Source organism: Leptodactylus fuscus, chromosome 6 (genome assembly GCF_031893055.1).
Source record: "Leptodactylus fuscus isolate aLepFus1 chromosome 6, aLepFus1.hap2, whole genome shotgun sequence".
Lineage (NCBI taxonomy): Eukaryota > Metazoa > Chordata > Amphibia > Anura > Leptodactylidae > Leptodactylus > Leptodactylus fuscus.
Window position 1 is genome coordinate 56,658,924 of NC_134270.1, and position 65,693 is coordinate 56,724,616.

Genomic DNA, 65,693 nt, shown 5'->3' on the forward strand with positions numbered 1-65,693 from the left:
TCGCGGCGCCTATCATGCTGTGCTGTGGAGCGGGGAGGAACTCCCCCCTCCCTCTCCTGATAATACTCGTCTATGGACGAGCTGTGTGAGCAGAGGGAGGGGGCGTTCCTCCCCGATCCACAGCACAGCGGGATAGGCGCCGCGAGGCAGAAGGACGTCTCTGGCTAATGGTCAGAAACGCCCTTCTGACCATAGAGCACTACAGTACCGGCACCGTAAGCTCTTTACAGCGGGCACAGATCGGGAAAGCCGACAGTGCGCTGAATTCAGCGCACTGTCAGCTTTCCAGCAGTATATAACACTGCCTATGCCCAAAAGTGGTGAAAGGTCCTCTTTAAGACCTCGCACAGGTCACAGGAAAATGGCAGCTTGCACAGTATTGTTAGCGGCCATTTTCCCGTGGCCTATGCGCCTGCGCAGTCTGCTCTGCTAGAAGTTACGAGCCTATGCCAAAAGAAGACATTAAAGATGATGCTGCGGACGAAGAAGGAGGTGGTGCTTGGAGACACTTCTCTGGCAGCGGTGGGGACGCCCCCATCACTTTTTGAGCGCTGGGGACTCATTCGCATACTGGTAAAAAACTGTATTTCTATGGAACGGCGCAGCGGAGACCACGTCTACAGGTAAGAGACGAATAGCCTTTCTAAAGGCTATTCCGACGTCTTATCCACAAAAAAAGGGGTTTTAATGGTAGAATACCTTTAATGATTTGTGGGCCGAAGTGCATTCAGTGTCATTCCTCAGACAACCATTAATAACTTTAACTGTCAGAGAGCCCACATAGACAGTGCCAGCCTGTGCACCCCAATAGACACTACCTCCATCAGCAGTCCAGTCAGGTTGGGCTCAGAGTCCACCGTAAATCAGTGGAGACAAAATTCCTGTACAGAGGACTTTTTTCTCTGCCGCTTCCAGTTTCAAAATGACACCTATAGGTCCATTCATATGGACGAAAATGGTGAGGAATTTGGTGTGGAATTTTCCACGCTGAAAAAAAAGCCACACCAAAAAATTCCACACCAAATTTCTCACCATTTTCCTCCGTGTGAATGGACCCTATGGGGTCCGCCGAGCTCCATGTATAACCGCTGTTTTAGCAGTCTGTCTCTTCATCCAACAGACCACCTGGACGATGGAAAGCCAACACTACCGTCAGGGGGCTGCTATAAATAGTACTGCCATGTACAATGAAACCACAGTGTCAGGCAAAGTACTGCAAGAACTAGCACCCCCATTAATACAGCCAGCATGTTACTAAACAGTCCAGTCTATAGACCAGCCTATAGACCAGCCTATGTATCAGCCTATAGACCAGCCTATGTATCAGCCTATATACCAGCCTATAGATCAGCCTATAGATCAGCCTATATACCAGCCTATAGATCAGCCTATATACCAGCCTATAGATCAGCCTATAGACCAGCCTATAGATCAGCCTATAGACCAGCCTATGTATCAGCCTATATACCAGCCTATAGATCAGCCTATAGACCAGCCTATATACCAGCCTATAGATCAGCCTATATACCAGCCTATGTATCAGCCTATAGACCAGCCTATGTATCAGCCTATATACCAGCCTATATACCAGCCTATAGATCAGCCTATAGACCAGCCTATATACCAGCCTATAGATCAGCCTATAGACCAGCCTATGTATCAGCCTATATACCAGCCTATAGATCAGCCTATAGATCAGCCTATGTGCCTCCATACAACGTGCTCTCATGAGCTGCGCCAGTCAGCAGTAACAGGAATGACAGATTCTGACTGGTTGCTTGGCTGTGGATAATTGACTTATTTCATACAGACGACCCTGTGTCATATTCGGTCGCCATGGTAATGGCAGGCTTGGCGCACCGGCCAGTGTGAGGGCACTCCTTTATGCCAGGCCACCCTTCCTTCCTGGCTCCTCCCTCCACCCCCGCTCCGCCCTCCACTCTCCCTCCTCCACTGTCGCCGGTGACTCCCAGACTCTGGCGGAGAGAGGCCGCCTGATATCCCCGCTCACAGGCCGGAGCTAGTACACGGAGACCGGCCAAGGAGGAGCCACGCAGCGGGCTGGACTGAAGAGCTGCTCTGGAAACGGTGAGTAACTGAGGACGAGGACCCGGCCTGTACCCGGCTTTGACTACTCCATTGTCTCTCTGGGACCGGAGATGAGTGTGGCGGGCTGAGGAGAGCGCCCACCCCGGGGACACTGAGTGTACGGTGCCCGGCTCCATGTACGTGATGTTATACTGAACCCGGACATGTATGGAGCCGCGCCTTGTATGTTCATACAATACAATATCTCAGCGACCTACTGTATGTGTGCCAGTCTATGGAAGCGATCAATGGATACCAAGTCCTGACCCGTGTGCGGCTTGTTATCATGTATGTATGTATGTATGTATCTATGTCATATCTCCAGTATATACTGTGAAGGAGCAGTCATATACATGTGTATTATACCATCTACATGTATGTAATACTATACAATGTATATATACACATGTATACTATGTCTTGTATCTGTATATTTTCCCAGTGCATATATATATATTTTATACGCACCCTGTGTGTATACATATTTGTTTTACAGACATACATGTTAAATATAAACAGGAAATACAAGCCACTTCATATCTAATGTACATGTGTATCTGCAGTATATAGAGTGTAGGTATCAGTGCATTGTGAGTACATTATATCATTGTCCAATGTACATGCATACTGTGTGTGTGTGTATATATATACAGTATGTGTATGTATATATATATATATATATATATATATATATATATATATATATATATACACACACACACAGTGTGTACATGTTTGTTTCAGCATGAACCTGATATACAGACATATATATGGGGGTGCTTACTGTGTGTATATTATATTAGTGCCAGAAGAGAGAGACTATATTCCTCTATTATGGTAAATGTGTACACATTTGTTGTAAAATACTCATACACACAGGCACTGCTTACGCTGGGTTCACACCTGCATTTGATGCATGCAGAAGATGGAAATCTGTCAGACCAGGTCCGGCCGTGAGCGCCGGTGAGCGTTTTATGCTCTCCGTGGCGAAACCAGGTTTTTTAAACCAGAAACAAAGTCCTGCATGTCTGACTCTGTGTCCAGTTAAAAAAAAACAAAAAACATGGTTTCGCCGCGGAGAGCATAAAACGCTCACGACAAGACACTTTTCAAACCCATTCAAATGAATGGATTTGACAAATGACTGCAGATTTCCGTCTCCTGGCCAGTTTCGGGCAGGAAACGGAAACCTGCAGAACGGACACCGGGTGCAGATGTGAACGAGCCCTTATGCACAAATTACTCAAGCCATGGTATATTATATGAGCAGCGAGAGTGATAGGTTTTATAGTAATCATAGTTGTCATTGAAGGTAAGACTTTATTTGCAGCAGTGACTATGACCCAAAACCGTGAGCTTGTTGAAAACATAATAGGTGCGAGTCTTTCATAGAAACATAGAAGATTGACTGTAGAGAAGACTACATTGGCCTTCTAGTCTGCTCTTAAAATGGAAATATTATATCTTAGGATAGACATGTGTTGATCTAAGGCTACGGTCACACTAGTGTTGTGTGACCATCCGGGAATTCTGTCCCCCATTCTGCTTGATAAATGTATAGAAAAAAGATCTGCAAGTAGGACTTTTCTCTCTGCATTTTTCAAGTGGAAACTCGTGGACTCCATTATCTATTGTTTCTGTGGTAAGTGCTTTTTAAGTGGATTGGGTTTCCGTTTTTCGTGGTCCCAAAGAACGGAAACCCCAACACTAGTGTGACCCTAGCATCAGGCATGCTTATATCCTATTTTACATGATCTCTGTGTGGTCTACACTACTGTTTTTGGCACATAATCACTGATGCAAAACACTGACAAGTGAATAAGGCCTTAGGTTGTGTTCACAGCGGCTTTGGAAGCTACTATAGAAACCTCCTTCACAAATTATTTCAAAAATGCTGTCCAAAGTAGCACAGCCTGCTTCACTATTTTGTTTGTTAACTTCGATGGGAACGCCATAAGACTCCTTTATAGTTAGTGGAGTCTATATGGGGCTGATTTGTTCCCTTTTGTAACTATTCGATCCGCGCTTTGCTTTCCTTTTTCGTAAAAAAAAAATACAATTGATCAGAGAGATGGAAATCCAGACTGAGTTCACATCGAGTCTTTTGGTCAGGAATCCGCCTCAAAATCAGCCTCCCAATAGAACTCTATTGGGAGGCTTTTTTTTGGAAGCTGATTTTGAGGCGGATTCCTGACCAAATTCTTGACCATAAAAACTCTGTGAACTCAGGGTCTATTCACACAGAGGAAAATGGTAAGGAATTTGGTGTGGCATTTCAGCACTGAAATTCCACACCAATTTCCTCACCATTTTCCTCCGTGTGAATGGATCCTTAGATCTGAAGATACACAGGGTACTGGAACTGGTACTAAATGCAACCAAAAAATGTATATGTTACAGGCAAAGTACAAAATGCAGGCATTCTATAGAATGCCTGGCGTTTTTAGGCAAAGTATGAAATGAGAGAATCGTTACGTACTTTGCCTAGGCATATTCTATAGAATGCCTAATGCTATTTAGGCAAAGTGTGAAAAAGCGAAATTGAATCAGAATGCCATTTCCCAAAACATTTCTTCGAATGACAATGAAAGTTGGACAAAACCAAAAACTTTATTAAAGGCCAGATTGTTGTCCTTATTAAGGGAAATGAAACTTTCCAAAAAAAAGAAGAAATTCAAATGAACCTACTTGTTGTGACATGATAGGCTCGAATAACAGTCAAATTACAATTCATGACATTTTTCATGTAGAGACATCTCAAATTTTGCCACTTTGTTTTACACATACACTTGACAAATCTTTGGCCGCTGCCACTGCACTGAGCGATTGCAACTGACCGGAGAGGAATTTCATGGTCAGGAAACGGGACAGAGAGATCATGACTGACAGAGATTCTAACGAGTGGTCCAATTAATCCAAATACAATAACACGAATGGCAATTTTTCTGATATAATGATAAAATCCAACTTTATTAGATTCTGATTAAAAACACATATAAAGCGATAAAAGGTGCACAGCAGATCGAGCAACAATCCCAAATTTACATAGGGTACCTATGATAACTCAGTGGCCACTACACGGGATTGTGTTCATCTAGCAAAACAAAGTGTATACTGCTTACAGATGAAGTTTCACTTGAGAATTCAGACACTAATGGGTTAATAGTGGGATGAGTCAAATGACAGAAGAGGACAATTTCAGTAGGGGGATTCTAAATTGAATTATTGCACGCTATCTAGAAACACCCATCCTGAGTGAGGGAGCGTTGTATATGCTCACTGCAAGCTTCCAGGTCTACTCCACATAGATCACTCCAGCCTTCCCTATCACAATCTCATCTATTTCATACATTGCTGGCTTCTCCTCAGGTATTTTATAGAATGCCTAGGCAAGGTGTGAAATAATGAATCATTTCATACATTGCCTGCTAGTTTTAGGCATTCTATATAATGCCTGATCTCATACTTTACCTGTAACATATACATGAAGAGAAAACAGACCCTTGTAAACATGAGTACAGCAGTTAGTGATTTGCCGATAAGGTTGAGTTCACATTTGCATCGTTTTCCATTATTCTGTCCCAGAATAGGAACAGAAAAATGGAGCAAAAATAATAGAAGGATTCATCTACTGAAGAGTGAATCCCAAGGGACCCCATGGACTGTAATGGGTTTGTTCATCATCTGTTGCTTTCTCTATGATTTCGCCAGTGGTAGACGTCATGCTTGCAGGGATTTTATGTCTGCAATTTTTTAGACGGCCTCTGTACTGGAGTCTGTGAGTGTAACCTAATATACAGTATACTGAGTGTCAGTTTAGATTGGATGCATCCTACTTCTTGCAAACCTACTGAGTGCATGTAATCCAAATGTAGGTTACAGGTGGAAGGCAGTATAAATGAAAAATCGGGCATTTAGAAAGGGTTTGTTAGTAGTCTGTAGCCATGGAGATGCATAGGTCTGTGTAGGAGCTGTAGATTATTTGTGACCAAGCATTTGGGAGAAATTACGCCATATTTTATTCTCTTATTGCTTTGAACACAGGTGGATATTCCTTTTTGGTAAGATGACATTTAGAGTCAATCCTATCCTTTGCTATAATTGAATTCTGTTCCTAATGCACTGACTGATCTTTTGTATTATAGGATGCATAGTCTCGAAGTGGCGCTATATACTAATGGCATATACTGTATAATTGTGCATTCATTGGCTGCCGCATGCAGCTGCGCTCTGTGAGCATGTACTCTTGTTAATACACGAAAGCTCATGTGAGCAACCAAAGCTGACACTTTTAGATTTCTACAGATGAATGCACACTTTGTCCACATGCAAGTCTGAATCTAATAAGCAGTAAGGGAGCCTTCACACGGAGTAAACGTGCCTGTATTTTTGCAAAATGCACGTGTAAAAATAAGACTTCCATTGACTTCAATGATATTTTTTACACGTGTAAAAATACGCCAGTAAAAAATACACCTGTAAAATGTCATTGAAGTCAATGGGAGTCTTATTTTTACACGTGAATTTTGCAAAAATACACACGCGTTTACTCCGTGTGAAGGCTCCCTAATAAGAGTAATACAATACCAGCTAAGTAGGTGAGATTGTAAAAACCTCAATTCCATTTTCCATAAATTTACCAGAGGTGCAGATTTAAATTTGTCAATACGTTCACCAGATTCTCATGGCTGATTTTACCCTTTGCAATGCAGAAGGTGAAATCTGAAACAAAATTTAAGACAAAATCTGCATGCAAGGCGGGGCCACATCTGTGTAAGAATCACTGATGAAAATTACATTGTAGAGACCGCTGGATATCGCCAGAGAAAACAGTCCTGTGAGTTGACGTTCACACTTGCGCCTGGTGTCTGTGCTTTGTGAATCTGCCGAAACTGCAGAAAGACAGATTGGGAGCGGTTTGTAAACGGTCCATTTAAAAACCCTTTCACTTCAGTGGGTTTTTAAATCAATCCGTAGGAGTCCGTTTGCAGCCTCTCCACCGTGAATTGTTGTTTTTTTTCACTGCTTTTTGTTTGTGAGGACGAATTGAGACCCCTGATGAATCCTTCATATAGAAGAAACGCGTATGGTCAGTTCTAGAGATGAGCGAACACTGTTCGGATCAGCCGATCCGAACAGCACGCACCCATAGAAATGAATGGAAGCACCTGTGACACTGGCCGGCCGCCGGCAAAGTCAGCGTCACAGGTGCTTCCATTCATTTCTATGGGTGCGTGCTGTTAGGATCGGCTGATCCGAACAGTGTTCGCTCATCTCTAGTCAGTTCCTTTAGTTAAGTGTGGTCTTATCTCCCGGCACAGTCCTCTGAGAGACCTGGCCTCTGATACCTCTTTCCCCTCTGTTGGCGTGGCGCTAGGCCAGTAACCTCAGAGGGGGGATGTGCAATTCATTGAGCTAATTTAGAGGTCTCTCTGTTGGTCTTCAGTGTCTGGGATTCAGCCACTTTATCTGGATTAGGGAGTGAGGGTATTCCCTGTTTAGGGATAAGCAGATATTACAGACCCGCTCCCTAGTTTTTTTTCCTCACAATTGAGGTACACTTTAGCACGGTGGTTAAACAATTTATCCTTTTTTTTTGTTTTTAGAGAAGGTTAATAAAAGTGATGTTTTAATTGTACATATTCTATGGGTGGATAGTGTCCTCCACCCTTCAGTGAACCCTCATACTTGTAGAATAGATATATTGTAATACTGTGATATATTATCTCTAAAATGAGGCCCACCCCTATCCTCCATGCCTCAGCTCTTAGATGACCATGACTTCACTGAGAAGACTGTCCTCTATGGTTGGGCTTACAAAAACAGTTTATCTCTCTGAGGAACAATTTCTGGAACTTCCATAGAAGTGAATGGAAGGTAAGGAAAAACTTAGCTCCTTGTTCTTTGTAGTTTCTGTAACTTGCATTCACTACTCTGGGAGTTAAAGAACCGCATAGATCTGAGGGCTACACTGCCTTGGTAAACCCAATCATCAAGGATGGTCTTGGCAACGATGTCATGGTCAGATTAGAGTTGGCACAGAGGCTGGGGGGTGGGGTCATTTTAGAGACACTTATTCCATATGCTGTGGATATACCATTAATGTCTTGCGTGGAAGTTTATCCTTTACAGATTTTTTTTTGTCCCTATTATACCTATACCTGAAACCGCCAGCGTTTCGGTAGGTATGAGTGACATGCTGCGATTTTACAAAAACTGTAACAATATTTGAAATCGCAGTGTTTCTTCTGTGGACAATTTTCTGTAATGTGTGGATGGGATTAGCCAGAATGTCATCCAATTTGCAGGTACAGTAAAACAATGCACCCAAATTGTGGTGTTTACAGTATGTAGTGCTCCTGCCTCAATGACTCCTGCAGTCAAAGCGGTATCATGACTGTCTCTCTTCCCCTGATTTAATTACCCAGATTTAGAGAAGTGGTGGGGATTTGGACTAAACAGCTACCTCAACGCATTTTATGAGTTTAGTAACAAATTGGCATCTTCTTTCCATGGATCACTTCTGATATTCACTTAAACTGGACTAAAAAGCAATACTTGACAGCCCATGGACAAGAGAAGTGCTGTATTTTATTAATTTTGTACCATTGTACTTCTCAAGTTGAGTGAAAGCTGCAACCAATACTTCAGGCCCAGGTCACATCTGTGTTCGGGATTCCGTTTGGGAAGTCTGCTTGGGGGACCCCCCGAACGGAAACCTATACGCATAGAAAAGTGGTGTGGGAGGACAGGTATATTCCAGTCAGGCAGCTAAAGGGTGTATGGTAAGAACCCACACCAGGGAGGTCAGCTGACTAATCAAGGCCTGATATTAGGTTCTGTGTAGCGCTAGGAGCTGTGGCACCACACTAACAGAGCTGACCTGTCCAAACAGAACCTACAAACCAGGTACTGTGCCACCTGTTGTTACCAGAGCGAGAGTTTGGCAGCCAGGCTCCTGTATAGTCAGGGAGCATTGTATTATGTTTAGTTAGTTCTCAGCCGAGAAGGCTTTTGTTTTGTTTGTTTGTGCCTTTTCAAATGCAGTTTATGCACCTCAAGTGAAAATAAAGGCTGAGCTTGAGTGTAACCCAGTCTCTGTGTCCCTGTTTCCTGCACTGCTACCGAGCATCTACCTGAGAGATTCCCCACAGTGGTTACCTAGGAAAACATGAGGACCACATAGACTAGAAGGGGGTCCGTGTGGTTTCCGATCAGTTTCCACATGAAACATGCGGAGAGAGAAAAGCGGAAACCACATGGATCCCATTATAGTCTATGGGGTCTGCATGTTTTCTCAGGTAACTGTTTTTCTATGTGTATAGGTTTCCGTTTGGGGGTCCCCAAGCGGACTCCCAAACGCAGATGTGATTCAGGCCTTACTTGCTAGATGACGACTAGCTTTTTTGTCTCCCATACACTGCGTTAAAGGCCCAGATTTACTATTGAGGTTACAACTGAACACTGACATAAATACAGCTTTCTAGTTTTTCAACTTGCCAGACAAAATGGGCGAGGCTTCATTGTGCTTTGACCTGCTAAAAAAGCATTATGATTGTGTTGTAAAATTCTCACAGTAAGCAACGAAAATCTGCTTTTCTGACTTGTATCATACAGGACAGGGCTTCTTAAATTTTGACTCAGGCCTCATAAATAATATGTTGTCATGGTGAGGTCTCACCAGCAAAGAAATTCTACCACAAAGCACCAAGCAATACTACATAGCAGCAGAAGTGCCAAGCACCGCAGTGGAACAGCACATCTCACCCCATCAGATACCACAGCACAATATCATAGGTGGTAGCATTGACCACCAACACTCTTCTCTATGTAGTCTCCCCATTTTTCACCTCTAGCAGCAGCATTCTCCCTAAATAAAACTTTACACATTTTCAGCAAATTTTTCCCCAGTTCCACGCCACCTACAACAAAGAGAAGAGCCTCTGTTCACCAATACTAGTATATGATACATCTGTCTCCAGATTACAGCATTCAGTCTGCAGACTCCTGGGCGATGGACTTGTGGACTTTTGATAAGGTAATGAATTGAAATACAAATAAAACTGAAAGGCAACTTAATTAATCAATATAAACTTTGATTATTTCAATTATTTTATCCATAACTTGCTGTCTCGCACTGCCATTGGCTAGGATATGTCGATAACTGTCAGGATTTCTGGTATATGAACAATTGATACCTGAATTCGGTGGCTTATAAATAGAGGGCATGGCAAGAAAAATTAATTTATCATAATTTAGTTAAAAATGCTTCATTGTGAATTTTTATTTGGCTCATAATTGCCTAGCCCTAACGTGATTGTCATTGTGGGTCCTTTCGCCTTTCTAGCCAAGGAGGATACAGTAATAATGCAAAGCTGGCATTATCAGGGCAGGTATTACCAAAGCTGACAGTGGTAGGGACCTGGGTCTCCCCAGCCACTGAACCGTGCCTTACAGTTTGAGAAGCTCTGATAGAGGACACTCTAAGGCCCCGTTCACACGGGGCAAGAGGGGGCGGATTTTGGCGCACAATCCACTTCATAATCCACCCCCTCACAATGGTGGTCTATGTAGACCGTTATCGTTTTTTTTTCTGCTAGCGGCATGTTGCTGCTAGCGAAAAAAACAGATGAGCTGCCCTTTCTTCAGGCAGAGTCCATTTCGCGACAGCACCCTCTGGACTAGGCCTATTCATTGGGCCCATGCACAGCACTGCATCCCGTCGCGGCAGCCGCGACGGAACATGACACGTGGAATCCCCATGTGAACTAGGCCTAAATAAGTACTGATGAAAAAAAACAAACCCTGAATGAGAGAAAATCTTCCTATTTAGCTCCAGCAGTCTCTGTGCTTGCGTCTCCTCTTTATCACTCAGCTTCTTCTCACTAATTAACCTCTCCTTCCCTTTCTGTAGACTTTTATTATCTGACACTTCTGGGATCGCTTCTACGTTCGGGGATTCCGTCCCCCATTCCACTACAAAAATGCGCAGAGAAAAGTCCTTCAAGCAGGACTTTTTTCTCTGCATTTTTCAAGCAGAAACCTGTCCACTAGCGGACCTGAAGAACACAAACCTCAATGCAGGTGTGAACATAGCACCAGCCCATCTTGCTCTAGCAAAACAAATTAAGCAAAGATTTCCGAGTTTAACATTGGGTTTAAATAAGAAAAGCATTTTTCTCTAACAGAAGGTTTTACAAAGTTATTTGTATTAGTTTATGCTTTTGATTTTTGCAAAGTTTATTAAAAAATGTATTTAATAGATCATTTAAATATTGTTGGGATAAATAAACATAAAGGGAAGACCTATTCCCCGCTAACCCCATCCTCCCTTTCCCCGCGTGCCCCGGGACCACCCTCTGTTTGCAAAATTGGAGGAGTGGCTGCTGTTCCTATTAGAGATGAGTGAACCACGCTGGATTTTGCCAAATATTTGTGAGGTTTGGCCATCTAGTTCATCTGGCTGAGGTTGGAAGGGTTTCCATAAGACCCTGGAGTATAAGTGGAGGCCCAGGACAAGTGAGTAAATATAACAAGCTGTTATAATCTCCTTGCCACTCCTGTCCTGGGCATCCTCTTCAGGCCCCTTGGTAAAGCCATGAGCACCGGGGTCGCCGCTGAGCCCTGTGATTTGGCCTCGTCCATGCATCCTTGGATGATTGACCAGATCAGCATAATGTTTGTATTGATATGGTAGAACAATCCTTGGCATCAGTGTTATACCAGCAGTAGAAGTAGTTGGGATTTACTATCTGGCACTGAGCAAGGTTCTCCGGTTGCACAGGACATTATTATAGTTCTCTCCCACACAGCCCTGACTTCATGGAGAAAGTCCACTGATACGTGTAGCTGAGCAGTGGACTGACACTCGGTGTCATCGGCACTGTCATTCTCATGCAGACAGCTGCTTGCCTTGGCTACGGGGTTGATGCCTTTCACCAGTGGAGAGGATACAACATCACAGCTGCTTGTAACTTAAGGTCAGTGAGAAGTTTAAGGTCTTCATTTCCAATAGGAAACTTTGGTTTGCTTACACTCTCCAGCATGTGTTATACTTTTAGAGAATGGACTCAGCAAGTAATGCAGCTCGCAGCCACATGCCCAGCGTCTTTTGTGATATGCCACTCTCTAGGGATCTGACTAAAGGTCCCATTGGGCCTAGCAATTGTCCTGCCGGCTGTGCCTGTGTGTTTGTGTTCATGTTAAGGATACAGAAATATTATTACTATGATTTGGATTTTTTTTTTAAGTGATCTTGAATAGTTGGTGGTTCCCACATAGGGAACTCATAAACATTTTTGCAACAAATCGGATTGGTCAAAAATGGACACACATGGATTACCAATAGAGATGAGCGAACAGTGTTCTATCGAACTCATGTTCGATCGGATATTAGGCTGTTCGGCATGTTCGAATCGAATCGAACACCGCGTGGTAAAGTGCGCCATTACTCGATTCCCCTCCCACCTTCCCTGGCGCCTTTTTTGCTCCAATAACAGCGCAGGGTAGGTGGGACAGGAACTACGACACCGGTGACGTTGAAAAAAGTAGGCAAAACCCATTGGCTGCCGAAAACATGTGACCTCTAATTTAAAAGAACAGCGCCGCCCAGCTTCGCGTCATTCTGAGCTTGCAATTCACCGAGGACGGAGGTTTCCGTCCAGCTAGCTAGGGCTTAGATTCTGGGTAGGCAGGGACAGGCTAGGATAGGAAGGAGAAGACAACCAACAGCTCTTGTAAGAGCTAAATTCCAGGGAGAAGCTTGTCAGTGTAACGTGGCACTGACGGGCTCAATCGCCGCAACCCAGCTTTCCCAGGATCCTGAATGGAATACACTGTCAGTGTATTCCCGTATACCCGATATATACCCCGATACCCGTTCCAACGGTGTGCCCCCCCACCTTCACCCCAGAAATACCCTGCAAGTCCCCTAGCAATAGAATTGGGGCTATATACACCCACAATTTTTACTACTGGTATACAGTGCCATTGTCTGACTGGGAATTCAAAGAATATATTGGGAATACAAATACCCTCATTTCTTGCTACTGCCATATAGTGCCAGTTTCTGACTGGTAATTCAAAGAATATATTGGGGTTACGTGCACCCACAATTTTTACTACTGGTATACAGTGCCATTGTCTGACTGGGAATTCAAAGAGTATATTGGGAATACAAATACCCTCATTTCTTGCTACTGCCATATAGTGCCAGTTTCTGACTGGGAATTCAAAGAATATATTGGGGTTACGTGCACCCACAATTTTTACTACTGGTATACAGTGCCATTGTCTGACTGGGAATTCAAAGAATATATTGGGGTTATAAATACCCTCATTTCTTGCTACTGCCATATAGTGCCAGTTTCTGACTGGTAATTCAAAGAATATATTGGGGTTACGTGCACCCACAATTTTTACTACTGGTATACAGTGCCATTGTCTGACTGGGAATTCAAAGAATATATTGGGAATACAAATACCCTCATTTCTTGCTACTGCCATATAGTGCCAGTTTCTGACTGGGAATTCAAAGAATATATTGGGGTTACGTGCACCCACAATTTTTACTACTGGTATACAGTGCCATTGTCTGACTGGGAATTCAAAGAATATATTGGGGTTATAAATACCCTCATTTCTTGCTACTGCCATATAGTGCCAGTTTCTGACTGGTAATTCAAAGAATATATTGGGGTTACGTGCACCCACAATTTTTACTACTGGTATACAGTGCCATTGTCTGACTGGGAATTCAAAGAGTATATTGGGAATACAAATACCCTCATTTCTTGCTACTGCCATATAGTGCCAGTTTCTGACTGGGAATTCAAAGAATATATTGGGGTTACGTGCACCCACAATTTTTACTACTGGTATACAGTGCCATTGTCTGACTGGGAATTCAAAGAATATATTGGGGTTATAAATACCCTCATTTCTTGCTACTGCCATATAGTGCCAGTTTCTGACTGGTAATTCAAAGAATATATTGGGGTTACGTGCACCCACAATTTTTACTACTGGTATACAGTGCCATTGTCTGACTGGGAATTCAAAGAGTATATTGGGAATACAAATACCCTCATTTCTTGCTACTGCCATATAGTGCCAGTTTCTGACTGGTAATTCAAAGAATATATTGGGGTTACGTGCACCCACAATTTTTACTACTGGTATACAGTGCCATTGTCTGACTGGGAATTCAAAGAATATATTGGGGTTATAAATACCCTCATTTCTTGCTACTGCCATATAGTGCCAGTTTCTGACTGGTAATTCAAAGAATATATTGGGGTTACGTGCACCCACAATTTTTACTACTGGTATACAGTGCCATTGTCTGACTGGGAATTCAAAGAGTATATTGGGAATACAAATACCCTCATTTCTTGCTACTGCCATATAGTGCCAGTGTCTGACTGGGAATTCAAAGAATATATTGGGGTTACGTGCACCCACAATTTTTACTACTGGTATACAGTGCCATTGTCTGACTGGGAATTCAAAGAATATATTGGGGTTATAAATACCCTCATTTCTTGCTACTGCCATATAGTGCCAGTTTCTGACTGGTAATTCAAAGAATATATTGGGGTTACGTGCACCCACAATTTTTACTACTGGTATACAGTGCCATTGTCTGACTGGGAATTCAAAGAGTATATTGGGAATACAAATACCCTCATTTCTTGCTACTGCCATATAGTGCCAGTTTCTGACTGGGAATTCAAAGAATATATTGGGGTTACGTGCACCCACAATTTTTACTACTGGTATACAGTGCCATTGTCTGACTGGGAATTCAAAGAATATATTGGGGTTATAAATACCCTCATTTCTTGCTACTGCCATATAGTGCCAGTTTCTGACTGGTAATTCAAAGAATATATTGGGGTTACGTGCACCCACAATTTTTACTACTGGTATACAGTGCCATTGTCTGACTGGGAATTCAAAGAGTATATTGGGAATACAAATACCCTCATTTCTTGCTACTGCCATATAGTGCCAGTTTCTGACTGGTAATTCAAAGAATATATTGGGGTTACGTGCACCCACAATTTTTACTACTGGTATACAGTGCCATTGTCTGACTGGGAATTCAAAGAATATATTGGGGTTATAAATACCCTCATTTCTTGCTACTGCCATATAGTGCCAGTTTCTGACTGGTAATTCAAAGAATATATTGGGGTTACGTGCACCCACAATTTTTACTACTGGTATACAGTGCCATTGTCTGACTGGGAATTCAAAGAGTATATTGGGAATACAAATACCCTCATTTCTTGCTACTGCCATATAGTGCCAGTGTCTGACTGGGAATTCAAAGAATATATTGGGGTTACGTGCACCCACAATTTTTACTACTGGTATACAGTGCCATTGTCTGACTGGGAATTCAAAGAATATATTGGGGTTATAAATACCCTCATTTCTTGCTACTGCCATATAGTGCCAGTTTCTGACTGGTAATTCAAAGAATATATTGGGGTTACGTGCACCCACAATTTTTACTACTGGTATACAGTGCCATTGTCTGACTGGGAATTCAAAGAATATATTGGGAATACAAATACCCTCATTTCTTGCTACTGCCATATAGTGCCAGTTTCTGACTGGGAATTCAAAGAATATATTGGGGTTACGTGCACCCACAATTTTTACTACTGGTATACAGTGCCATTGTCTGACTGGGAATTCAAAGAATATATTGGGGTTATAAATACCCTCATTTCTTGCTACTGCCATATAGTGCCAGTTTCTGACTGGTAATTCAAAGAATATATTGGGGTTACGTGCACCCACAATTTTTACTACTGGTATACAGTGCCATTGTCTGACTGGGAATTCAAAGAGTATATTGGGAATACAAATACCCTCATTTCTTGCTACTGCCATATAGTGCCAGTTTCTGACTGGGAATTCAAAGAATATATTGGGGTTACGTGCACCCACAATTTTTACTACTGGTATACAGTGCCATTGTCTGACTGGGAATTCAAAGAATATATTGGGGTTATAAATACCCTCATTTCTTGCTACTGCCATATAGTGCCAGTTTCTGACTGGTAATTCAAAGAATATATTGGGGTTACGTGCACCCACAATTTTTACTACTGGTATACAGTGCCATTGTCTGACTGGGAATTCAAAGAGTATATTGGGAATACAAATACCCTCATTTCTTGCTACTGCCATATAGTGCCAGTTTCTGACTGGTAATTCAAAGAATATATTGGGGTTACGTGCACCCACAATTTTTACTACTGGTATACAGTGCCATTGTCTGACTGGGAAAGAATATATTGGGGTTATAAATACCCTCATTTCTTGCTACTGCCATATAGTGCCAGTTTCTGACTGGTAATTCAAAGAATATATTGGGGTTACGTGCACCCACAATTTTTACTACTGGTATACAGTGCCATTGTCTGACTGGGAATTCAAAGAGTATATTGGGAATACAAATACCCTCATTTCTTGCTACTGCCATATAGTGCCAGTGTCTGACTGGGAATTCAAAGAATATATTGGGGTTACGTGCACCCACAATTTTTACTACTGGTATACAGTGCCATTGTCTGACTGGGAATTCAAAGAGTATATTGGGAATACAAATACCCTCATTTCTTGCTACTGCCATATAGTGCCAGTGTCTGACTGGGAATTCAAAGAATATATTGGGGTTACGTGCACCCACAATTTTTACTACTGGTATACAGTGCCAATTTCTAACTAGGAATTCAAAATGCGCAAGGCTCCCGGAAAGGGACGTGGACGAGGCCGTGGGCGAGGTCGGGGGAATGGTTCTGGGGAGCAAGGTAGCAGTGAAGCCACAGGGCGTCCCGTGCCTACTCCTGTGGGGCAGCAAGCATTGCGCCACTCCACAGTGCCAGGGTTGCTTGCCACATTAACTAAACTGCAGGGTACAAACCTTAGTAGGCCCGAGAACCAGGAACAGGTCTTGCAATGGCTGTCAGAGAACGCTTACAGCACATTGTCCAGCAGCCAGTCAGACTCTGCCTCCTCTCCTCCTATTACCCAACAGTCTTGTCTTCCTTCCTCCCAAAATTCCGAAGCTTTACAGAACAATAACCCAAACTGTCCCTGCTCCCCAGAGCTGTTCTCCGCTCCTTTCATTGTCCCTCAACCTGCCTCTCCACGTCACGATTCCACGAACCTAACAGAGGAGCATCTGTGTCCAGATGCTCAAACACTAGAGTCTCCTCCATCTCCGTTCGATTTGGTGGTGGATGACCAGCAACCCACCCTCATCGACGATGATGTGACGCAGTTGCCGTCAGGGCATCCAGTTGACTGGCGCATTGTGCGGGAGGAGGAGATGAGACAGGAGTTGGAAGAGGAAGTGGTGGATGATGAGGACACTGACCCGACCTGGACAGGGGGGATGTCAAGCGGGGAAAGTAGTGTGGATGTTAAGGCAGGTGCAGCACCAAAAAGGGTAGCTAGAGGCAGAGGCAGAGGTCAGCAGCTTAGGCGAAGCCAGGCCACACCCGGAATCTCCCAAGATGTTCCAGTTCGTACCCAGCCCCGAAAAACTCCCACCTCGAGGGCACGTTTCTCGAAGGTGTGGAGTTTTTTCAAGGAATGCGCCGAGGACAGATATAGTGTTGTCTGCACAATTTGCCTCTCGAAATTGATTAGGGGCTCTGAGAAGAGCAACCTGTCCACCACTTCAATGCGCCGTCATTTGGAATCCAAGCACTGGAATCAGTGGCAGGCAGCAACGGCAGGACAAAGGCCGCCTGCCGTTCACGCCACTGCCACTGCCTCTGCCTCTGCCACTGCCACTGCTGACTGTGCTGGCGATGCACTCCAGAGGACGAGCCAGGACACCACTTCATCTGCCTCCGCCACTTTGTTGACTTCTACCTCATCCTCCCCTGGTCCTGTCTTATCTCCTTCTCCTGCACCATCAAAGGCACCATCAGGCGTTTCTTTACAACAACCCACCATCTCTCAGACATTGGAGCGGCGGCAGAAATACACTGCTAACCACCCACACGCGCAAGCCTTGAACGCCAACATCGCTAAACTGCTGGCCCAGGAGATGTTGGCGTTCCGGCTTGTTGAAACTCCCGCCTTCCTGGACCTGATGGCAACTGCGGCACCTCGCTATGCCGTCCCTAGCCGTCACTACTTCTCCCGGTGTGCCGTCCCCGCCTTGCACCAGCACGTGTCACTCAACATCAGGCGGGCCCTTAGTTCCGCGCTTTGCACAAAGGTCCACTTGACCACCGACGCGTGGACAAGTGCATGCGGACAGGGACGCTACATTTCACTGACGGCACACTGGGTAAATGTAGTTGAGGCTGGGACTGCTTCCCAAACTGGCCCGGTGTACCTCGTCTCCCCGCCTAACATTCCTGGCAGGGACACGAGAAGAACACCCCCCTCCTCCTCCTCCTCTACCGCCTCCTCCTCCGCCTCCTCCTCCGCCACCGCCTCCTCCTCCGCTGTTAGATTGACCCCAGCTACGAGTTGGAAACGTTGCAGCACTGGCGTTGGTAGACGTCAGCAGGCTGTGCTGAAGCTGATCAGCTTGGGGGACAGACAGCACACTGCCTCCGAGGTGAGGGATGCCCTCCTCGATGAGACGGCAATATGGTTTGAGCCGCTGCACCTGGGCCCAGGCATGGTCGTTTGTGATAACGGCCGGAACCTGGTAGCAGCTCTGGAGCTTGCCGGACTCCAACATGTTCCATGCCTGGCCCACGTCTTCAACCTAGTGGTGCAACGTTTCCTAAAGAGCTACCCCAATGTTCCAGAGCTACTGGTGAAAGTGCGGCGCATGTGCGCCCACTTTCGCAAGTCGACAGTAGCCGCTGCTAGCTTAAAATCTCTCCAGCAACGCCTGCATGTGCCACAACACCGGCTTTTGTGCGACGTCCCCACACGCTGGAACTCAACGTTTCAGATGTTGAATAGAGTGGTTGAGCAGCAGAGACCTTTGATGGAATACCAGCTACAAAACCCTAGGGTGCCACAAAGTCAGCTGCCTCAGTTTCACATCCATGAGTGGCCATGGATGAGAGACCTTTGTGACATCCTACGGGTCTTTGAGGAGTCCACAAGGAGGGTGAGCTCTGAGGATGCGATGGTGAGCCTTACAATCCCGCTCTTGTGTGTTCTGAGAGAATCCCTGATTGACATCAGGGATAACTCAGATCACACAGAGGAGTTAGGGATAGCATCCGATCCGTCACAGCTGGAGAGTAGGTCCACACATCTGTCCGCTTCACTGCGTTTAATGGAGGAGGAGGAGGAGGAGGAGGAGGAGGAAGAAGAGTTGTCCGATGATGTGATGGTGATACAGGAGGCTTCCGGGCAACTTCGAATCGTCCCATTGTTGCAGCGCGGATGGGTAGACATGGAGGATGAGGAGGAAATGGAGATTGAACTTTCCGGTGGGGCCAGAGGAGTCATGCCAACTAACACTGTGGCAGACATGGCTGAGTTCATGTTGGGGTGCTTTACAACCGACAAGCGTATTGTCAAAATCATGGAGGACAACCAGTACTGGATCTTTGCTATCCTTGACCCCCGGTATAAAAACAACATCTCGTCTTTTATTCCGGTAGAGGGGAGGGCCAATCGCATCAATGCTTGCCACAGGCAATTGGTGCAGAATATGATGGAGATGTTTCCAGCATGTGACAGTGGCGGCAGGGAGGGCAGTTCCTCCAGTAGGCAACCAAGTTCTCACCGGTCCACACAAACGAGGGGCACACTGTCTAAGGTCTGGGACACCTTGATGGCACCCCCTCGCCAAAGTGCCGCCACGGAGGGTCCTAGTGTCACCAGGCGTGAGAAGTATAGGCGCATGTTGCGGGAATACCTTTCCGACCACAGCCCTGTCCTCTCCGACCCCTCTGCGCCCTACACGTATTGGGTGTCGAAGTTGGACCTGTGGCTTGAACTTGCCCTATATGCCTTGGAGGTGCTGTCCTGTCCTGCCGCCAGCGTCCTATCTGAGAGGGTGTTCAGTGCAGCCGGTGGCATCATCACTGACAAGCGCACCCGTCTGTCAGCTGAGAGTGCCGACCGGCTCACTTTGATAAAAATGAACCACCACTGGATAGAGCCTTCATTTTTGTGCCCACCTGTGTAAAGCACCCCAACATGAAACTCCATGTCTGTACTCAACCTCTCCAATTCCTCCGCATCCTCATACTCATCCACCATAAGCGTTGCACAATTCTGCTAATACTAGGCTCCCTCCAACATGATTTCCCCCAACTCTGCTGGTTAGAGGCTCCCTCCACCCTGATTTCCACCAACTCTGCTGGTTAGAGGCTCCCTCCACCCTGCTTTCCCACAACTCTGCTGGTTAGAGGCTCCTTCCACCATGAATTTGCCCAAACTGGGCTGTTTAGAGGCTCCCTCCACCATGAATTGGTCCAAACTGGGCTGGTTAGAGGCTCCCTCCACCATTAATTGGTCCAAACTGGGCTGGTTAGAGGCTCCCTCCACCATGAATTTGCCCAAACTGGGCTGTTTAGAGGCTCCCTCCACCATGAATTTGCCCAAACTGGGCTGTTTAGAGGCTCCCTCCACCATGAATTGGTCCAAACTGGGTTTTTTAGAGGCTCCCTCCACCATGAATTGGTCCAAACTGGGGTGGTTAGAGGCTCCCTCCACCATTAATTGGTCCAAACTGGGCTGGTTAGAGGCTCCCTCCACCATGAATTGGTCCAAACTGGGCTGGTTAGAGGCTCCCTCCACCATGAATTGGTCCAAACTGGGGTGGTTAGAGGCTCCCTCCACCATTAATTGGTCCAAACTGGGCTGGTTAGAGGCTCCCTCCACCATTAATTGGTCCAAACTGGGCTGGTTAGAGGCTCCCTCCACCATGAATTTGCCCAAACTGGGCTGTTTAGAGGCTCCCTCCACCATTAATTGGTCCAAACTGGGCTGGTTAGAGGCTCCCTCCACAATTAATTGGTCCAAACTGGGCTAATTAGAGGCTCCCTCCACCATGAATTGGTCCAAACTGGGTTTTTTAGAGGCTCCCTCCACCATGAATTTGCCCAAACTGGGCTGTTTAGAGGCTCCCTCCACCATGAATTGGTCCAAACTGGGCTGGTTAGAGGCTCCCTCCACCATGAATTTCCCAAAACTTGGCTGTTTAGAGGCTCCCTCCACCATTAATTGGTCCAAACTGGGCTGGTTAGAGGCTCCCTCCACCATGAATTGGTCCAAACTGGGGTTTTTAGAGGCTCCCTCCACCATGAATTGGTCCAAACTTGGCTGTTTAGAGGCTCCCTCCACCATGAATTGGTCCAAACTGGGGTGGTTAGAGGCTCCCTCCACCATTAATTGGTCCAAACTGGGCTGGTTAGAGGCTCCCTCCACCATTAATTGGTCCAAACTGGGCTGGTTAGAGGCTCCCTCCACCATGAATTTGCCCAAACTGGGCTGTTTAGAGGCTCCCTCCACCATGAATTTGCCCAAACTGGGCTGGTTAGAGGCTCCCTCCACCATGAATTGGTCCAAACTTGGCTGTTTAGAGGCTCCCTCCACCATGAATTGGTCCAAACTGGGGTGGTTAGAGGCTCCCTCCACCATTAATTGGTCCAAACTGGGCTGGTTAGAGGCTCCCTCCACCATTAATTGGTCCAAACTGGGCTGGTTAGAGGCTCCCTCCACCATGAATTGGTCCAAACTGGGGTTTTTAGAGGCTCCCTCCACCATGAATTGGTCCAAACTTGGCTGTTTAGAGGCTCCCTCCACCATTAATTGGTCCAAACTGGGCTGGTTAGAGGCTCCCTCCACCATGAATTGGTCCAAACTGGGTTTTTTAGAGGCTCCCTCCACCATGAATTTGCCCAAACTGGGCTGTTTAGAGGCTCCCTCCACCATGAATTGGTCCAAACTGGGTTTTTTAGAGGCTCCCTCCACCATGAATTGGTCCAAACTGGGCTGGTTAGAGGCTCCCTCCACCATTAATTGGTCCAAACTGGGCTGGTTAGAGGCTCCCTCCACCATTAATTGGTCCAAACTGGGCTGGTTAGAGGCTCCCTCCACCATGAATTTGCCCAAACTGGGCTGTTTAGAGGCTCCCTCCACCATTAATTGGTCCAAACTGGGCTGGTTAGAGGCTCCCTCCACAATTAATTGGTCCAAACTGGGCTAATTAGAGGCTCCCTCCACCATGAATTGGTCCAAACTGGGTTTTTTAGAGGCTCCCTCCACCATGAATTTGCCCAAACTGGGCTGTTTAGAGGCTCCCTCCACCATGAATTGGTCCAAACTGGGCTGGTTAGAGGCTCCCTCCACCATGAATTTCCCAAAACTTGGCTGTTTAGAGGCTCCCTCCACCATTAATTGGTCCAAACTGGGCTGGTTAGAGGCTCCCTCCACCATGAATTGGTCCAAACTGGGCTGGTTAGAGGCTCCCTCCACCATTAATTGGTCCAAACTGGGCTGGTTAGAGGCTCCCTCCACCATGAATTTGCCCAAACTGGGCTGGTTAGAGGCTCCCTCCACCATGAATTGGTCCAAACTGGGTTTTTTAGAGGCTCCCTCCACCATGAATTTGCCCAAACTGGGCTGGTTAGAGGCTCCCTCCACCATGAATTGGTCCAAACTGGGCTGGTTAGAGGCTCCCTCCACCATGAATTTGCCCAAACTGGGCTGTTTAGAGGCTCCCTCCACCATTAATTGGTCCAAACTGGGCTGGTTAGAGGCTCCCTCCACCATGAATTTGCCCAAACTGGGCTGTTTAGAGGCTCCCTCCACCATGAATTGGTCCAAACTGGGTTTTTTAGAGGCTCCCTCCACCATGAATTGGTCCAAACTGGGCTGGTTAGAGGCTCCCTCCACCATGAATTTCCCAAAACTTGGCTGTTTAGAGGCTCCCTCCACCATTAATTGGTCCAAACTGGGCTGGTTAGAGGCTCCCTCCACCATGAATTGGTCCAAACTGGGGTTTTTAGAGGCTCCCTCCACCATGAATTGGTCCAAACTTGGCTGTTTAGAGGCTCCCTCCACCATGAATTGGTCCAAACTGGGGTGGTTAGAGGCTCCCTCCACCATTAATTGGTCCAAACTGGGCTGGTTAGAGGCTCCCTCCACCATTAATTGGTCCAAACTGGGCTGGTTAGAGGCTCCCTCCACCATGAATTTGCCCAAACTGGGCTGTTTAGAGGCTCCCTCCACCATGAATTTGCCCAAACTGGGCTGGTTAGAGGCTCCCTCCACCATGAATTGGTCCAAACGGGTTTTTAGAGGCTCCCTTCACCATGAATTGGTCCAAACTTGGCTGTTTAGAGGCTCCCTCCACCATGAATTGGTCCAAACTGGGGTGGTTAGAGGCTCCCTCCACCATTAATTGGTCCAAACTGGGCTGGTTAGAGGCTCCCTCCACCATTAATTGGTCCAAACTGGGCTGGTTAGAGGCTCCCTCCACCATGAATTGGTCCAAACTGGGGTTTTTAGAGGCTCCCTCCACCATGAATTGGTCCAAACTTGGCTGTTTAGAGGCTCCCTCCACCATTAATTGGTCCAAACTGGGCTGGTTAGAGGCTCCCTCCACCATGAATTGGTCCAAACTGGGTTTTTTAGAGGCTCCCTCCACCATGAATTTGCCCAAACTGGGCTGTTTAGAGGCTCCCTCCACCATGAATTGGTCCAAACTGGGTTTTTTAGAGGCTCCCTCCACCATGAATTGGTCCAAACTGGGCTGGTTAGAGGCTCCCTCCACCATGAATTGGTCCAAACTGGGGTGGTTAGAGGCTCCCTCCACCATTAATTGGTCCAAACTGGGCTGGTTAGAGGCTCCCTCCACCATTAATTGGTCCAAACTGGGCTGGTTAGAGGCTCCCTCCACCATGAATTTGCCCAAACTGGGCTGTTTAGAGGCTCCCTCCACCATTAATTGGTCCAAACTGGGCTGGTTAGAGGCTCCCTCCACAATTAATTGGTCCAAACTGGGCTAATTAGAGGCTCCCTCCACCATGAATTGGTCCAAACTGGGTTTTTTAGAGGCTCCCTCCACCATGAATTTGCCCAAACTGGGCTGTTTAGAGGCTCCCTCCACCATGAATTGGTCCAAACTGGGCTGGTTAGAGGCTCCCTCCACCATGAATTGGTCCAAACTGGGTTTTTTAGAGGCTCCCTCCACCATGAATTGGTCCAAACTGGGCTGGTTAGAGGCTCCCTCCACCATGAATTTCCCAAAACTTGGCTGTTTAGAGGCTCCCTCCACCATTAATTGGTCCAAACTGGGCTGGTTAGAGGCTCCCTCCACCATGAATTGGTCCAAACTGGGGTTTTTAGAGGCTCCCTCCACCATGAATTGGTCCAAACTTGGCTGTTTAGAGGCTCCCTCCACCATGAATTGGTCCAAACTGGGGTGGTTAGAGGCTCCCTCCACCATTAATTGGTCCAAACTGGGCTGGTTAGAGGCTCCCTCCACCATTAATTGGTCCAAACTGGGCTGGTTAGAGGCTCCCTCCACCATGAATTTGCCCAAACTGGGCTGTTTAGAGGCTCCCTCCACCATGAATTTGCCCAAACTGGGCTGGTTAGAGGCTCCCTCCACCATGAATTGGTCCAAACGGGTTTTTAGAGGCTCCCTTCACCATGAATTGGTCCAAACTTGGCTGTTTAGAGGCTCCCTCCACCATGAATTGGTCCAAACTGGGGTGGTTAGAGGCTCCCTCCACCATTAATTGGTCCAAACTGGGCTGGTTAGAGGCTCCCTCCACCATTAATTGGTCCAAACTGGGCTGGTTAGAGGCTCCCTCCACCATGAATTGGTCCAAACTGGGGTTTTTAGAGGCTCCCTCCACCATGAATTGGTCCAAACTTGGCTGTTTAGAGGCTCCCTCCACCATTAATTGGTCCAAACTGGGCTGGTTAGAGGCTCCCTCCACCATGAATTGGTCCAAACTGGGTTTTTTAGAGGCTCCCTCCACCATGAATTTGCCCAAACTGGGCTGTTTAGAGGCTCCCTCCACCATGAATTGGTCCAAACTGGGTTTTTTAGAGGCTCCCTCCACCATGAATTGGTCCAAACTGGGCTGGTTAGAGGCTCCCTCCACCATGAATTGGTCCAAACTGGGGTGGTTAGAGGCTCCCTCCACCATTAATTGGTCCAAACTGGGCTGGTTAGAGGCTCCCTCCACCATTAATTGGTCCAAACTGGGCTGGTTAGAGGCTCCCTCCACCATGAATTTGCCCAAACTGGGCTGTTTAGAGGCTCCCTCCACCATTAATTGGTCCAAACTGGGCTGGTTAGAGGCTCCCTCCACAATTAATTGGTCCAAACTGGGCTAATTAGAGGCTCCCTCCACCATGAATTGGGCCAAACTGGGTTTTTTAGAGGCTCCCTCCACCATGAATTTGCCCAAACTGGGCTGTTTAGAGGCTCCCTCCACCATGAATTGGTCCAAACTGGGCTGGTTAGAGGCTCCCTCCACCATGAATTTCCCAAAACTTGGCTGTTTAGAGGCTCCCTCCACCATTAATTGGTCCAAACTGGGCTGGTTAGAGGCTCCCTCCACCATGAATTGGTCCAAACTGGGCTGGTTAGAGGCTCCCTCCACCATTAATTGGTCCAAACTGGGCTGGTTAGAGGCTCCCTCCACCATGAATTTGCCCAAACTGGGCTGGTTAGAGGCTCCCTCCACCATGAATTGGTCCAAACTGGGTTTTTTAGAGGCTCCCTCCACCATGAATTTGCCCAAACTGGGCTGGTTAGAGGCTCCCTCCACCATGAATTGGTCCAAACTGGGCTGGTTAGAGGCTCCCTCCACCATGAATTTGCCCAAACTGGGCTGTTTAGAGGCTCCCTCCACCATTAATTGGTCCAAACTGGGCTGGTTAGAGGCTCCCTCCACCATGAATTTGCCCAAACTGGGCTGTTTAGAGGCTCCCTCCACCATGAATTGGTCCAAACTGGGTTTTTTAGAGGCTCCCTCCACCATGAATTGGTCCAAACTGGGCTGGTTAGAGGCTCCCTCCACCATGAATTTCCCAAAACTTGGCTGTTTAGAGGCTCCCTCCACCATGAATTGGTCCAAACTGGGCTGGTTAGAGGCTCCCTCCACCATGAATTTCCCAAAACTTGGCTGTTTAGAGGCTCCCTCCACCATGAATTGGTCCAAACTGGGCTGGTTAGAGGCTCCCTCCACCATTAATTGGTCCAAACTGGGCTGGTTAGAGGCTCCCTCCACCATGAATTGGTCCAAACTGGGTTTTTTAGAGGCTCCCTCCACCATGAATTTGCCCAAACTGGGCTGTTTAGAGGCTCCCTCCACCATGAATTGGTTCAAACTGGGCTGGTTAGAGGCTCCCTCCACCATTAATTGGTCCAAACTGGGCTGGTTAGAGGCTCCCTCCACCATTAATTGGTCCAAACTGGGCTGGTTAGAGGCTCCCTCCACCATGAATTTGCCCAAACTGGGCTGGTTAGAGGCTCCCTCCACCATGAATTGGTCCAAACTGGGTTTTTTAGAGGCTCCCTCCACCATGAATTTGCCCAAACTGGGCTGGTTAGAGGCTCCCTCCACCATGAATTGGTCCAAACTGGGGTTTTTAGAGGCTCCCTCCACCATGAATTTGCCCAAACTGGGGTGTTTAGAGGCTCCCTCCACCATGAATTTGCCCAAACTCTGCTGGTTAGAGGCTCAATCCACCCTGATTTTCAAAACAAATGTTGGTGCCAACCTCAACTTACTACAAGGGCCAAATTCACTGCTGGTGACAAGCTCTCCTCACTGCAAGTGCCAAATACACATGTTTCAAGGTGTTTTCCTACTGTCAGAGAGGTGGTATTGAGTGTGTAAAGTGTGTAGTTGTTAGGCTGTGATGTTGGGGTAATAGAGGGTCTTTGGTGTGTTAGATGCCCCCAGACATGCTTCCCCTGCTGTCCCAGTGTCATTCCAGAGGTGTTGGCATCATTTCCTGGGGTGTCATAGTGGACTTGGTGACCCTCCAGACACGGATTTGGGTTTCCCCCTTAACGAGTATCTGTTCCCCATAGACTATAATGGGGTTCGAAACCCGTTCGAACACACGAACATTGAGCGGCTGTTCGAATCGAATTTCGAACCTCGAACATTTTAGTGTTCGCTCATCTCTAATTACCAACGTAGGGCAAGTTCACATATATGCCCAGTCTCCGCTTTGTGGGTTTCCATCTTCTGCCTGAGAAACTGGACAGGAGACGGAAACCAGCAGTCAGTGTCCGCCCGTGAGCATCTTCTGGTCCTTGTTTTTTTTTTTTTTTTTAAACTGGACACAAAGTCCTGCATGTCCGACTTTGTGTCCGGTTAAAAAAAAACTTTCGCCGCAGAGAGGCAGAAGACACTCACGGCCGGACACTTTGCAAACCCATTCAAATGAATGGGTTTGAAAACTGACTGCCGGTTTCAGTCTCCTGTCCAGTTTCTTGGGCAGAAGACGGAAACCTGCAAAGTTGAGACCGGGCACAGGTGTGAACCCGCCCTGACAAAAACTTTCACTTTTTTTTTTTAAGGGACATCCACTGACTAATCAGTCTTTAAAAAAATAAAAAAAATAAAAATGGATTTTTCTCTTAAAACGGTAGCAGATGGATACCAGACGCAGATGTGAACCCAGCCTAAAAAGCTGATGCCGTGTTTTTTTTCACAACCTCTTTTGTTTTCAATGTTTATGAGCTCCAAAATATCAAACCGGTCAGCATATTTTACCAACTCTCAAAAAATTGCAGATGTTTTCATTATGTAATAAGTGTTTTTTGTGTTTTTTTCTTGATATCAGAAAACTCTTAATATACTTATCTTTTTTTTATCATATGACAAATAGAGATCCAGCCTAAGCTGTTACTCGGTATCTCTGACCTGGGTGAATGTGATCTTCGGCCAGGAGGGGATGGGCGGATTCTTAGTGTTGGCTGCATGACAGCTGCTATCATAACTGTAATTTAAGAACCAATTTCAGAAACGTGTATGACCATAGGAGCTGTATGTATGGATGTATCCAGTTCTGCAGGCTCAGGATCTCCTTCACCAGTGTTAACCTCTTATATGAAGGACGTTTGGTTTTGTGCAACTGGGAAACCCCGAAACCAGTGCCACAAAAATGCGCCTGTCTTTTGCTTTACGCGCGCTCCCATTGAAGTGAATGGGATGTGTTTTGAAGCACTCGTGTATACGTGTCTGAATGAGAGGAGCGTAAACTCCGTGTGAAGGGGCCCTCACTTGTTGAATTTGTCATCATGCAAAATGTAAGAGTGTATTCAGAAATAATAGTTACAAAATATTAAGAGTTGCATTGCTGAAATTTTAGGACTGCGGAGTCAGTTGGTGTCAATTTTGAGTAAAGTGTGTAAAAAAAAAAATAATCAACGCTGGCTTTCAAATAGAATTATTTTTAATTGTACTATACATTTATTGGCATGATATAGTTACACATATATCGTCATACAATCATTAGCTTTTTTTTTTTTTTTTATGAAGTAGATGATTTTTACTGCTTCTGAATGACCTAGACATGGAGTCAGATAAAGAACAGGAGTCAGGCTGTAGAAAATAGGAGTTGTTGGTCTGGTCTATTGATCCCACAGCCCTGTTGGGGAGCCTGTTACAAGGTCTGAAAAACCCATTGACATACCTCGCTGTCACCCACTGCATTTTATCTATCCAAATCGATTAATCTATTCCACAGATATAGTGTTAGGGCTCTTGCACACGGAGTTAACGCGAGCGCATTTTAGCTTAATACACGTGTATAGTATACACATATTAAAATAGAACTCCCATTGACTTCAATTAAATTTTTTGCACATGTATTATGCTAAAATGCACTCGCATTAACTCCATGTGTACGGGCCCTTATAGTAAGCCCTTATAGTGATCCAAATTATGGTGTAATGGTTAAAGGGGTATTCCCACGTCGCATACTCACCAGTCTTCACTGCTGTAAAATATTCTTTCTTCCTGGTTTCTTTTGTCATTTGGTGGGCGGGGTTTCACATGCAACCTGCCATTTAGCTCTGCCCCAAATTACTGTGTAGCTCCGCCCACCACATAGCGTGATCCTATGGGGCGGCTGAAGGGCCTGTGATGTCATCAAAGGTCCTCATATAACACTATATGCACAATATTGGACTATGAAGTACAGGCAGGAGCAACTCCATTCTGTGTTACATACAGAGACTGCCTGTCTCTTCCATATTGAACACAATTGAATTAGCTAGCCTGATAACTGGGAGAACAGCAGACGAGTTCAGAAATGAAAGCGGCCCCCCACCTCTATCTGAGAGCAGGGAGGTAGGTCACGTGGTGTAGACACAGGAATAGCTAGATACACAGGCTCGCTCCCGTGCACTCAGCCCCTACCCCCTGAGAGCAGGCAGATACATCGCTTGACTTTTGAGCAGATAGGTCAAGGGCTGTGTCAACAATGAATTGAATAAAGTAAGATGGTGGACAAACAAAGCAGTTTTGCTGAAGCAGTGTATTTAGGAAAAGTCTTTTATATTCACATTAACAAGCAGTATAGATAGGATCCTTGTGATGGGAAAACCCCTTTAAGTGGTTGGTAACTCTGTGATTTCTCCTTGGGGAGGGGTCTCTGTGCGCCATCTAGTGTCACCACCTGCATAGCTAATGTAACCTAATTTGCATGAACAATAACAGGGCTTAAATCTTTGGAATGGCTGAAAAGATCTGGATAAACAAAACACCAAAATGCCGGTGAGGTTTATCATTGGGCTTTTGAGACCTGGGGACTGGTAATCCTTGAGTTACTTGATGATTTTTACCAGCTGTGGACACAGATATGGAACTGATTATCATTATGACTTTGTTACACAGTTTCTAAACCCCCAATTTTTTTTTTCTCTTCTCTGCAGTGTCACCTACATTCCATTCTACTGGCTGGAAATCCTTCAACAAGAGGTATGTGTTCATCATCCAGATCATATCAACTGATATTAGCCATACAGATTGAATGTACAAGAGGAAAAAAAAAATCCAGCCTCTGAATGTGAACAAAAATGTTTCCATCCAGGAGAGAGGTCTGAAAATGAAAATATAAAGTTGTGAATATTTTAAATTTTAGACTGGAGAAAGATCTAAAGGGATATCTCTATAACAAAAAGTAATTTTCTTCTTCAGTGTTCATGAAATTATAACATCCTAAATGTATTCTCTAAACCAATTTCATTGTTATTGATCACTACCCCGGTGCCTCAGTGCCAATGTGTCTGTCTAGTAACTACTGGTTATGTCTGTCAGTAGTTCTTTCCCAGATGGTCAAGCACACAAAGTGAGAGCCACTATAGTGGTTCAGTGTCCCTGTGTAGTGAGTTGTAAGGGCAAACAATAAGTTGTGCTTGCTCAGCATACTCTCGACTTCTGAAAAAGTGTAGTTTCTTAGGCTAAGGCCTCACGGGACATCTCGCAGCAGTAAAGCACATCACGGTTCTTCCTGCAGCGCTTTAGACAGAAAGTTCAAGGAATTTTCCTCCACGGAATTTTCTACCTATTGGGAAACCGCCGGCGTTTCCGTACGTATAATTGATGTGCTGTGATTTCCAAAACTGCACTGGGTAAATCACGGCGTGGGGCCCCGGCCTTAAAGTGTAATCAATGCAAGGCAGTGCAGGAATATTTCCTTCAATGCAGAAAGGCAAACCACTGAAGGAAGAACACATGAGGGGGAAAAACGCATTGCAAGTACATTTGGGCTTATATCACTATGTGTTAGGCTCCGTTCCCACGGAGTAACTTACCGCGCATTCAGACACGTATACACATGTCAAAGTGTGAGCGCTCAGAACAGATCCCATCAATGTGTGCCAGCTCATGCGTGCTACACATTGAAATCAATGGGTTAAAAAGCCTTACATTGATTTCAATGTGTAGCGCCCGTAAGCCGGCACACATTGAAGTGAATGGGATCTGTTATGAGCGCTCACACTCTGACACGTGTCTGAATGCGCGGCGCGTTACTCTGTGGGAATGGAGCCTCACAAAGTTATTTAGGCAGAGTACAAAAAATAAAATAAAAATCTGTAGTTTATGGTATAACCCCTTCTAAAGGGTAAAAGGACCTAGTAGCTGATAAACGTCTTGCAGTACAAAACATGGGGAATTTAACAAGTCTAGCATTTCATGCCCCATGCCTAACATCCTCTGTGTTGATGCATGCTTCTTAATAAATTAGGGGCATCTCTAGCCCATCCATGTCCCAGAATTGATATCTAAGTTCCCTAGATGCTGGTGTGGATTTTGGCAATAATTCAGGCAGTTTATAAGTTAGAGTTAATTTGTTGGGCTACAGTAGCCTATCAATGTCCTGGCCGCTTTATTACGAAGTTGTATGAGCAGCACAGAAAAGCAAATGCATGCTATTTTTGTCAAAGAATAAAAGTAAAAATAGAAGAAAATGTGCAGCATCTTTGAGGCGTCAGTTGCTATCCTTGGGTTTTCAAGACACTCACCTGTTGTCTATTATTATTACATTATTAATAATAAACATTGCCATCTAGAGGTTGTCACTGCAATTGTTTCTTTAGTAGATAAGCAAAAATGTAATTTGCAATAAACCGATGTCTTGTGACTTATTATATTGGTTCTTGTAGGGACCAGGGCAGGGGGTATGAACCGTGAGGGGGCCCCCGGAAAGGCTCCGTCTGAAGAGATGTATGTTCAGCAGAAGGTGCGGGTCTTACTTATGCTTCGGAAGATGGGCTCCAATGTGAGTATTTGTGCCACTGTTGGCTGTAGACGTATATTTACTCAAGCATCTGGATTCACATACATGAGTTACATTTGTTATATGTTTACACTCTCTCCTTGTAGTTGACGCCCAGTGAAGAGGCGTTCCTGCGGTCATATGCCGGAGTGGTTAATAGCCAGCTTAGTCAGTTGCCTCAGCACTCGATTGATCAAGGTGAGTGAGAGATCACATTATTGGTAGGAAGAGAGTTGGGCTCCGTTCCCACGGAGTAACGCGCCGCGCATTCTGACATGTAAACACGTGTCAGAGTGAGGCGCTTCAAAACAGATCCCATTGACTTCAATGTTTGCCAGCTTATGCGCACTCCACATTGAAATCAATGGGAGGCTTTGTTTTAGAGTTTTTAAATTTTTTAAAAATATTTTAACTTTTTTTTTTTTAACGCCCCCCCCTTTTCCTTACAAACTAGAATCCCCTCTACAAGGTGCAGTGATTAAGATTATAACCAATTTACTGCTGACAGACTCCCTTTAACTAGAGATGTGGAATAAATATTGTGCTTTATAGTACATGTCATTATCAGCAATGCTGTACTAATTATTATTAGAGCACTTTCTTCTTTTCTGAATATTAACACTTTTTTTAAATAGGTCTTCTGATGGACTTTTTAACATTTCAGAGGGTTTTTTTTTTTTTTTTTTTTTTAAAAAGTCCCACAATTAGATGTAACCAGTAAGATGTCTTCACGACCACTAGAATATACTGCATAGGTCCCCGATCAGAAACTCTCAATGTTATGTGGTATGGCTCAATTCAGACAGTTCTGTTACAAACTCTTTGCTGTATGAAGGACTTTTTCCTCTGCCGGTTTCAGTTTTAAAACAATGGACACCCGACGGACCCCATTATAGTCAATGAGGTGCACCTGGCTCCGTATTTAACCTCAGTTACAGTGGTGCACATATCCTTTGTTTTGGTCTTCTGACCAAAGCTAGCGTGAGCTGTTCGACCGCAATCAACGTTCTGGAATTTGCGGCGAGCTTACGGGAAGCTTGTTTATTCCCATTGTGATCTCTGTCTTAAAACAATGGAAGGCAGAATTGGAGCAGAATTTGGCACTTTGATGCAAATTCCACCATGTCAACATACTCTAAAGAAAACACACAACAACCAATCAGAATGCAGCTTTAATTTTTCAGGAGCAGAATATAAAAATATAAAATGAAAGCTGCGCTGTGATTTGTTGCTGCGGACAGCTTAGACAGTTTTTCTTTTAGAAAGTTTTAATAAATCTGCCCCTATGTAGCTTATATTGACACATATTTTAAAGTCAAAACCAGTTGTGGCTCCTAAAGGATGAATACCTATGAAGGGCAGGTGTTCTTCTAAATTCCTGGTGTTGGCTTTAAAAACTGCTTAAAAAAAATCTGAATGTGTGTACTTGTCCTAACAGTCTTCAGACTAAGGGGTCCGGTCAGCAGATCTCTTTAACGCATCTGTTTTTTCATTAGTAAAAATGGATACAAATCTGCATCTGGTTTTACATTAATAAACCCATCCATTTGGTTTAACAGGGCCATGAATACTTGTGTGTAGATGGGTGAACCTTATGACATTTGTAAATTTTAATAAAGACCTGTACCATACAGCCACGTGTTATACATTGGGCTAGGTTCACATCTGTGCTGGGCTCTCCATTGTTCGGGTTTACCTGAGGATTTGAACGACTAAGAGCTGGACTGCTGTTCTAGCAGTTAGACATGGACACCGGCGGAACCCATTGACTAGAATGGGATGTGCTGGGTGTCCATCGTTTCAAAAATGAAATTGGCGTAGAGAAGGCCTCTATGCAGGTCTTTTCTCTCTGCTGATGATCAACAGTTTCTGTGAAACTCCATCGCAGATGTGAACTTAGCTTAAGCCTTGATGTTAATCAAAATTGATAAATCAATTTTCTAGTTTCTTTACAGTGAGATTCCCCTATTGTGGAAATTACTGTATATACAGAGCAATTTTGTGTAATCTTTTCATCATTCTCTGGTTAAACTACACAAAATATAACTCCACATCAATTGAATTCTTATGAAATTTGTCACTGCTGGTGCATTTATTCTCACAGGGTAAAGAATGATTTAGTGGACTATCCTATTATTCTCTACATAGCATTGCCAAAAATGTTGCTGCTACGGTATATATGTATTGAGAGAAAATGTCTCTTGTGCTGTCAGAAGGTGGCGCTATTTGTCATTGTTGTACAGCTCTGGAAGAAATTGAGACCACTGCAAAATTTTCAGTTTCTCTGACTTGTCTCTTCATTGGTATATTTTTGAGTAAAATTAACATTCTTCTTTTATTATATGAACTACTGACAACTTTTGTCCGAAATTCAAAGCAAAAAAAATTGTATTTATTTGCAGCAAATGAGAAATCATCAAAGTAAAGTTAAAAAAAAAAAAAAAAAAAAAAAAAAAAAGCCGTGCTGTCAGACCTCAAATAATACAAAGAAAAAAAGTTCATATTCATTTAGAAACAACAATACCGGGGCCACACGGTGGCTCAGTGGTTAGCACTGCAGCCTTGCAGCGCTGGAGTCCTGGTGTTGAAATCCCGCCAAGGGCATAAAACCATCTGCAAGGAGTTTATGTTCTCCCCGTGTTTGCATGGATTTCCATCCCATATTCCAAAAAAAATCTCAGGAAGAGTTCAGAAATCAATATTTGGTAGAATAACCATGATTTTTAATCCCAGCTTTCCTGCGTCTTGGCATTCTATCATCAGCATTTCACACTGCTTTTGGGTGACTTTGTCACTCCTGGCACAAGAATTTAAGCAGTTCTTCTTTGTATGATGGCTTGTGACTGTCCATCTTCTTCTTGATAACATTCCAGAGGTTTTCAGTGGGGTTCAGGTCTGGAGATTGGGCTGGCCATGACAGGGTCTTGATGTGGTGCTCCTTCATCTACACATTGATTGACTTAGCTGTGTGACATAGCGCATTGTCCTGCTGGAAAAACCAGTCCTCAGAGTTGGGGAACATTGCCTGAGCAATCATCAATGAAAAGCAAAGCAGAGCCAGGCTGAAGTTTACCAAATACCATAAGGATTGGACCATAGAGGACTGAACTAAGGTAATCTTCTCTGATACCAGGTCATCTAATGGTTAGACGGAGACCTGGAGGGACATATAAGCTTCAGTGTCTTGCACTCACTGTGAAATTTGGTGGAGATTCTGTGATGATCTGGGGATGCTTCAGCAAGGCTGGAATTGGGCAGTTTAATCTTTGTGAAGGTCGTATGGATCAAGCCGCATACAAGGTTATCCTGGAAAAACCCTTGTTTCCTTCTGCACTGACAATGTTTCCCAACTCTGAGGACTGGTTTTTCCAGCAGGACATTGCGCCATGTCATACAGCTAGGTCCATCAATGTGTAGATGAAGGAGCACCACATCAAGACCCTGTCATGACCAGCCAAGTCTCCAGACCTGAACCCTATTGAAAACCTCTGGAATGTTATCAAGAGGAAGATGGACAGTCACAAGCCATCAAACAAAGAAGAACTGGTTTAATATTTGTGCTAGGGGTGGCATAAAGTCACCCAAAAGCAGTGTGACAGACCGGTGGAAGGCATGCCAAGACTCATGAAAGCTGGGACTAAAACTCATGGTTATTCCACCAAATAATGATTTCTGAACTCTTCCTGAGTTAAAACACTAGTATTGTTATTTCTAAATGAATATGAACTTGGGGCCACACAGTGGCTCAGTGGTTAGCACTGCAGCCTTGCAGCTCTGGGGTCCTGGTGTTCAAATCCCACCAGGGGCATAAAACCATCTGCAAGGAGTTTGTTCTCCCCGTGTCTGCATGGATTTCCATCCTATATTCCAAAAAGACATACTGATGGGGAAAAAATGTACATTGTGAACTCTATGTGGGCTTACAATCTATATTTTTTTTAAAAAAATGAATATGAACTTGTTTTCTTTGCATTATTTGAGGTCTGACAGCACTGCTTCTTTATTATTTTGACTATTTTTGATTTGCTGCAAATAAATACAAAATTTTTTGTTTTGAATTTGAGACATTGTCAGTAGATTATAGAATAAAAGAACGATGTACGTTTTACTCAAAAATATACCAATGAAGAGAAAAATCAGAGAAACTGAAAATTTTGCAGTGGTCTCTTAATTTTTTCCAGAGCTGTATATGGACAGTCTGCTGTAATAGTGAGATGTGTTTTGGTAGAGAATCCTTGTTAAACTTTTGTAACTGTTTTTTCGATTTCTATAATACTTATTCTATCTATCTATCTATCTATCTATCTATCTATCTATCTATCTATCTATCTATCTATCTATCTATCTATCTATCATAATGAGAGAAAACTGGAGCTCCTTTTGGCTTACATCTTTCCAGTATATATTGGTCTTTACAATTCCTTTATTTTTTTTTTATATGGAACTAATGTTTTTATCCTAAACTTCAATAATTGGTTAAACTGCTGCAGCATATAATGTCATTACAGAATACAGCAAAAATCAATGAAAAGTCATTACAGAAACCTTTTTCATTGACTTTTCAATGGTTTCACTTATCTACTGTGATGAGTTAAAGGGGTTTTCCAAACTCGCTTGTTCACCAACCTGCAGACTGTGTGCTCTGTTCACTTGCTGGTTTTCTCGGTACATTGGTGGGCGGGGTTTCACTTGCTATCTCACAGACAAAGCCAGCTCTGCTAGCTCTCTTCATAGCAGTACATGTTTGCAGTCAGTAATGAGGGATAGTTCTAAATAAATTAGCACAGTATCACTGGAAGATGCACAATATGAAGCTGATGTAGCAGAGCTGGATTTGGTAGGTGATGAGAATCCCAAACTTACATGCTATAGGACCACGAGTCAGCTTGCAATATACTCACTTCTAGGCTGGGCTTACACGGCCGTAATGTAAGTCCGCAATTGAGGGTTTTCAATCGCGGACTATTTGCAGACAAATTATATTCAATGCGGCCTCTTACACCACCGGATAGTTTATCTCGGAAGCTGATACCACCACGGGTCTCCTCCCGCAATCGGAGCATATGTGTGATGTTGTTGACCAGAATCACAATCAAGTATTCATGATGTCACATTGGTTGTGATCTGAGCTCCACACTTCACAAAGTTATCCCCCCACTAGGAGAGCTAGCTACAATATGACGGTAACACATGGTGCAGTGCTGAATGTAACACCTCAACGGAGAGGGTTAATAGACACACCCATACTATCTAATAACACCCCTATTGTGTTCTAGTCATAAGTTGATACAACTAAATGACTAGATATAGATCTATATTCTCTATATCTCTCTACCTACCTACCTATCTATCTATATGGAAAGGAGCTGGCATCACAAGTATATTCATTCAGCTACATAAAATACCCCTCTACTGCAGATAACTACACTCACCGGCCACTTTATTAGGTACACCATGCTAGTAACGGGTTGGACCCCCTTTTGCCTTCAGAACTTCCTCAATTCTTCGTGGCATAGATTCAACAAGGTGCTGGAAGCATTCCTCAGAGATTTTGGTCCATATTGACATGATGGCATCACACAGTTGCCGCAGATTTGTCGGCTGCACATCCATGATGCGAATCTCCCGTTCCACCACATCCCAAAGATGCTCTATTGGATTGAGATCTGGTGACTGTGGAGGCCATTGGCTCATTGTCATGTTCAAGAAACCAGTCTGAGATGATTCCAGCTTTATGACATGGCGCATTATCCTGCTGAAAGTAGCCATCAGATGTTGGGTACATTGTGGTCATAAAGGGATGGACATGGTCAGCAACAATTCTCAGGTAGGCTTTGGCATTGCAACGATGCTCAATTGGTACCAAGGGGCCCAAAGAGTGCCAAGAAAATATTCCCCACACCATGACACCACCACCACCAGCCTGAACCGTTGATACAAGGCAGGATGGATCCATGCTTTCATGTTGTTGACGCCAAATTCTGACCCTACCATCCGAATGTCGCAGCAGAAATCGAGACTCATCAGACCAGGCAACGTTTTTCCAATCTTCAATTGTCCAATTTCGATGAGCTTGTGCAAATTGTAGCCTCAGTTTCCTGTTCTTAGCTGAAAGGAGTGGCACCCGGTGTGATCTTCTGCTGCTGTAGCCCATCTGCCTCAAAGTTCGACGTACTGTGCATTCAGAGATGCTCTTCTGGCTACCTTGGTTGTAACGGGTGGCTATTTGAGTCACTGTTGCCTTTCTATCAGCTCGAACCAGTCTGGCCATTCTCCTCTGGCATCAACAACGCATTTCCGCCCACAGAACTTCCGCTCACTGGATGTTTTTTCTTTTTCGGACCATTCTCTGTAAACCCTAGAGATGGTTGTGCGTGAAAATCCCAGTAGATCAGCAGTTTCTGAAATACTCAGACCAGCCCTTCTGGCACCAACAACCATGCCACGTTCAAAGGCACTCAAATCACTTTTCTTCCCCATACTGATGCTCGGTTTGAACTGCAGGAGATTGTCTTGACCATGTCTACATGCCTAAATGCACTGAGTTGCCGCCATGTGATTGGCTGATTAGAAATTAAGTGTTAACGAGCAGTTGGACAGGTGTACCTAATAAAGTGGCTGGTGAGTGTATAGAGGATTAACTCAAGTTGACACAGCAGGCGTGCTGGTGCAGCTACTAGGTTAACACTTCCTCACCTACAAGTAACTGCAGGGGATTCTAATAAGCTGACATGGCAAGCATGCTGGTACGACAACTAAGATACAGCTAATGCGTTTCCTCACTAATTAAATCCTAAAGTGATTCGTCAGATGTAAAACGATTCCTAACATTCTCTCCTACAAATAGCAACATTTTTTGCCCACTCCCCCTCCAGCATTCGTATGCAGCAGTAAGTGAGGCTGGTATAGCACAAAGTCCCCTCCTCTGGGTGACTGGTAATCCACCTGTATCACCTGGAACGTATTTTAAATTTGGTTTTTATTGGAAAGAAGATTTTTCAAATAAAGGAAAGGAGAAAAAGAAGGCAAGGGCCGGGATAACACGCTCCAGCATCAAGTTCAAGGCATAACATGAAAAGAGCGACATTATACATAAGTCGAATATACAGCACATAACAATTGTACAAACGCAGAAAATAACAAAAATCGCGCAATACGAACAAGTACGGCTCACTTCAGCATCGAGCCTATATAACTCCAACTGTATCTGGGAACAGAACAATGGGAGGGGGAGGAAAGGGGAAGGAGAGAGGGCGGGGGAGAACAATAAGAAAAGAAATAGCAACAACAACAAAAATCCCTATCTACGTCCAGCTCAGATTGACAGCAATTAAAGATTAGGTCTATGTCTAAGAATAAAGGAGGTGACCAGAGGTGCAGTTACCACTAAGATGTCAATAAGTATCAGAGGGAGAAGGCGTTATCCGAGGTGGAGGTTCCTTTCTGTTCCCTAAATACGAGAACCACAGCGACCATTTAGACTAGAATTTAGGAAAGGTGTGCCCTTTACTGGCCAACATATGCTCCAGGGTAAAAGCTATGTTGACATGATGGGTCAGCTCGTGCACAGTTAGGCATAAGGCAGATTTCCATTGTCGAGTAATCATAGACCTATCCGCTAGAAGTATTTGACCCAAAACGACATGTGTACTTGTGGGGAAAGAGCAGGGGTCCAAAAGACAGAGCGCTAACCCTGGAGAGGGGGAAATGGTGAGACCTATGTATCACCTGGAACCTAATGTGTGTGGAGTCACTGCCATGTCGTTGCAAAACATGTCTAGCGATAGAGGTGTCCTCCTGTTGCAAGATGTCATTGAAATGATCAAGAACCCTACTGCGGAACTCTCTAATTGTTGTCCCAAGTAGATAACCCACTTAGATTTGCAAAAGAACGCATCCTATACTCCCTTCCTGTTGAGCTACTGTGGAAAATCTTGCCAGTCTGGATGAAACAACATGCCTTGCAAGTACCGCAGCAAAAAGCCCCCACCAATTTGTCACTATAATCCTGAAACCAGTTGGTGGGGGAAAACGAGGTGTAGTGACCCCTCTCCCACCAACCGGAAAACTGAACGCATTAAAAAACGGTGAGCAATGAAGCCACACGGACCCCATAGACTATATTGGGGTACGTGTGTTTTTTCCGCATTGCGTCTGCACAAATCCTGCAGAGAAAGAGGTGCTGCAATAACTACTTTTCTTTCCGCTTGATTCGTGCGGAAAACACACAGACCCCATTATAGTTTATGGGGTCCATGTGGTTTCATTGCTCACTGCTTTTTAATGCATTCTGTATTCCGTTTGGTTGGTCCCCAAGCGGACTCCCCGAACGGAATACCGAACGTAGATGTGAACCAGGCCATATTGATGCAAAAGTTATTTAATTTCCTTCAGTTGTCATCAAGGATACAGCCCTGTTATCCAGTGCATGTAGGTTGGATAACACAGGTGATAGGTGATGTACTGCATCTTGCATATCAATAAATGGACAGGTCAACACTGGTACACACGTTTTAAAGGAATTTTCCAGGCTAAAACTATTGATGACCTATCCTAAAGATATGTCATCAATATCAGATTGGTGTGGTCTAGAAGCAGATGGCTCTGTTCTCTGTGCAGTGGCCAGATGAGGTACTACAGATCAGCTTCCATTCATCTGCATGGGACTAAAGTTCTGCCACTAGAATAAACATGGCTGTCTGCTTCTTACTCTAGTCTTTGTGTTAGCTGCTAAAAACTGCAAATCGGTGACAGGTGGCTGACTTCCCACAGATTCCATATTGGTTGACCTATCTTTAAGATAGGTCATCGGCATTTTTAGCCCGGAAAACCCCTTTAAAGGGGGTCTACCACCTTCCCTCAGCATATTAAACTGTCACCACCACATTACAAAGCATATTACAGTAATAAACAGACACCCTTTGTGTGTCACTTTTGTAGAAAAACTTTGAAATGAGGCAGTTGATGCTCCTTCAGCTCCCTGGAGCACTGGTGCTACCACTTGGACTACTACCATCTCCTGCCTGCACCACCTCATGCAGTCCATTTTGATCCTCCAATTATTATAACTTCCCCCATTGAGCAGCAGATATGTAATTGATTACAGGTGTAGGTGTGAAGAGGGTGTAAAAATGCTTCTCACTGCTCCATTAAGAGGATCTTAAAGGCTGCTATTGGGTAGTGTACCTCTTGGTGAGAGATTTACTGCTTCACATGTCTCTACAATGTACTTGAAGACATTTTACCCAGTTGACAGACTTTGAGAGGGGAAAAGCATCATTGGACTGAGATTTTTTTTTTTTTTTTTTTTGCATCTTGGCGATTCTGACCTAGCTGTTAGGAGTAGTTGGGGCAGTGATCTGAAGAGACCCCCAGAGTATAATAATTTCATTTCGGCTGTTTTTGGTCCGCACACAAAACTACTGGGCAAGTTCGTCTAAGTGCCGACCCCTCAGGAGTTTGGGCTGCTGTGCCACAGAAATATGCCTTGTGTGACTTTCTTGGTACGTGTGACGGTGGTTGCCGACCCCTGGCCTACTGTCTTGGAGTTTTGCCATCTCAGCAATTTATCCCCAGTCCATCAGATAAGTTGCAGATCAGTGGGGGGTCTGCAGGGCCGGCGTCAACGCACGGCATAGTCGGGCAAGTGCCGGGGCCCACAGAGCCTCTGGGGGCCCCCCGGCACTTGCCTGTCCCGATTTCAGCTCATCGGCGTCCTGCTTTAATCGCCTATGTGAATGGAGTGAGAGAGTGGAGAGAGGAGCGTCGGGGGAACAATGGAAGGTGAGTGTGTTTGTTTTGTATTATATTAAGGTGGAACATAATGAAGGGGGCCCATGAAACTGGGGGGCAAATGAAGGGGAGGGAACGGCATGACACTGGGGAAGATGAAGGGGGTGGGGCGAGAACGGCATGAAACTGGGGACAGAGATGGAGGGGGCCCAATGAAACTGGGGGGGCAAATGGAGGGGGGGAACGGCATGACACTGGGGACAGAGATGGAGGGGGCCCAATGAAACTGGGGGGGCAAATGAAGGGGAGGGGGGAATGGCATGACACTGGGGACAGATGGAGGGGGCCCAATGAAACTGGGGGGGCAAATGGAGGGGGGGAACGGCATGACACTGGGGCAGATGGGGGGGTGGAACAGCATGACACTGGGGCAGAGACGGGGGACATGAAACTGGGCAGATGAAGGGGGAGAATGATGAAACTGGGGACAGAGGTGGAGGGGGGGACATGAAACTGGGGGAGAGATGGAGGGGGGGCATATAATTTACGGGTGACTGTAGCAGGATTATACTGTGGGAGCACATGATAAATGAATGAGTGGGCGGAGTCAACATAAGTGGGTGGAGCCAAATTTGCCACACATTTTTTCCCCTCTTTCTATTCTTTAACAGTTGGGAGGTATGGCGTTGGTGACGCCACACTCCTGCGTGACGTCACTTGCTTCATCTGCAACACACAGTGTCTCGACTCCCCCGCCTCCTTTACAAGGGGGCCCACTGAGGGTCTGTCGCCCAAGGGCCCATAAAAACCTGGAGCCAGCCCTGGGGGTCTGACATACTAATCACAAGATTGCCGCATTCTTTTTCTCAGCCTAAATGGAGCAATGGTCAGAAAAGTGGAACTCTTACTCATTTCAAAGCGACCGCCATAGGTAGTAGACTGCTATACTTTGGCAGTCACATTGTAATGAATGCAGTGTGGATGCATCTTTTGTACCACTGTTCCATTCAGACTGGAGTCTGTGTTGTTCTCATGATCTTCTGTTTGTTCCATATCCAGTCCTCACTTTTTTAATGGAATTATCTATGTAAAATCAAAGGCTTGGCTAGTGCAGGCAAACTTATAAGAGGAGTGGGACAGGATGGATGAAATCTCAACTTTCTCTATTAGCCACTGGTCCCCTCCTACAAACTCCTCAACAGAGAAAATAAAAATTTGCAGACTCTGTGAATTTATGGTCTATTGGCCACCCAAATTTGTATTATTACATGGCTAAAACTAGCGTTATAATTTTTATGTTGTAATTCCCAGTACTGACTACTAGATGTCGCTGCAGCACCCTGTAGCAATGAGACGTTGTGTCTTTCTCATCTCGCCCTAGGGATGTTTTTTTGTTTTTGTTTTTTTGCTGACACACATTATACAAGTCCCTGCAAATGAAGGGAATCTGCTTGTACTTGAATTTTAATGTTTTATAGAGTGAAACTATGGACACCAACATACAAGACTGCAAGCCAAGGATAGATCTCATCATTTCCTCTGCTGTGAGCAGATGCTGAAGCTCCTCCACATAATGCATACACTCAATGGTGATATTTCATAAATGCTTATGTTGAGGGCTGTCTATCCAAGGGGAGCAGATTGTGTTAATTATTTGTCTGTTATCGTAGCCCACAATTTAATAGAAGACTGATAGAGGACAACCTGAACATAGTTAGATAGAGGATGTCTGGGATTTGCATGACTGCGCTTGTGAAATCTGCTGTGGAGAGTTTAATTAAGACAGTACAATTACCCAGGCAAGGCTGATTTCTCTTGACACATTGTAATTAACTGCAACCGGTGCCTTACATGTAGCATCCTGACGTGGAGCATGATGGCGGTAGTCACTTGTCATATATGATAAAACTCAGGTGACAGTACTACTCAAGTCCATGTTAGGTCTCCATAAGTCCATGTTCATGTTTAGAAGGATTATGTGCAGTGTGGAATAAGTCAGTGTTTGTGTCTTTTGCCGAAAAAAGCATATGGTTACTACTTTAAAGCCCTGAGACCATGTTCACACAGTGTGATTTGGTTTATAATGAGTATTAATTAAAATATATACCGGTATATAAAAAAAAAAATTAGACCTGTCTTCTGGTCCTTATTAAATGATTGCATAGGCATCCATGGTCAGGGTAGGTTCATGTTCTTATTTATGATGTCAGCGCACCTCTTTGTTCCATGTTGTGCATATGTGTGTTTAGATGCAACTTTTTTTTTTGTCCATGTGCAGTTTTCCCCGTTTTGGTCAAAAGGCACAAAAATGACACAATTGCCCCCTTTTACTGTTTTCTAACTTGACTGTCTCTATTAGGGCTCAAGCATGCGGAGTTAACGTGAGCGTATTTTAGCAAAATACACATTTATAGAATACACGTGTAAAAATAAAACTCCCATTGACTTCAATTAAATGTTTTACACATGTATATTAAAAAAAAAAAAAAGCGTAAAAAAGTCAGGTTTTTGGCACATTTTTTACCGCATTTTTTTTTTTACACGTGTAAAAGATTTAATTGAAGTCAGTGGGAGTGTTATTTCTACACGTGTATTCTATACATGTGTATTATGCTAAAATATGCTTTCTGTTAACTCTGTGCACAGGCCCTTACACTGCCCATGGACTGGAGGGCATTAGAAAGGCGCAAGTCATAAATATAACGTAAAAAGGATCTCCATTTAGGCAACATCCCCTTTTCTCACCCAAAAGCAAAAGTGGCAAGAGCAGCATTACAGGAACTGAAAAAGCTGCAAATGCTTCATAAACAAAAAAAGACCTCAAAAAATGCAATTTACACCCAAAAATAAAAAAGCATGCAAGTAGCTTTAATAAATGTACCCGAGTAAGCTCTGAGTTTGCAGCTTCACAAGCACTATCCCAATATACTGTCTATGCCTCTAGGTGAACAAGTATATAAAATAGTTTAATAGTAGACAATATTATCCTTTGAGCTGAAAGAGAAGCATAATGAAAGAATTTTCATTCCACATTTTGTCAAGTTGCTTTTATTTTGTCCTTTCACAGTCCACCCACTGGTTTCCTATCAAACTGTAGAAATCGACCAGTTTGTGTGTTGTAATGAAGCAAGAGCCTGAATGTTTGGTGTGCTGCTTAGCACCAGACAATGCTGTCCATAGGTGACAATGCCTCTTAAGCATATATATTGAGGAAGAAGGTACAGCGCACCTGTAGTCATGTATAAAGTCACCTGATTTTGTAATATTAATCACTGCAGACATCTTTTGTTTACCACCATGGGATCAGAAGGAGCTCCAGGTATATATACAAATTCCAGTACAGTGTGTGCAAATATCACCATATATCAATCATGGACATAGGCTTAAAGGGGAGTCTGTATTCAGAACACTCCCTATGGAACCATAAGCATAGTCTAACAGCTGGGTTTCAAGTGAATAAAATGTTGTTTTTTTTTGCTGAGATAATTTTTTCCCCCCTCCCTATATGCTAATAATAATGTTTGCTGCAACTGAGGGTGTCACATTATCCCTCCCTGCTATGATTGACATGTACCCTCCCTAGCCTTGTCTTTTAGGCTGCGGCCCCACGTGGTGTAAACACCGCTATTTGCTCAGAAACGCCACAGAATAAATCTCATCGTTTTACAGGCAGAGCAAAGTGGATGAGATTCTAGCGAATCCCAAACCCACATTGCAGTGAAAATCGTGCTGCGGACACACCGTGTTTTCCAAGACCAGCACGTTTTTGGAAATCGCAGCATGTCAATTATATGTATGGAAATGCTGGCAGTTTCCCCATAAGTATGACTGAAACAGTCCACTGAGGAAACCTCTGCAAAGTTTCTGTGTAAAGTGCTGCAGGAAGAATTGTGATGCATTGCCCCCATGGTTTTTCCCACAGCGCTTTCTTGCTTCTGGATGCTACGTAGTATATACAGCTGAGGGAGTAGAAATAAAACATAACTTGTATTTTTTAATATATTAAAATTGTGCCCATTATAGCATAAAATATTCCAATAGGGAGATTCACTAACCAGTAAAGAGATAAGGTAGATATAGCTTCTATCTCTTTGATAAAGTGAAACTCTCCCCTTTATCTTTCCAATTGGCAGGAAAAAATAGATAAGTATTCCATTTGTTCAGCAGGACTTGGAGGAGCAAGAGTTAATATGCAGCATTAGCTCCCAACAGTACTCAGAGGTCTGACCAGGTAATGATATAGCCAGTATACAATGGATAAGCAGCAGTCCTATCTATCCTCTGGTTCAATTTAAATGTATTGTAAGTCCCTGAACTATTACATGGAGAAAAAACTATTTCCTAATACCCTCTATACGTATTTCACTAGCTGATATTCTAGCTCATCAGGAGGTTTTTCTAAGGAAAGATGAAAGCTGCAGTGAAAACTGCACTTCCCACGTCCTTGGTGGTAGGACGTGGTATTAGGTTAGACTGCAGTATTTCTACTCCCTCAGCTGTATATACAAAATATTTTGAGTAGAATACCCGTCAGTGAATGGATGCTACGTAGGGCCTAATAGCAGAAAAATAGCTCTTTGGTGTGATGGGAGTACCGGTGACACCCGCATTGCACCAAACCGCTAGATTAGCATAGCAGAAACATTTCTTTGCATCAATCAGGAAGCAGAAAAAAGCATTTTATTTACATGAACCCTGGCTATGTAGTTGTACTTGTAGTTCAGTAGAGAAAGTCCTAGTGAAATATTAGTAATGCCTACATTGATGCTGCAACACAGGCTGTTCTGTAGGAATATGAAATGAGCAACAGCTCCCTCTAGAGGACAGGATGTGTGCATCATTTCACTCCAATGTTGCCTGCTTAGGGTGAGATCAGTGGCCCTTAGAGGAGGTAGATTTACTTTACCCCCTCCCTGGGAGATGTTCTGCTGCTTTGTTCTTTGTACAAAGTAAAATGAAACCTCCAAGCTGCAGACACAAAACTCAATAACCAGGGTCAAGGGCAGCGATTAGAAGGAACTGCTGTGCAATCTGGCCGAGCTTCTGCACAGAATAGATTGACTTTTAAAGGGACCCTGCTGCCCAGAAAATGATTTCTTCAGCATGTATATAGAGCTCTGCGGAAGCTTCCTCCATGATTACAAGATGTGATTTATGGCAGCAGAATCAGAAGGAACCTACAAGGACTTTCCCTAAATACTGTAACAGTATTAATGGCTGTCACATGCTGCTTAGATCAACTTTAGCCTTCCAGAACCACAAGTCCCAGCATGCTCCTGCCAGCCGGAGGTTGACACTTCACATTCGTCACCTGGTCACAGAATGCCCAAGGATGACCTATAAGTATATAATAGCATTAGGTAGCTCTAAGGGATTTTCATGTCAAGCTTTACCCTTTATGAATAATCCTCCTTGATCTGACCACGGCTTCACTTCTATGTACAGAGCTTGGCCTGTTGTGCTGCCTCCAGCCACAAGAGGGTACCAGTAGATACAAGCTTATCATTAGACATACAATGTTGACAAATATGACACAAAAATGCAATGATAAATAATAGGACGATAAAATATTAAATATATAAACTAAGGGAATGATAAAGTGATTGAAGAAATATGCATCATCAGTGCATCAATGTTTCATAATACATACTTTATACATGGTTATTACTGTTTTGTTATATACCTAGCAGACCTTATTCACAACAGAACCCATACCGCTGTTTAAATTACACCCAAAATTTAACACCTTTCTTGTGTTCAGCGGGGCTAGATTAGATTTAAAACCTGCTGGATTCAAAGCATCCTCTGTGCTTGGCCTAGGGCCTTTTAACTGTCCATCGTGTTAAAGGTTTGGCTTGTAGACCTTTTCTTTTGCTGAAAACCTATTATCGCTGTACCTATATATTATCAGTATGGCTGCTACTATCAGCATTTAGCCACAGTTCTGCAAAGAATAGAAAAAAAAATACAACAAAACCACTAAAATAAAATCCAGAATGTGATCAGCTCAAATGTTATAAATAGTCCTATTAGATGAGCGTTTACAAGAAAATATCTCCCTACACAACACAAGCAGATGATGGTGCTAGTGTAGGTGGCTGTTGTGTAGGCGGACCTGTCACTTGCTGAGCCCTTCCCCAGTATCTGTGCTGCTTTTGTAGGTTCTACACCTTAACAGCCTTCTGTGTGGTAACAGGAATATATTAGATTATCCCACATTACTGCTACAGAGGGAATATCTAATGTAATATTATAAAACATGGCTGAACAATTTGGCTGCATTCACATAAACTGGATTTCAGCTAAGGCACCAAGTTGCGGAAACACGGTTTGTTTGTTTTATTGCAGATTTTGCAGCATTTTTTTTTTCCAGACAAAGCCAGGAGTGGACTGAGCAGAGGGTAGAAGTATAAGGCTGCACTTACATGGAGGAATTTGATGTAAATTAAGGAGTGGATTTTGCCCCTGAATCTGGGGCAGATCCCTCCTGGAATCCACTTCATATTCCTATATATTTCAGCCATTTCTAGTTTTGGCTGAGAGAATGAAGTAAAGTCTGCTGCAGAAATTGCTGTGTTTCTGCTATGTGAGACCTCCGCCTTTATAGGGTTGTTCAGGCTAACCACTTTTCCCACTTCCTATATATTTCCCATTCCTTTTGTAGCCACTCTTGGCTTTGACTGAAAAAAAACAAAACAAATCTGAAACAAATTCTTAATTCAACAATTCTTAAAAATTGTTTCTCAAAAATGCCATTTTCTGGTGACACATTGGGGAAAATTCATCGATCTCTAAGCAAGAAAACGGATATAGATGCATGACATGAAGTCCTGATCTGCGCCTCACCTGACACATTCTATGGATATGGGGGAGGGGGGCTGCACAAGCCAGAGTGATTTATTATGACACGTGCCACTTTTCTGGTGTGAGTTGGAATGGAAATCTATGCTTGTCCCTACCTGGCGTGGATTTTCGTTCTGGAACATCTTCATAAATCTTATTCCATGAGCCAGTCTAACCATTTATTAAGACTGGCATATAATATGCCAATCGTAATACATTTGCAGTGTCTTTAATCTGCACACGATAGGATGAAATTCATGGGTTAGATCTCCATCCTGCATAGTTAACATTCTCATATCCAGCTGTGTACAAACCTACAGGCAGAGATGTTTGCAGTCAAAGGATCCGTTCTCACGGAGTAACGGGTTACAAAGCCTCGCTTTGATTTCAATGTGTAGCGTGCGTAAGCCGGCACCCATTGAAATCAATGGGATCTGTTTTGAAGCGCCGCGCTCTGATACGTGTATACGTGTCTAAATGAGCGGTGTGTTACTTCGTGAGAACGGAGCCTAATATTCATTAACCTTGTGCATATATGGATAAGGATCTTTACATTGTAATTACTTTCATCATTATACAGACCAATGGTGTTATGTAGACTGTGGGATGGAAGAGGCTCCCCATTATAAAGAATAGTAAAGGTTTTATGGTGTGTGGCTGTTGGGGTATGCTGGAAGTTGTGGTGTTATTGCTGTAGAGCCATAGGTTTCTGACCTCTGCACTCTTGGCAATAAGGGATATTTTCTTACTATAACCTACTTACAGTAAACCTGTAAACTGATGCAAGGTTGTGGTTTGCAAGAATTCTTAAATTTTCCAAATGTATTAAAACTTTGCACTAATTCTGTTTCCTATTATTGGTGCAGATGCCCATCAATCATGAATTGTTATAAGGAGTAGCCATTACAGTCAAAGGGCTTCCACCCACACAAACCCTAGATGCCATGTGTATATGGTGCATTCAGATGCTGAAATTGAGGTGAAGGTTAAACTTTATCAGAGAAGAAAAATCCTGTGGTTTCAATGCGGTTGTGGTTTCTGCAGATGAAACATGTTAAATGTGTATTGCCTGTAAAATCTGTAAATCTGTAAAAACAATGGGTTAACCACATGCATGTAATTATCATTATTTATTTATTTTTTAATAAATATGCATTTTCGAACCACAACTCAACCGCAGTATCTGAATGGTCGCCGTCCTTCAGCTATTGCCTTGCTGCAAGGTCTTTGCTATACTTTCACATTCATGAACTAGCATGCCCAGGATGAGCAGATCTCTAGGGCAATCGCTGTACAATATACAGTGAATACACATGGCTATATTTTTTGCAAAGTGTGCATGTCGCATTTATAAGGCAGTCTGCTGCTGCGGTTTTTCTGTGTGTCCGTGGATGTAGCAGTAACATTTCTGGAGATGTTCCTCTTTGGCGCCCTGCATACAATCCTGGGGTCACTGTGGCTTGTTAATCTGCTAGTCTGCCGAAGACGTCTGAATCCACAGTGTTCTGTAATGTTCCGTCCTCATTAGGTATCCAAACGTCAACCTGCAGCTTTTCCGTGCCCTCGCAGCTTATCCGTCCTGTCGCTATGGTAACTGGAGAGAGCGGTCTCTGCGCTCTGCTGGTAAGGGAAGCGGCTCCCAGTAGGATTGTGATGGGGGGGTGGGGGATTATTAAAGCTCTGGTTCTTGGCACATCCCCTCGACTGTCAGTGCACGTACAGCACATAATTCACAGCAGCAGAGTAGCTGAGCCATTCTTTGATATAGTGTGGATTCAGTTTCTCCAGCGCTGAAGGTGGTTGTGATCGGGCAGAATAATTGGCAAACTGTGTGGGTGCCAGCTACAAAAAAAAAAAAAAAAGTTTCTGAGACATTTCAGCTTTGTCCTGTATTATACAGTATATGAAAGGATGTGGTAGGAGGTAGATCTATCTGGAGACTTCATTTACAAGTCATTCTAGATATTGTGGCAACTTATTGTGCAGAGCTGTACTGAATATTCCATAGATGATAATGTAGCAGAACTTGTCCTGTCACTCCAAGAACATACAAGCACCCTGAAATATTTCTGCATCATAATAGATGTGCTGTGGCTGCTTTCACTCCGCATATTTTATTTTGTTTTTTTTAGTTTCAGGCAGGGAATCAGATTATATTGATGGGTCTGTGTTTGAAACTACAGTAAATAAAAATCTACTGTATCAATCTGTTTTTTTTCCTAAAATAAAGCTATATTCACACAAAAATAAATAACGACCATGTGACGTCCGTTTTTAAGGACGTCAGATGGCAGCATTCAATTTAATGCAAGTGAATGGGGGCTATTCACATGACCGATATTTTTTTACTGTCCCTTTTCTGCACAGTGTGGCTTAAGCCTTACGCTAGGTTCACACCTGTGCCTGGTTTTCTGTTCTTCGAAAAACAGAAATCCAATCCAGTTAAAAAAAGGTTACCCAGGACCTCAAAGACTATATAAAGGGGTCCACCAGGATTATGCCCAAAAATTGCCTCCACATTTTTTCAAGCGGAACGGGGAACTGAATCTCCCAATGGAGACCGAATGCATGTGTGAAACAAGCCTAAGGCTGCTTTCACACAGTGGTTTGTTTGTTTTTTTTGTATCCTGCAAGGAATCATTTTTTTAATGTATTTTTATTTATTTGTAGATGCCTTTTTCTATCTGTTATGTAAAGTTTTTCCGATTAAGAAGTGGCAATAGCAGCTGCATTAGATGCATAAACTACATCACGGTAGTGATGGCTGCAGACCCATTTTGATGCGAGTACTGGTACATACACTTTAGGCGCTATTGCATACAATAGATCAGTTTTGGAGGGTATTTAAAAGATGGCCTCCATTGAAGACAAGATGGGTTCCCATAACATAATGCTGTAGACTTATGTGCAGTTGTATGCAAACCTGTATCATGGCAGAATTCTTCCTTAAAGTTTGCATCAGAAACCATTTACACCTTGGAATCAGTGAGTCATAATGACAAGCCTTTCACCAATTCTCACCTTTACGCTTTTCTTTTGTAGGCGCTGAGGATGTGGTCATGGCGTTCTCCAGGTCAGAAGCAGAAGATCGAAGGCAGTAACGTTGCTGCATCCATTGCCAAATCCCTGAGCACAGATGGGAGAAGCAGAGGCCCCCTGGAGTTTTCCTGGATTTCTCCCCCTCCCCACATTTTTACAGTCTCTCCAGATTTCTAGTATGAGTTAATTTCAACCTTCTACTTTTGAGACTCTCCCCATTGGCTGCTGACTATTTCCACAAACCGACCAAGACAACATGGTGGCTTGCCACATGGAGAGCGGACTCCTTTCGCCAAAAGAAGCATTTTGTTTTTCTCTGTAATTTTCTTTGTCACTCCTGTTTCTGACGAGACATTCGTCCACACTCCCGACTGACATCGACAGCAGTGAGACAGGAATCGCAGTTGGGACTGTGGCTGGTGAGGTCTGTGCTCTCCATTGGATACACTTGTACAGACTTTTAGGTTCATATTATAATTTTTTTAAAATTTTAATTATTGATGTCTGTGCTTCGGCTGTTACACTGTGTTTTTGACTTGAAAGAAGTAAGCTTTTGCAGTATTTATTACCAGTGTGGGGGAGGGGTGATGTCTGTGCTTCTGTCTTTATTGATTTTACTTTAGAAGCACAAAAAAAAAAAAAGAATGGTTTCCTTGTTTTTTTTAAAAAAAGTTTTTGTTTGTTCAGGAGCCCAGGGATGCACAGTCTGAGAGGAGGGTTGTCTGGCTGCTTCAATTTATATACCGTACATACTCGAGTATAAGTCGACCCGAATATAAGCCCCCTAATTTTACCACAAAAAACAGGGGAAACTTATTGACTCGAGTATAAGCCGAGGGGAGAAAATGCATGACATTCTGTTTGTGCTCATGTTAATCTTAGCCGGCTTCAGGCCTATATGGTAATATCCCAGATGTCACGTGTTCTGGGATATTACCATATAGGCCCAAAGCCTGTGGTAGTAGTAATAGCCTGTTACTGCTAGCACAGGCTTTGGGCCTGTATTGGCAACAGGCTGCTACTGCTGTCCATAATGCTTTGGGCCTGTATGATAATGCTCCAGACGGAGAGGTGAGTAAAACTGTTTATTATCTTCTCTCACCTCCCCTCGGGCTCCGATTATTATACTCGGGGGTCTGAAAAAAACTGCTGAAAAACTCGGCTTATACTCGAGTATATACGGTATAATTTTTGTGTCCTTTGTATATTACACACAATTCTTGTGCCATACATGTAGTGATGTTCAGTCCAATCTGTCAGATCACAGTGGTCTGCAGTTATCTCAGCTAAATAGAACAGGAGGTGCCTGCTGCTTAGTCCACATGAATGCTTAGACTTCATCGAATCGTCCCCACCTCCCCCAAGTTAATAATCTTGGTATGACTTTGCCATATCAGAAATCTCCAGACTGAAAGGAGAGGCTTGATCAGTGCCCTAAAATTGTACAAGACACTATGTTGTAGGAGTGACCTGACTTTAAGATGGTGAGTAAAGCTGCCTATTGCTCTAACAAGTGAAGCTGAAGAATAATGGATTGCTCTAAGGATGTCATTGGCTCTTATACAAATAACTTGACCCAATTATTAAAGAGGTTGTACAGGGATTGGACAAATCGGGTAAGGCTGAGAGTGGTGTTTAACATAAAAAAATAAAAACTAACCATACACTCTTGTGCCTGGCCGTCCACTGTCCAGCGCTTTGCCTTCACCAACAGCAATCCTGTACAGCATGTGACCGCTGAAGCCAATAAGTGGCCGCAGGAAAGGATCTGGTGACTTATGTGCGTGACATCACCTACTGCTTTGGTTTCAGCTGTCATGTGCAATGTAGGATTTCTGGCAGCGAATTCACAGCGTGCGCCCAAGTGGCCACACAATGAGTTTATAGGTGAGTATGAAATGTGTTACACTGTTCCCAACCTCCTCTGTGATTTGTCCTATTCCTGGAAACCCCTTTAATGCAAGGTTAGGGGTGTCCCACTTTAATGATAATTTAATGCCTGCCCTCCTGCAAACACACCCCAACCCCCCACACCATACTATATTTTTCTTCAGTCTCATCCACATGAGCGGTTTGTGGTTTTCTGGGGAAAAAAAATTCTGGTTGAAACCTCTATAAAGACACTGCAGACTTACTGGACATACCTGATATGGTGGTGGAGTTTATATAATTTGCTCAGATGATTTTATGTTCTGATACTTTTTAATGTAACTGGATTTTCTGTTTACAAGTTCCTCCATGCGAAATGAGATAATGTAATATGCAAACTACTGGGTCCTTAAACGGGGACATTTTTGAGGGGGGGGGAGGAGATGGCTGTGAGGTCAAACCTTCAGCATCAGTGGTCTATACTAATCTCAGTTGGGTTTAGTAGAACTGCAAGAAAGTAGGATCTTAATGCTGTCTTATAGAACCAGCCTTTCCTTGTTCTGTTTGCAGCTCTCTTAAAGAGAACCTTTCACCACCAACACCACCCCTTTCCCCCCCAAACTCCATCTCTTTGTATCCTTCAATAGCTGCTGTTCCACTGGTTCTGGCAGAGTTGAAATGTTTTCTCTAGCCCCCACTCTTCCTCAGAAATCAGTTCTGTTAGTTTCAGCACCCAGTAGGCTAATGAGATTCTCTGTTGTCAGGTGGGCGGTCATGGGATGGGTTAAAAATACTGCGACCACCCACTTGACAGAACAGCTCCTATCTATCTATCTAGTTGAAAAGAAAAACACTGATTGCTCAGGAATGGTGAGGGCTAGAGACAAAATATCAACTGTATCTACCCAACTGATAACTAACCGCTAGAGCTGAGATCTACATGGAAAGTTAACCTCTGTTCATACCAACTATTGACCTTCTCAGCTACTACTTCTATATATTCTTACTGGGTCTGGATGCCTATCCCCTGTTGAAGTGTTTAAGCTTACCCAGTGATATTTTGATGCCTACAAATTGCATTACATGTTGAACATAACCGAATTCCTTTAAGAGGGACTCAGTGGGACAGAGCCTTATAGTCCCATTATACTTGGTGGGTCCCTGCTCACAAGACCCCCCCCCCCCTTCCCCCCAAAACAGTTTATCCTCCTATGTCTCATGTCTTTTGAATATAAGAAACTACTTTTGTGTTTACTGTAATATTTTAAGGGCCTGGATCTAATGTTTGTCTACTGTATTTTTTTTGTCAAGAACCTTGCCTGAGCCATAGAGAGACAATGCACATGGTGGCATCACTCAGCCATATCCGTGTATGCCAGAAGATAAAAAGAGCTGATCTTGTAATAGTAGGAAGTCTATGGGGAACACAATGTATCAGCAGTGCAGGTATATTTATAGTGTAATATGGGGGCTGGACTAGTGACTTTCTTTGTTTCCAAGTAATCTGGTGCCATGAATTTAACTCCTCCCCTTGGACCCATTAAAACCAAAATTTCTTGTTTCTTAGCTCCACCTTGTAGCAATTTTTATTTTTTTTTGTTACTATAAGGAGTCAGTGGGAGAAGCTCCGATTGTCGGGCAATAGAGCAGATGTGTTGCCTCCTTTACGAATGGGATTTAACTTTTTTTAGTAGCCTAAATTCCAGGAAAGTCCTTTATGACCGCTATCAGCCTAACTAGCTCACAGAGATGCTGTTTTCCTTAGATTGTTCCAAATAAATGGCTACATGTACATGACTACGTGTCATGTATGGTTCAGTGAAACAAACTTGAGAAGACGATATACTCGAGTCTAGACTGCAGAGTGGACAGGAATAGGACCGGCCTTCAATTTTGTGAATGGGGTTCACAGCCTCCACCCGGACCAGTGAAAATCATGGTTGTGTGCATGGGGCCATAGAAACGAATGGGTCATTTTGGTAAATAAATGATAGTACACTGGTCATATGCATGGCAGTCACCTCTATAGTACAGTACCTGTATTGTCATTAGCGGTTGGTTCGGTCTGGTAAGTGACTAGCGCCTCTGTATTCGTGTGACAGGATAATCTTGAAATTGTTCCTCCCAGTTAGGTATTGAATGAAGTCCCCAGACTGTTGTATTCACATTGCCACTCAGCTCTGACATTACATATTATTAGCCCAGATCCTCCATCTCTTCTTCAACCTGATGTTTGCACAATAGGAAACAGAAGTGAGTGTGTTCTGTCTTACCGATCAATGTAAATCTCAACAAGACAACATGAATCTTGCTTTTCAACTTTGTGTCCACTGGTCTTATTTTACTGTTGTTTAATGTATTGTGTCCTGCTTAATTATTGCAGCCATGTTAGGCTGGGTTCACACTGCCGCTGGTTATCTGTTATGATAGTGTCCATTAAAAAAAAAAAAAAAAAAAAAAGACACAGCATCAGTTAGTGTCCGTTCTTATACTGACCATTTTTAGGGTTTTTTTTGTTGTTCTTTCTGAGCATGTGCAGAAAAACAACAGACAGTGATAATGGACACTTGTCCATTAACCATAGACTTTAACCTTTTCACTGCCAAGGGTCTCTGGAAATTTTGCACCTCCAGTAGCCAGAGCAATTTTCACAGTTTTGAGATGGACAAATCAAACCTAAATTGCAACATTAAAAAAGCATCCAACCCCCCATACCTATATATTTTCTTAAAGTAGACACCTGCAGCATTGTCAGAATGCCACTTGGTACTGTATACAAACAGGCACCTTCATGCAATTTTGATTTAAAGTGAATGTTTTATGAAAAAATGCAAATAAATGTATATTAGTTGTTAAAAGCGGAAACCAAACAAAAAATTAAATGCAACAAACCTCCTAAAAATAAGAGTTCAACATGTGCAGAGTTCATACATATCACTATGGCCTGAACCCGCATGCACGTGTCTTCAGAAAATCGCTAGAACTGGAAGGAACAAAAATCTGCTTTGAAGCTGGAAATGTTAAAAAAGTATCATCCTATAAAATGTGGGGATTACACACCATGAAAAGTAAGTGAACCCCTAAACCCTATATATTTTTTGAAAGTAGACAACCTGAAGATTACAAATGTCTTAATGGGTCATCAATAGCCACATCCACCTTCATGCAACTTTGCGACCAACACAATTTTTTGAAAAAATACGCTAAAACACATATTTGCAACTAAAACTCATGTTCAATCTCACATTCATATACAAAATACTTTTAAAATAATAGCTTATGGTGTATACAATATGTAAATATACTATATCTACCGCAAACATCAACTACAACAAGAGCTCGGACTCCCAAAAACACGAATACAGAAGACAAGCAGGATTTTGCTGCTGTTCACTAATATGTTAAAAAGCTATACTGCACCTACCAAACTGTGACTGTGATACCAAAATCTAACTTTTTTCAAAGTACACAGCATACCGTATATAAAAACACAATTTAATAGTTTATATATACAACCACCTTCATTCAACTTTGCCGCAAACAGAGATTGCTAGCAAAAATTGCGCAAAAAATTCAAATTTGCCACTAAAGTGCGGCTCAAGAAATCCCTTTCTGCAAACATAATGTACTGTCCATAAAACTGCAATATGTGAGGCGTTCATACATACCACACATGTATATATTTACAGGGGCGGGTGTTAAAGAATCGCAGAAATGCGCCATCCCATTTTGTGCATGCAAATTAAATAGGACTTTACATAAAAATGTTATTTTCCATCCCCCTATAATAATTTTAGCAATCTATACGTTCATCTCTAGTGATAATCGTTATTACTATTATTTTAGTGTGTAACGGACATCACTAGAGACGTATTTTACTGTAGAAAGCTCAGGTATAGACAGGACAGGGATTGGGTGAAATGTAAACTTTATTTGCGACTTTATGTATATGTTGTGTGTGTTTAGTGCGACTTTTCTTGGGGGGGGGGGCTGCGACCTGGACAATGGTAAACGTCTGGGTCACAGCGCCAATAAACTTCCTGGTTATGTTCAGGAGGTATAACATAAGAATACCCCACTAGTAAAGCTCAGGGGGGAATTACATTATAACTGTATATGACAATCAGAGACAAATGTATAGTATACTCTGATTGTCAGGAGAAGGGTGAATAGGGACAATAGAGTCCCTGCCACCCCCCTCCTGCTGTCACATACAAGTTATGCAGAGAGTCTGATTGTTTCTCTGTCTCTCTCTCTCTCTGCTGGGCTGCTCCGTGTCCCTCTCCCTTTCCTGTTATAGATCGCAAATTGCTTGCTTAGACAGGAGGGGGGGGCACTTTGAAGCTCTATATCTTTGGACTGCATCAACCTATCTTGATGCTTTCAATTGCATTTTAAAGAGGAGAATCCCATCTTTAAAATGATATCAAGAACTCGATGATTGGATGTACAGTTTTGGAGCAATTCACTGTTGAAACGCTGTCGGGAATTGAGATCTGCAGTTGGATCTCAATGCCAAATAGTGTTTTCAACAGTGAATCGTTCCAAGACTGTAAGTAAAATCATCAAGTCCCTGGTATCATTTTAAAGATGAGTCTCTTCTTTAAAACGCATTTTAAAGCATCAAGATATGTTGATGCATTCCAGAGATATAGGCATACTGAAGTGCCACCTTGGGAGCACGTATAGCATACGTGCCTGGCAGCGAAAGGGTTAATGTAAAAAAATAATGGACACTTGACGTCTGTCATGAAACCGTTTTGTTTTGGATTTTTTTAACCGACCCACAAGTCCTGCATGTAGGATTTTTTTTGTCCCCGAAAAAAAAAATGGACACGTGATGGATTGGGTGTATAAGGGACACTAATAGACACAAGATAAAATCCCTTTGAAATAAATGGAAATTGTAACAGGTTTGTGACTGTTCTGCTAGTGTCCATTGCTAAACTCTTGTAAAGGACGATAGCCCCGGACACTGAATCACCAGTGATGATGTGAACGCCCCCTTAGACTCAACCATACTTGATTCCAACACAGAAAAAGTTTCAGAATTTTTAGGAAATAAACTTCTCAAATCTTAATCTCCAGTAGAAATCTTCATCTTATTTGATTTTTCTCAGCACCCTGAAGAAAGTGTCTGGCACTATCTTGTTGTACTTCTGTGCCAGGAAGAGTACTGAAACCACAGTAAATGGTAACACACTGGCTCCGCTGAAAGAGGATTATTAGCATGCAAAGCTCCAGCAGCACCCTGAGGCTACAGGTATTGGATCCATGCTGTTAGTTTTGATGCCTTCTATGCTATTTAGGTTCTGTACTGTCAGGTAGGTGGTCTTGGGCAGGAGCAGGCCAGGGGTGTGATTCTGAGTTTTGACAGTTATGGTGTTTGAAATACCCTTAAAGAGGTTGTCCCATCTTAAGGATCCTATCTATACTGGTAGCTTATGTAAATTGAAGACTTTTCCTAAAAATATTGCTTTAGAAATTCTGCCTTGTTTGCCTGCTATGTGAACTTATTCCTCCCATTGTTTACACAGTCTTTCTATAGCCAAGGACCTATAGGACAAGTGATGTCACTCGCTGCTCTTGCTGGCAAATTGCAGTTTTGATGATAAAGCCCAGGTCTGTTATCTCTATGTAAACACACACATATAACACTGAGCCCTTCTGTACAAGCATCTGCATATTATCTGATCTGCATAAGTATTGTGATTATTCTACAGTCCATTCAACAAGAGAGAGGAGGGGGGAGAGAAATATAGGAAGTGAGAAGAAGAGACTGCAAGCAGACTGCTGAAATACTTAGGGTATGTTCACACAGAGTTTTTTGCAGGTGGATTTTACGCGAATCCGCCTGCAAAAAAGGCTCCCATTCATTTGATAGTGATTTTTTTTTCCACTAGCGGGGAAAAAGAAGCAAGATGCCCCTTCTTCCTGCAGTTTTCACAGCTAAGTCAGCTGTGGCATGAGACTCCCTCCTGATTAGGCCAATTAATTTGGGCCAAATCGGAAGCGAAATGCTGCGACTGAATGCCAGTGCACTGCATCACCTTTCTGTCGCGGCTAGCCACGCGGAGATCACACAGTGAAATTTGGTTTCAACCATGTGACCATACCCTGAGTTATCTGCTACCCCCGTTAAGGGTGATACCAGATGTACTGGAAAGAAAAAAAAAATCAGGTTATTGATTTTACCAAAGCTTCCATAGGAAACACTGATTTTGTCTTGGATTTGCGATGAGTTTAGCCCTATGTATTGCTGACAATGAAAGCTGTCAGCCTGAACCAGTTCATGGAGAATAGCTGCCACTGGGGGGTGTAAAAAAAAATAAACAAATTTGTGCAGGTCCTTCATTTCTAAGGGCCCTTCACACGGCGTGAGCGCTTGGCTCATTCCGAGCCGTACACGCGAGCGCTTCTAAACACTTCCCATTCACTTCAATGGGAGCGCTCGTACAGCCGGGGAGCGCGTGTAAAGCCGGCTGTACGAGCGCTCCCATTGAAGTGAATGGGAAGTGTTTAGAAGTGCTCGCATGTACGGCTCGGAATGAGCCGAGCGCTTACACCGTGTGAAAGGGCCCTTAGACCTTTTTTTTTCTTCTCTCTCCCCTCTTCTGCTTTTTTTCTGGACATGCTCCAACCTCCAGCACCTGATTCAAAAACTACCATTTCAAATAGTACTCGCTCATCTCTAATTACTACTACTACTACTACATATACAAGGTGCAAATATCACCATATGGATTACTGTCAGCGATTAATCACTACATAGAGACCAACTTTACCAATAACTACCCTACATAGGGGCCATATAATACAGCCAGAGCTGGAACACACAATACTACCACATAGTGACTGCACAGCACAGACCTTCATGGCCTTGGTCTTGCCCAATAAAGCCAAAACAGGGCACTCCAAATTCTGCTTCAAATTCAGTGGCAAAAGCCTTATCTGTTTTTGACAAGCAGAAAACAAAATCTGCTTCAGTTTCCTGAGAAATTTTCTGATTCACAGATTCAGCATCAAATTCCTACATGTGAACCTCCCATAAGTGCAACTTTTAGCCTCTCACACAGTATAATGTACTCTTTAGACTCCTCATCTCCCCACACTTCTAATGTTCTGTTAGGAACCCCAACTCAATAATGTCCACTCAAGTACCCCCATTCACTAACGGTGCTCCTTCTCTTTAATAATGCCCTCATTTACCTGTGTTACCCTTTTGCCCCCTAATATGCCTCCTTTGTGACCATTAGCAGAAAAAAAAATCTGAAAAACTCCCCTAACTCCATTTCCCATCTATTGCAATTGGGGGCTAGCCATTAAGTAATACATTTGTGGAGCAGATTAAGAATTTTGTGTGTTCTGATATATTGCACAGTTATTACCATATTCAAATATGGTTCCATATTCCATAAGGTTCCATATGCAACCTCTCTAACTATCCATCCACGCTCTCGGACCACAACCTGCTGACATTCACTGCCCTCTCCTCTCCAATAGACACCCCAACCTCTAAACCAACACACCCCTGCAGGAACCTCAACCGCCTTGACACCTGCACCCTCTCAGACTCTCTCCTACCACTCGCTGACATCTCCTCACTCCAGGACACAGATGCCGCAACTGCCTTCTATAATACCACCATTACCTCAGCCCTTGATTCTGTAGCCCCCTACACATACACCAGAGCCCGACCGATCAATAGACAACCCTGGCACACTGACCTGACTAAAAAAACTGAGACGTGCCTCGCGGGTTGCAGAACGCCTCTGGAAGAAAAGCCACTCCAAGGAGGATTTCCTCAGGTACAAAGAAGCAGTGCTCTCATTTAAGAATGCACTCACCTCTGCAAAGCAGGTCTACTTCACCACACTCATATCTGCACTCTCTCGCAACCCTAAACAGCTATTCACCACCTTCAACTCCCTCCTCCATCCTCCTGCCCCCCCTCCGACATCACTTATCTCAGCTGACGACTTTGCCTCTTACTTTAAAACTAAAATTGACACCATCAGAGACAGTCTCACCCTACTCCCCCGACAACCCCTCTACCCAACTACTTACTGTTCCTCATCCCTGACCTGTTTCTCCTCCATAACTGACAAAAAAACTCTCCTCCCTAATCTCCAAATCCCACCTCACCTCCTGCGTGCTCGACCCGATTCAGTCACATTTCATCCCCAAACTCGCTGAAGTCATTACTCCAGCCCTAACCCATCTCTTCAATCTATCCCTAACCAATGGATCCTCCTATTTCTCATCCAACCTGCTCTTTGCCAGACTTCAGTCAGGCTTCAGACCCTGGCACTCCACTGAAACTGCCCTAACAAAAGTCACTAACAACCTGCTAACCGCCAAAGCCAAGCGCCATTACTCTGTCCTCCTCCTCCTCCTCGACCTCTCCTCTGCCTTTGACACAGTTGACCACTCCCTTCTGTTAGAAATTCTCTCATCCCTTGGTATCTCAGACCTGGCCCATTCCTGGATCTCCTCATACCTCACCGACCGCACATTCAGCGTCTCCCACTCGCACACCACCTCCTCACCTCGCCCTCTCTTTGTAGGTGTCCCCCAGTGCTCCGTCCTAGGACCCCTCCTGTTCTCCATCTACACCCTTGGCCTGGGCCAACTCATAGAATCTCATGGCTTTCAGTACCACTGCTATGCCGATGACACCCAAATCTACATCTCTGGACCAGACATTACCTCCCTGCTGACCAGAATTCCAGATTGTTTAGCGGCCGTAGCCTCCTTCCTCTCCTCCTGCTTTCTCAAACTCAACATGGAGAAAACAGAGTTTATCATCTTCAGCCCATCCTGTATGGCCCCTCCACCTGACCCATCTATCAAAGTTAATGGAACCACAATTACCCCTGTCCCACAGGCCCGATGCCTTGGGGTAACCCTGGACTCTGAACTATCCTTCAAGCCACATATTCAAGCCCTCAACACCTCCTGCCGCCTCCAGCTCAAGAACATCCACCAAATCCGCCCCTTCCTCACCCAGGAAACTACCAAGATGCTCGTCCAGGCCCTCATAATCTCCCGCTTAGACTACTGCAACACCCTTATCCATGGACTCCCAGCTAACACCCTCGCCCCCCTCCAGTCCACCCTAAACTGCGCTGCTCGCTTAATCCACCTCACCCCCCAATCTTCACCAGCTGCTCCCCTCTGCCAGTCCCTCCACTGGCTACCTATAGCCCAGCGAATTGAGTTCAAGCTACTAACGCTAACATACAAAGCCATCCACAACCTGTCCCCTCCATATATCTCTGAACTAATCTCCCGCTACCTGCCCACACGTAACCTCAGATCCTCCAATGACCTCCTTCTCCGCTCTGCTCTCATCTGCTCCTCACACAACTGTTTCCAAGATTTCTCCTGTGCATCCCCCATACTCTGGAACTCCTTACCACGACACATAAGACTGACCCCCACAATCACAGGATTCAAGAAGGCCCTGAAGACTCACCTATTCCGGAAGGCCTACAACCTCCAATAACACTATCACCGCACCGCCATCTGTACAGTCTCCCCCTCTCCTTCTGTCTCTACCCCCCTTCCCTCATAGATTGTAAGCCCTCGCGGGCAGGGCCCTCTACCCCACTGTGCCAGCCGATCACTGTTAGTATGATATGTACCTGTATATTCTGTGTATTGTATGTAACCCCCAAATGTAAAGCACCACGGAATTAATGGTGCTATATAAATAAATAATAATAATTACCTGTACAGTTGACCTATGCAGAATTTGATGAAAAGTTAGTGAGCCATGTGACTGCGTCAGTGAGTACATAAAACTTATTAAAGCCTCATCCGCTTTATAATATACAGTGGGGCAAAAAAGTATTTAGTCAGTCACCAATAGTGCAAGTTCCACCACTTAAAAAGATGAGAGGCGTCTATAATTTACAACATAGGTAGACCTCAACTATGAGAGACAAAATGAGAAAACAAATCCAGAAAATCACATTGTCTGATTTTGTAAGAATTTATTTGCAAATTATGGTGGAAAATAAGTATTTGGTCAGTAACAAAATTTCATCTCAATACTTTGTTATATATCCTTTGTTGGCAATGACAGAGGTCAAACGTTTTCTGTAAGTCTTCACAAGGTTGGCACACACTGTTGTTGGTATGTTGGCCCATTCCTTCATGCAGATCTCCTCTAGTGCAGTGATGTTTTGGGGCTGTCACTTGGCAACACAGACTTTCAACTCCCTCCAAAGGTTTTCTATAGGGTTGAGATCTGGAGACTGGCTAGGCCACTCCAGGACCTTGAAATGCTTCTTACAAAGCCACTCCTTCGTTGCCCTGGTGGTGTGCTTTGGATCATTGTCATGTTGAAAGACCCAGCCACATTTCATCTTCAATGGCCTTGCTGATGGAATGAGGTTTGCACTCAAAATCTCACGATACATGGCCTCATTCATTCTTTCATGTACCTGGATCAGTCGTCCTGGCCCCTTTGCAGAGAAACAGCCCCAAAGCATGATGTTTCCACCCCCATGCTTTACAGTCGGTATGGTGTTTGATGGATGCAACTCAGTATTCTTTTTCCTCCAAACACGAAAAGTTGTGTTTCTACCAAACAGTTCCAGTTTGATTTCATCAGACAATAGGACATTCTCCCCATACTCTTCTGGATCATCCAAATGCTCTCTAGCAAACTTCAGACGGGCCCGGACATGTACTGGCTTAAGCAGTGGGACACGTCTGGCACTGCAGGATCTGAGTCCCTGGCGGCGTAGTGTGTTACTGATGGTAGGCTTTGTTACATTAGTCCCAGCTCTCTGCAGTTCATTCACTAGGTCCCCCCGCGTGGTTCTGGGATTTTTGCTCACCGTTCTTGTGATCATTTTGACCCCACGGGGTGAGATTTTGCGTGGAGCCCCAGATCGAGGGAGATTATCAGTGGTCTTGTATGTCTTCCATTTTCGAATTATTGCTCCCACAGTTGATTTCTTCAATACATGCTGGTTGCCTATTGCAGATTCAGTCTTCCCAGCCTGGTGCAGGGCTACAATTTTGTTTCTGGTGTCCTTTGACAGCTCTTTGGTCTTCACCATAGTGGAGTTTGGAGTCTGACTGTTTGAGGGTGTGCACAGGTGTCTTTTTATAGTGATAACAAGTTTAAACAGGAGCCATTACTACAGGTAATGAGTGGAGGAAAGATGAGACTCTTAAAGAAGAAGTTACAGGTCTATGAGAGCCAGAAATCTTGATTGCTTGTAGGTGACCAAATACTTATTTTCCACCATAATTTGCAAAAAAATTCCTACAAAATCAGACAATGTGATTTTCTGGATTTGTTTTCTCATTTTGTCTCTCATAGTTGAGGTCTACCTATGATGTAAATTACAGATGCCTCTCATCTTTTTAAGTGGTGGAACTTGCACTATTAGTGACTGACTAAATACTTTTTTGCCCCACTGTAAATGCTGTATGTACGGCGCTCTGCTAGGGTGAAGAATAAGGCTGCATACGGACACCGGCGGTTTGCTTTAAAGGGCTTTTACCAATAAAACACTTTTCTTTCTCGTTAACACGTTGGAATAGCCTTAAGAAAGGCTATTCTTCTCCTACCTTTAGAAGTCGTCTCCGCCCCGCCGTTCAGTTAAAATCCCGTTTTTTGTCGGTATGCAAAGGAGTTCTCTCTCAGCACCGGGAGCGGGCCTCAGTGCTCACACAGCACTGGGGGCGTCCCCAATGCTGTGAGAGAACTCTCCAGCTCCGCCTCCATCTTCTTCAGCAACCACCTCTTCACTCGTCTTCTCGCTCTGCCATTGGGTCTCACACAGAGCCGACTGCACATGCCGGCGGCCATTTTTTTGTGGTTGCTTATGTGAGTATGCGCAGTACGCTCTGTACTCCGTTGAACTACAGGAGCTGACTGGATTACTGCAAAAGTTCTTTTACATGGTAAAGAACAGCATGCTGGTCCTTGGCCATAATAAAAGAAAATCTGTATCAAGGTCTCTAAGATTAGGGCTTTTGGGGTGTCTTTAGTCAGTAGAGCTGATCCTTCCACAGCCCTTATAACTTTTGTAAGAACACTAAATTGCACCTACAATACATCGCCATTGTAAAGCAGTCCTGCAGCCAAACCAATATAAACCTATTTCTACAATCTCTGTTCACTGTCAGTGAATGAAAGCGTTCTTACCCACATGCAGAGTGAAACACCAGTCCTTACAGTCAACAGGGTCATGTCTTTCGTCTATTGCTGCTGATTTTGGTAAGCCCGGGTAACCCTCTGTGTATGGCAATATCTCAGTTCTTCCCTGATGACAGATTTTGGGTTAATATAGATTTTACTCAATTCTGATTGTTTTCTGATAGAGAAGCTGTTCCCAGAGGAGATTGGCAATGGCTTTTTCCTCTCTCCCTATTCA

The 65,693-nt window shown here is 44.0% G+C and overlaps 1 protein-coding gene across 1 annotated transcript; it reads left to right on the plus strand.

Moving 5' to 3' along the window:
* Positions 1-1,945: 1,945 nt before the first annotated feature.
* On the plus strand, positions 1,946-55,611 carry CTNNBIP1 (catenin beta interacting protein 1). The gene is made up of 5 exons (XM_075280056.1): positions 1,946-2,088; positions 29,963-30,008; positions 31,697-31,812; positions 31,917-32,007; positions 51,427-55,611. Exons 3-5 carry the CDS (start codon positions 31,714-31,716, stop codon positions 51,483-51,485), a joined length of 249 nt encoding a protein of 82 aa, XP_075136157.1. The 5' UTR covers positions 1,946-2,088; positions 29,963-30,008; positions 31,697-31,713; the 3' UTR covers positions 51,486-55,611.
* Positions 55,612-65,693: the final 10,082 nt, after the last annotated feature.

What these genes read in the sequence shown, in the direction of transcription:
- CTNNBIP1 (XM_075280056.1), top strand. Translation starts at nt 31,714, where the DNA reads ATGAACCGTGAGGGGGCCCCCGGAAAGGCTCCGTCTGAAGAGATGTAT. An exon ending in TTCGGAAGATGGGCTCCAAT is followed by an intron (nt 31,813 to 31,916) that starts GTGAGTATTTGT and finishes CTCTCCTTGTAG; the next exon opens with TTGACGCCCAGTGAAGAGGC. An exon ending in TCAGCACTCGATTGATCAAG is followed by an intron (nt 32,008 to 51,426) that starts GTGAGTGAGAGA and finishes TTTCTTTTGTAG; the next exon opens with GCGCTGAGGATGTGGTCATG.